This window comes from Coregonus clupeaformis, unplaced genomic scaffold (genome assembly GCF_020615455.1).
Source record: "Coregonus clupeaformis isolate EN_2021a unplaced genomic scaffold, ASM2061545v1 scaf0257, whole genome shotgun sequence".
Classification (NCBI taxonomy): Eukaryota; Metazoa; Chordata; class Actinopteri; order Salmoniformes; family Salmonidae; genus Coregonus; species Coregonus clupeaformis.
The window spans coordinates 376060-448148 of NW_025533712.1; the positions used below are offsets into that span (position 1 = coordinate 376060).

The following is a 72089-nucleotide window of genomic DNA, read 5'->3' on the forward strand; positions in this document are numbered from 1 at the left end:
AGAATGCAGTTTAAGTAAGAAGTAGGCAAGCCAGATTTCGTACACGGCCAGTACCATATTCTAACCATATTCTTGATTTACTGAATTCCTATTGTCATACTCAATTAAAAGAATGTGATGCATGGAACATAATCTATCAATCAATAAATGGTATATCAAGAAGTTATAAGAAGTGTTACCTTGCATCCTTGCCAATTCTAGACAGTGACAATAGTGTACAACATAGCGTTGAGCATTTACAGTACCTAACCTAACCATGTCTTTTCCCCCAATCACTCTCTCAGGTGAAGGACATCTCACTGGAGGCCACAGGAGCTTTGAGAAGCCAGTGGAACCCAATGCGTGGAGAGATGACCAACCCATAGCGATAGATGAGGGTATTGAAACCTCAACCCAGCATGTTATTGTGATAGAGGTTAGTGTCATAGTGTAACATTAGAAATTACAGTACATAATATATGGCCCGTTTATTTTAGAAAGGGTCCACTCAGCTATTAAAATCTAATCAAATAACATTTTATTTGTCACATGCGCCTAATACAACGGGTGTAGACTTTACCATGAAAGTAGTAACACGAGGATACAATATACTAGAATGGAGCTATATACAGGGAGTACCAGATCAGTGTGCAGGTACGAGATATTTGACGTACAGTATGTACACTATCAGTCAAAAGTTTGGACACACCTGCTTATTCAAGGTTTTTTCTTTATTTGTACTATTCTTTAATTTGTAGAATAATAGTGAAGACATCAAACTGTGAAATAACACAAATGGAATCATGTAGTAACCAAAAAAAGTGTTCAACAAATCAAAATATATGTTATATTTGAGATTCTTCAAATAGCCACCCTTTGCCTTGATGACAGCTTTGCACACTCTTGGTATTCTCTCAACCAGCTGCATGAGGTAGTCAAATGGAATGCATTTCATATAACAGGTGTGCCTTGTTAAAAGTTAATTTGTGGAATTTCTTTCCTTCTTAATGCGTTAGAGCCAATCAGTTGTGTTGTGACAAGGTAGGTGGGGTATACAGAAGATAGCCCTATTTGGTAAAAGACCAAGTCCAGATTATGGCAAGAACAGCTCAAATAAGCAAAGCGAAACGACAGTCCATCATTACTTTAAGACATGAAGGTAAGTCAATACGGAACATTTCAAGAACTTTGAATGTTTCTTCAAGTGCAGTCGCAAAAACCATCAAGCGCTATGATGAAACTGGCTCTTATGAGGACCGCCACAGGAATGGAAGACCCAGAGTTACCTCTGCTGCAGAGGATAAGTTCATTAGAGTTACCAGCCTCAGAAATTGCAGCCCAAATAAATGCTTCACAGAGTTCAAGTCACAGACACATCTCAACATCAACTGTTCAGAGGGGACTGTGTGAATCAGGCCTTCATGGTCGAATTGCTGCAAAGAAACCACTACTAAAGGACACCAATAATAAGAAGAGACCTGCTTGGGCCAATAAACACGAGCAATGGACATTAGACCAGTGGAAATGTGTCCTTTGGTCTGGAGTCCAAATTGGAGATTTTTGGTTCCAACCGCCGTGTCTTTGTGAGACGCGGTGTGGGTGAACGGATGATCTCTGCATGTGTAGTTCCCACCGTAAAGCATGGAGGAGGAGGTGTTATGGTGTGGGGGTGCTTTGCTGGTGACACTGTCTGTGATTTATTTAGAATTCAAGGCACACTTAACCAGCATGGCTACCACAGCACTCTGCAGCGATACGCCATCCCATCTGGTTTGGCATTAGTGGGACTATCATTTGTTTTTCAACAGGACAATGACCCAACACACCTCCAGGCTGTGTACAGTGAGGGAAAAAAGTATTTGATCCCCTGCTGATTTTGTACATTTGCCCACTGACAAAGAAATGATCAGTCTATAATTTTAATGGTAGATTTATTTGAACAGTGAGGGACAGAATAAAATAAAAAATCCAGAAAAACGCATGTCAAAAATGTTATAAATTGATTTGCATTTTAATGAGGGAAATAAGTATTTGACCCCCTCTCAATCAGAAAGATTTCTGGCTCCCAGGTGTATTTTCTACAGGTAACGAGCTGAGATTACTCTTAAAGGGAGTGCTCCTAATCTCAGCTTGTTACCTGTATAAAAGACACCTGTCCACAGAAGCAATCAATCAATCAGATTCCAAACTCTCCACCATGGCCAAGACCAAAGAGCTCTCCAATGATCTCAGGGACAAGATTGTAGACCTACACAAGGCTGGAATGGGCTACAAGACCATCGCCAAGCAGCTGGGTGAGAAGGTGACAACAGTTGGTGCGATTATTCGCAAATGGAAGAAACACAAAATAACTGTCAATCTCCCTCGGCCTAGGGCTCCATGCAAGATCTCACCACGGGGAGTTGCAATGATCATGAGAACGGTGAGGAATCAGCCCAGAACTACACAGGAGGATCTTGTCAATGATCTCAAGGCAGCTGGGACCATAGTCACCAAGAAAACAATTGGTGTAACAGTACGCCGTGAAGGACTGAAATCCTGCAGCACCCGCAAGGTCCCCCTGTTCAAGAAAGCACATATACAGGCCCGTCTGAAGTTTGCCAATGAACATCTGAATGATTCAGAGGAGAACTTGGTGAAAGTGTTGTGGTCAGATGAGACAAAAATCGAGCTCTTTTGCATAAACTCAACTCGCTGTGTTTGGAGGAGGAGGAATGCTGCCTATGACCCCAAGAACACCATCCCCACCATCAAACATGGAGGTGGAAACATTATGCTTTGGGGGTGTTTTTCTGCTAAGGGGGCAGGACAACTTCTGCTAAGGGGACAGGGAGAACCTCCTTCCCTCAGCCAGGGCATTGAAAATGGGTCGTGGATGGGTATTCCAGCATGACAATGACCCAAAACACACGGCCAAGGCAACAAAGGAGTGGCTCAAGAAGGAGCACATTAAGGTCCTGGAGTGGCCTAGCCAGTCTCAAGACCTTAATCCCATAGAAAATCTGTGGAGGGAGCTGAAGGTTCGAGTTGCCAAACGTCAGGCTCGAAACCTTAATGACTTGGAGAAGATCTGCAAAGAGGAGTGGGACAAAATCCCTCCTGAGATGTGTGCAAACCTGGTGGCCAACTACAAGAAACGTCTGACCTCTGTGATTGCCAACAAGGGTTTTGCCGCCAAGTACTAAGTCATGTTTTGCCGAGGGGTCAAATACTTATTTCCCTCATTAAAATGCAAAACATTTATAACATTTTTGACATGCGTTTTTCTGGATTTCTTTGTTGTTATTCTGTCTCTCACTGTTCAAATAAACCTACCATTAAAGTTATAGACTGATCATGTCTTTGTCAGTGGGCAAACGTACAAAATCAGCAGGGGATCAAATACTTTTTTCCCTCACTGTAAGGGCTATTTAACCAAGAAGGAGAGTGATGGAGTGCTGCATCAGATGACCTGGCCTCCACAATCCCCCGACCTCAACCCAATTGAGATGGTTAGGGATGAGTCGGACGGCGGAGTGAAGGAAAAGCAGCCAACAAGTGCTCAGTGTCATGACTCTCCCTGGGTGAGGATCAAAGGCCTCACATCAGCTTGGCAAATGGCCGACAACAACCACACCCTCCTACCCACAGGGGGGCTGTGCCGGTCTTGACACCTTAATACTGCCATAAATTAGAGATAGGAGAATCTATCTCTGGCATTCTAGTATGGTGGAAGGAATGCCTTCGTTTCAGAGACTTTTTGCCGCCCAAAAACGTCAACATCCAACAATGAACATTGGGACAATATATTTCAACATCCAAATGTTGGGAATGATGAGAAATGGAATATGGAAAATTAATGTCTATTTTGTGATGGTATAAAGGCGTTATAACAAAAACATTGTGACTTGAAGAGGTTTTACACTGTATATCAGGTTGACGTCCTTTACGTTGTGTAGAAAATATCAAGGAGGAAGACAATGTTTTCGTGAAGATAGGAATATGATTTTAGCTTTCTAACAAGATCATAGTGATGATAATACTTTTGTCTCGTAACTAGCCACACCCGAGGGAGCTCAGCGAACGTGTCAGTATGACGGAAACGCCCCTCTTTACCAGAGTGCATAAAAGATAGAGTTAAGAATGATCAGATCAGACCAGAAGTACTCAAGCTGTAGCTTTTGTCTATATTGGTCCCGACCCTGAAAATCAACACGAGGTGAAGACGACAAAGTTCCCTCCACTAACAATCAATGTTACGACTGAGTAGCTGTTCTAGGTACTGTATCTAAGAAGTTGAATTTTAGTGGGACCATCCTGTTACTCTCTTCAAACCATTGTCTATTACACTGCTCTCATCACCCCACAGGGGATCATCGACACGGCTGATTAGCCGTCCTCGAAAGACCACTTCCAGAACGAGTGAAAGTAAACAGACAACTAAGAAGGACATTGTGACCTCTTGTGGACAATCTGAGTCCAATCGACCCCTTCCCACGAAGGCCTGGGTCCAACAGAGATACACGACGAAGACCTCCAACACGTGAATACATGTATTGCTTTTCTTCCCAAACGGGTGGCAGTTCGGGCCAAAGTATTAGGATTACTGTGAGTTTAGGTCCATGTGTATCCAAGTGTTTTCTCTCTCTCTCTCTTTTTAACTCGCCATCTTTTGTAACAAGTGTCATATTGTGTGAGTCCGCTAGGGACCCGTTTTCATTGTATTAAGTTTCTAATCCCTACCTATACCGTGTACGTGTTTGTATCTTGTGTTATCATTTTAAATTAGTTAGTAAATCAATAATTAAATAAATGTGTGTAGTAGGAATGATCAGTAAGACCCGGGTTCGTGCAGACTTAAAGAGCCTACAACTTTCAGAATGAGACTGATATGAGGTAAATGACTGTTAAATTATGAGATATCTAGATATCTTTGTAGTTAATTTGGGAAACGGTAACTTGTTAAACAACTTTTCCCGTGGTGCCCCAAATTCCTAATGAGTTAATTGTTACATGATTCATTTAATCTAGTAACAATTAAACATAGTAGTTAATTATTCGATAAATAATAGTAATCACAATAATGAAAGTCACGTCACGACATCAGCATATGTGGGAACTCCTTCAAGACTGTTGGAAAAGCATTCCAGGTGAAGCTGGTTGAGAGAATGCCAAGAGTGTGCAAAGCTGTCATCAAGGCAAGGGGTGGCTATTTGAAGAATCTCAAATATAAAATATATTTTGATTTAACTAACACTTTTTTGGTTACTACATGATTCCATATGTGTTATTTCACAGTTTTGATTTCTTCACTATTATTCTATAATGTAGAAAATAGTACAAATAATGAAAAACCTTGGAATGAGTAGGTGTGTCCAAACTTTTGACTGGTACTGTACATGAAGGTAGGGTAAAGTGACCAGGCATCAGGATAGATGATAATAATAGGAGTAAAATAAAGAACAGAGTAGCAGCAGCATATGATAAGTGTAAAATGTTGTGTGTTTGTGTTGTGTCGGTAACTCGGTATTTGCGTGTGTGTGTGTAAAAGTGTGTGTTTTGTGTTGTGTCGCGGTAACTGTGTGTGTGTGCACGTATGTAGTGAATGTGTGTGGTTTTTTTTGTGAGAGTGTCAGTTTAGTTTAGTTTAGTTTGAGTGTGTGTAGTTACTGTGGGGTCTGAAATGATTGACACCCTTGATAAAGATTAGCAATAATGACTGTATAAAAAAATAATAATACTGAGCTATAATGAATGCCACGAAAACTAACTGCAAATGCCTCCAACAAGTGTGTAGAGTCACAAGCTTGATGTAGTCATTGTGTGCTAGGAATATGGGACTAAATACTAAACTTTTGACTACTTCATTGATAAGAATCTGTAGGGGTGTCAATTTTGACTCCTACCTTTTTGAGAAAAAAAAATATTACTTGTTAAACAATGTCTTTTTCTGAGCAATTGTATTAGTATAAAATAATATAACTTCCCAATTTTTTTTAGCATACAATATAGCTCAGTATTTGAAATATTTATTTTAAACTGTCATTATTGCTCAATAATTTCTGACCCCACTGTATACTTTTGAGTGTGCATAGAGTCAGTGCAAGATAGTCTGTGATTAAGTTAATTAACTATTTAGCACTCTTATGGCTATTTAGCAGTCTTGTGGCTTGGGGGTAGAAGCTACAGTATCTCGGAGCCTGTTGGTCCGAGAGCCGATGCTCTGGTACCGTTTACAGACCGTTTTTTGGGCCTTGTTCTGACACCGCCTGATATAGAGGTCCTGGATGGCAGGGAGCACGGCCCCAGTGATGTACTGGGCTGTCCACACCACCCTCTGTAGCTCTTTGCGGTCAAGGGCAGTGCATTTGCCATACCAAGCGGTGATGCAGCCAGTCAAGATGCTCTCGATGGTGCAGCTGTATCTTTTTGAGGATCCGAGGGCCCATGCCAAATCCTTTTTGCCTCCTGAGGGGGAAGATGCTCTGTCGTGCCCTCTTCACATCTGTGTGGGTGTGTATGGGCCATGTTAAACCTTGGTGATGTGGACGCCTTGCTGCTATTCCAGTTTCAACTGTTCTGCCTGCGGCTACGAAACCCCTACCTGTCCCAGACCTGCTGTTTTCAACTCTTAATGATCGGCTATGAAAAGCCAACTGAGAGACCTGAGCCCTAGGACCATACGTCGGGACTACCGGCCGTGGTGACTCCTTGCTGTCCCCAGTCCGCCTGGCCTTGCTGCTATTCCAGTTTCAACTGTTCTGCCTGCGGTTATGGAACCCCTACCTGTCCCAGACCTGCTGTTTTCAACTCTTAATGATCGGCTATGAAAAGCCAACTGAGATTTATTCCTGATTATTATTTAACCATGCTTGTCACTTATGAACATTTTTGAACATCTTGGCATGGTTCTGTTATAATCTTCACCCGGCACAGCCAGAAGAGGACTGGCCACCCCTCATAGCCTGGTTCCTCTCTAGGTTTCTTCCTAGGTTTTCGCCTTTCTAGGGAGTTTTTCCTAGCCACCGTGCTTTTACACCTGCATTACTAGCTGTTTGGGGTTTTAGGCTGGGTTTCTGTACAGCACTTCGAGATATTAGCTGATGTAAGAAGGGCTATATAAAATAAAATTGATTGATTGAAAATTGAATTTGAAGCTCTCAACCCGCTCCACTATAGCCCATTGATGTGAGTGGGGGGCGTGCTCTACCCTCTTTCTCCTGTAGTCCACTATCAGCTCCTTGGTTTTACTGACGCAGAGGGAGAGTTTGTTGTCCTAGCTGGCCCGTCGGGAAGTCCAGGATCCAGATGCAGAGCAAGGTGTTCAGTTCCAGGTAGAGGTCTTCACGGATCCACCTGTACCTGAATACCCAAGCGGGTCCGGATCCAGAATTCTAAATAATGTCACTGGTCTGGGTCGGATCTGAAATGATTGTCACGGGTCTCGGGTATGTGTAATTTTAACGATCCGAACGCGACTGCTGCGGTAGAGAGAGAGAGAAATGTATGCATCTGCTCTTTGCTTTTCACAAAAGTGGCGCGTGTAACTTGTTGTTGGCCAAACACAAGTAATCAAAGCGCCAATAGGCTACAGTCATAGTCTCTCTGTGTGGGGCAAAAGTTAGGAGTTATCTAATCAATAGGATAGGCTACAAGGATAGGCTACAACGATCAAGAGCCAACAGGTAGACTGCTAATTTATATTCTGAATGGAGTTGTTTTTGTTTGTAACTGTAGGATGAGAAAGCACATGCAGCCTAGCTAGCTAGCTTAACTAGCTTCTCCCGTTTTGATGCAGTCAAGACAGGTAGCCACTACGTAATCATATTGGATGATAAATAATGACATTGTTATACTATTCAACTCATGTACTGATAATAACCTCCTCTCTTCTTGTGTCAGTCTACAGATGCAGAGGCTGCAGGTCCTGCAGGATCGTCTCTGGTCAAGCAGGAGAGGACTGAAGGAGAGGAGGACCCACGACACACCAGAGACATCCAGACTGGAGCAGCGGCTGCAGTGGCTCCTCCTGTAGTTACGGAGGACCTCACCACCGCCGCCGTGCCCCATCCCAGGACCCGACACAGCATCACGGAGGTCAGTGGAGCGCCGAATGCCGTCGTCAAGTCAGAGAGCGACACCGAGACTTTAACTGTAACGCACAGGCTATTACCCACAGCATCTGACCACAGATCAGACCCAGAGAGACTGGGATGGGGCTGGGGCGACTGGGCTCTCCTCCTGCTCCCGGCTCAGAGTATTTACTTTACGGTAACCCGAGGACGGTTCATTCCCATCGGGACTCAGGTGGCACGTTAGAGACTGGCAATGATCTGTCTTGTTCTTACACTACAGAGATGGACCCTGGCAACATTCCCTTGGGTTTAGAGACACAGACTGATCTGTCTAGAGCGGATTGGAACAGGTACAGTAGTAGTGTATACTCTGAAGGGTGCCTAGATAAGAAAGGGGAGGTTACAGTGGTAGATGAGGTGAAAGTGGAGGGCGATGCTCCTCTGACATGGAATGTAGACGAGACTCACTTAGGAGAAGGACACTCACAAAGCAGAGATTTCTTAGACTACAGGGGAATCTTAGAGACAAATCATATTGTCGCCACCCATTCCCCTTTACACGCTTTCAGGGATCGCGACCCAGTGCCCACATCAATGGCACCTTCCGATTCACATGGCTGTGTCCTTTTCGATCAGGTATTGAACTCAAAGGACCAAAGGGCCAAGGCATGGGGAGGGGGACCAACATCAGGCAATAGTAAAGAGAAGCGGTTCGTCTGCATGTTCTGCAACAAAGGCTTCAGCTGCCCCCAGAAGGTGGAGATCCACCAGAGGGTCCACACAGGGGTGAAACCCTTCGGCTGCCCCCAGTGTGAGAAGAGGTTCTCCCAGTCTGGTGACCTGAAGAGGCACCAGAGGGTCCACACAGGGGAGAAACCCTTCAGCTGCCCCCAGTGTGAGAAGAGGTTCTCCCTGGCTGGCAACCTGAAGATGCACCTGAAGGTCCACAAGGGAGAGAGACCGTTCGCTTGTACACACTGTGGGAAAAGGTTCTCAGAGAGGAGCTACCTCAGAATACACCAGCAGAAAAAACATTCTACTCTATAACATAGAAAACAACCGTTCCACTCGATAGCTTCTGACGTTTAGATCAAACCCTGCATAAAGAAAAATATAATTTTTTATTGTCAGCAAAAAAGATCCACAGATGCATTTGGAATAACGAGAGTCACAGATTTCAGTGTTGAATATTCCTGTGTAGAATATTGCATCCATTCATTGTGTGATATATAAGGCATATACACTGAGTGTACAAAACAGTAGGAACAACTTCCTAATATTGAGTTGCACCCCCTTTTGCCCTCAGAACAGCCTCAATTCGTCTTGCCCATTGACCCTCTGAATGGCACACATACACAATCCATGTCTCAATTGTCTCAAGGCTTAAAAATCCTTCTTTAACCTGTCTCCTCCCCTTCATCTACACTGATTGAAGTGGATTTAACAAGTGACATCAATAAAGGATCATAGCTTTCACCTGGAGTCACCTGGTCAGTCTGTCAAGGAAAGAGTGGGTATTCCTAATGTTTTTTACTCAGTGTATAAGCCTAAAAAGACTGTTACATATTGTGTTTGTACACTGCTATATGATGTTCACAAATGCCTGTTTCATTACTACCATTCAACTACTTAAGTTTTTACCCCAAGATACTTTTAATGAGAAAATTAATGGAGTTGATCAAGTTCCTATAGAGTTTTAGTTGAGACATTACATTTACATTTTATTCATTTAGCAGATGCTCTTATCCAGAACGACTTACAATTAGTGCATTCATCTTAAGATGGCTGGGTCAGAACCACATATCAAAGTTGTAGCAATTCAGGGCTTGACATTAAGGGGGAATTGCAGCCGTTGATTTGGCCTAGTTTTTTTGGCTCGCTCCTCAAGAAATGCTGTCGGACATGACAGAAGCCAAACGCGAGTTGGCTTGGGGGTGTGGTTTGATGTGGTTGTTTCTTTGGTGTGTCCTTGCCACCACCAAGACACACCCATCTGTCAGAACCTTGCCTGCAGCTATTTCCTCCTCTCAATCACAACAAACAAACCTCCTGCTTGTTGAGTTCAATAACTACAGGCAGATGTATGGTGAGATGCCGGAGGAAGCTTTGAATAGGTCAGTAGCCTACAGTGTAAAAACGACAAGAATGCGATTGCTAAATTTATGTAAGTATTCTAAACTAAATATTTTGTATAACTTTCAAATGTAGTAACAGGTCCATGTAGAATAAACAACCCTTTACATAATACCATAGAAGCAGTGTTCTGTTAATATAACAATGTGAACCTTTCATATTTTATTGTCATTCCCAGCCAATACAGATACTCTGTCTGGTGGTATTGGGGCTACCTTGGCAAACATGTCAGTGGTCATACCTTCCTGTGTGGTGTCCTGCATACAACAGGAGTTCCCTGATCCTGGTGCAGAATACACAGGGTTCCTCCCTCCCCATATTGACTGATACCATTTAATTCAATAAAAAAAGACAATACAAGTAAAAGTTGTCTAGTAACATCTTTATGCCGAGTGCCAGGTCTCTCTCCATTCAGTATCAAGCCTGTCTGTTGGTCAGGACTCCATCACATCATCTTGCAAGTCTCCAAGTGCTGGCTCCATAGCTGCATCTGTGAACACATACACAGTCACTGTTCTATTACCAATGGCAGTTAGGATAGGTGATATCTGACACACAAACATATACTATGTTGAAGTTTGAACAGGTCAGACTAAACCTACCTAATTCTGGTCTACCCATCGACAATCGTTGGTGAGCAAGCAAGAGGTGAGACTGGAGGTAAGGTCTTTGCCAGCGTAGATCAGCTCCTGGCCCCTCATCAAAGATATTGGTCGGTCACATACAAACACACACAGAGCACTGATTACATTATCAATGGTGGTTATGATTAGCATGGTGGAAGCAACCTGATCGCTGATTTCACCTTTCTATTTAACTTCAGATAACATATGTGAAATAGAATGGTAAACGCAGCGATCAGGCTGGTTCCACCAGGCCAGGTTATGATGGTGAATTGGGGAAAAAAATCTCTAAACTGTTTTGACCTTTGACCAGGTCAAATTTGACCAACCTGATTCAAGCGTCCTCCCTGTTCCATGTATAGGAATTATCACAGCGAGGACATGTCTGTGTGATGCTGAGGGTCCCCTTGCTGGTCTTCTCTATGTTGCATGTTCGGCTGCAAACTGGACATTTCTCGAACTGCAGCAGGCAATCCTTATAAACAATGGACTTCCTCATCTTATGAGGTGGTGTTGAATGGGAGGGTCTGTGACAGGGTGATACAATAGACAGAATTGCATTTTGTTATAAAGAAAGGAGAAAGCTTTTGATAATGCACTTCACAACCAAAATTATCTACTACTTGTATCTGCTTGACTGGGTAATTAACCTACTAGTTTATCAAACTTGGTATTTTTTTTGGACAACTTTTCACATAACACTCATTACCATTGTTGATGAAGCCGTCTGTGTCACCAGGGTAGTAACTCGGGTCAAGCTAATCGTCACTAGTTACCACAGCCACAAAGTCAGAAACCCCGCCTATTTCTACAATTTAATGTTTCCGACTCATATCGATACCACATAGGCCGTTTTCAATGGGATTAGTTTCTTTTTAGGGGCAGTTGCTCTTTAACGCTTGTCTTCGTCTGGGACAAGTAAAATAAATAGTCGGACAAGAAGAATATAGATTTAAGTTCTCCAAATGGACAAGTACTGACTGTACGGACTGGAACGAACTGCAAAAATCTCTGAAGCTGGAGACTCTTATCTCCCTCACTAACTTTAAGCATCAGTTGTCAGAGCACCTTACCGATCACTGCACCTGTACACAGCCCATCTGAAATTAGCCCACCCAACTACCTCATCCCTATATTGTTATTTATTTTGCTCATTTGCACCCCAGTATCTCTATTTGCAAATCATCTCTTGCACATCTATCATTCCAGTGTTAATACTAATTGTAATTATTTTGCACTATAGCCTATTTATTGCCTTACCTCCATAACTTGCTACATTTGCACACACTGTATATATATTTTCTGTTGTATTTTTGACTTTATGTTTTGTTTACCCCATATGTAACACTGTGTTGTTGTTTTTATCGCACTGCTTTGCTTTATCTTGGCCAGGTCGCAGTTGTAAATGAGAACTTGTTCTCAACTGGCTTACCTGGTTAAATAAAGGTTAAATAAATAAAAAATAAAAAAGTTTAAAAAATCACACACATCACAATATCAAACAACTACTCCGATCAGAATTGGATCAGAGCTGAATGTCTTGAGCCAATAAGTATTTAACTCCAAGCCTAAATAGGAGTAAAAATGTTGCTAAAGTCACATAAGTTGCATGTGCAATAATAGAGTTCAACATGATTTTGAAATGATACCTCATCTCTGTACCCCACACATACAATCATTAGTAAGGTCCCTCAGTTGAGCAGTGAATTTCAAACACTGATTCAACCACAAAGACCAGGGAGGTTTTCCAATGCCTCGCAAAGAAGGGCTCCTATTGGTAGATGGGTAAAAAAATAAAAAATAAAGCAGACATTGAATATCCCTTTGAGCATGGTGAAGTTATTAATTACACTTTCGATGGTGTATCAATACACCCAGTCACTACAAAGATACAGGCGTCCTTCCTAACTCAGTTGCCGGAGTGGAAGGAAACCGCTCAGGGATTTCACCATGAGGCCACTGGTGACTTTAAAACAGTTACAGAGTTTAATGGCTGTGATAGGAGAAAACTGAGGATGGATTAACAACATTGTAGTTACTCCACAATACTAACCTAATTGACAGAGTGAAAAGAAGGAAGCCTGTACAGAATAAAAATATTCCAAATCATGCATCCTGTTTGCAACAAGGCAAAGCAATTAACTTTTTTGTCCTGAATACAGTGTTATGTTTGAGGCAAATCCAATACAACACATTACTGAGTACCACTCTCCATATTTTCAAGCATAGTGGTGGCTGCATCATGTTATGTGAATGCTTGTAATCATTAAGGATTAGGGAGTTTTTCAGGATAAAAAATTAACGGAATGGAGCTAAGCACAGACAAAATCCTAGAGGAAAACTTGGTTCAGTCTGCTTTCCACCAGCCACTGGGAGATGAATTCACCTTTCAGCAGGACAATAACCTAAAACACAAGGCCAAATCTACACTGGAGTTGCTTACCAAGAAGACAGTGAATGTTCCTCTGTGGCCGAGTTACTGTAGTTTTGACTTAACTCTATTTGAAAATCTATGGCAAGACCTGAAAATGGTTGTCTAGCAAAGATTAACAACCGATTTGACAGAGCTTAAAGAACTTTGAAAAGAATAATGGGCAAGTGTTGCAAAATTCCGGTGTGGAAAGCTCTTAGAGACTTACCCAGAAAGACTCAGCTGTAGTCGCTGCCAAAGGTGATTCTAACATGTATTGACTCGGGTGTGAATACTTCTGTAAATGAGATATTTTTGTATTTCATTTTCAATACATTTTGCAAAAATGTCTAAGAACATGTTTTCACTTTGTCATAATGGCATATGGTGTGTAGATGTGTGAGACAAAATCTATTGAATCCATTTTGAATTCAGGCTGTAACACAACAAAATGTGGAATAAGTCAAGGGGTATGAATACTTTCTGAAGGCATTGTATCTCTTGATCTGTTTGACATGGTTAGTGATACACCCAGCAGTCATACGAGACAGAACTTACCAAGAAGTCACCAAGCTCTCTCTCTCGCAAGCCTGATTGATCTCTCTCGCAAGACTGATTGACGAGGTCGTGTGGAGGGCTCAGTCCTTTTTCTTTCACTTTCTTTTTTATTTCTATTTTAACGGTGGAGGACTAAAACAATGTGGATCTGGGCCGTGGGATTCATTTAAGATATTCTTTGAAGAGGCAGGGTTTTAGACGTTTTTGAAAGATGAGCATGGACTCTGCTGTCCTAGCTTCAGGGGGAAGCTGGTTCCACCAATGGGGTGCCAGGACAGAGAAGAGTTTTGACTGGGCTGAGTGGGAGCTGACCCCCCGTAGGGGTGGGACGGCCAAGAGACCAGAGGTGGCGGAGTACTCGATTTGGGGTGTAGGGTTTGAGCATAGCCTGAAGGTAGGGAGGGGCAGTTCCCCTTGCTGCTCTGTAGGCAAGTACCATGGTCTTGTAGTGGATGCGAGCTTCGACTGGAAGCCAGTGGAGTGTGCAGAGGAGCGGGGTGACATGGGAGAACTTGGGAAGTTTGAACACCAGGCGGGCTGCGGCGTTCTAGATTAGTTGCAGGGTTTTAATGGCACAAGCAGGGAGCCCAGCCAACAGAGAGTTGCAGTCGTGTAAACGTGAGATTACAACAGCCTGGATTAGGACCTGCGCAGTTTCCTGTGTAAGGACGGGTCATACTCTACAGATGTTGTAGAACATGAACCTGCAGGAGCGAGTTATTGCTTTGATATTCTTTGCACTCTGAGAGGGGGACACCGTGGAGTTGTCAACCGTGATGGAGAGGTCTTGGAGCGGTCAGGCCTTCCCCGGGAGGATTAGCAGCTCGTCTTGTCGAGGTTGAGCTTGAGGTGGTGGGCCGACATCCAAGCTGAGATGTCTGCCAGGCACGCAGAGATACATATGTACAGTGAGGGAAAAAAGTATTTGATCCCCTGCTGATTTTGTACGTTTGCCCACTGACAAAGAAATGATCAGTCTATAATTTTAATGGTAGGTTTATTTGAACAGTGAGAGACAGAATAACAACAACAAAATCCAGAAAAACGCATGTTAAAAATGTTATTAATTGATTTGCATTTTAATGAGGGAAATAAGTATTTGACCCCCTCTCAATCAGAAAGATTTCTGGCTCCCAGGTGTCTTTTATACAGGTAACGAGCTGAGATTAGCAGCACACTCTTAAAGGGAGTGCTCCTAATCTCAGTTTGTTACCTGTATAAAAGACACCTGTCCACAGAAGCAATCAATCAATCAGATTCCAAACTCTCCACCATGGCCAAGACCAAAGAGCTCTCCAAGGATGTCAGGGACAAGATTGTAGACCTACACAAGGCTGGAATGGGCTACAAGACCATCGCCAAGCAGCTTGGTGAGAAGGTGACAACAGTTGGTGCGATTATTCGCAAATGGAAGAAACACAAAATAACTGTCAATCTCCCTCGGCCTGGGGCTCCATGCAAGATCTCACCTCGTGGAGTTGCAACGATCATGAGAACGGTGAGGAATCAGCCCAGAACTACACGGGAGGATCTTGTCAATGATCTCAAGGCAGCTGGGACCATAGTCACCAAGAAAACAATTGGTAACACACTACGCCGTGAAGGACTGAAATCCAGCGCCCGCAAGGTCCCCCTGCTCAAGAAAGCACATATACAGGCCAGTCTGAAGTTTGCCAATGAACATCTGAATGATTCAGAGGAGAACTGGGTGAAAGTGTTGTGGTCAGATGAGACCAAAATCGAGCTCTTTGGCATCAACTCAACTCGCCGTATTTGGAGGAGGAGGAATGCTGCCTATGACCCCAAGAACACCATCCCCACTGTCAAACATGGAGGTGGAAACATTATGCTTTGGGGGTGTTTTTCTGCTAAGGGGACAGGACAACTTCACCGCATCAAAGGGACGATGGACGGGGCCATGTACCGTCAAATCATGGGTGAGAACCTCCTTCCCTCAGCCAGGGCATTGAAAATGAGTCGTGGATGGGTATTCCAGCATGACAGTGACCCAAAACACACAGCCAAGGCAACAAAGGAGTGGCTCAAGAAGAAGCACATTAAGGTCCTGGAGTGGCCTAGCCAGTCTCCAGACCTTAATCCCATAGAAAATCTGTGGAGGGAGCTGAAGATTCGAGTTGCCATACGTCATCCTCGAAACCTTAATGACTTGGAGAAGATCTGCAAAGAGGAGTGGAACAAAATCCCTCCTGAGATGTGTGCAAACCTGGTGGCCAACTACAAGAAACATCTGACCTCTGCGATTGCCAACAAGGGTTTTGCCACCAAGTACTAAGTTATGTTTTGCAGAGGGGTCAAATACTTATTTCCCTCTTTAAAATGCAAATCAATTTATAACATTTTTGACATGCGTTTTTCTGGATTTTTTTGTTGTTATTCTGTCTCTCACTGTTCAAATAAACCTACCATTAAAATTATAGACTGATCATGTCTTTGTCAGTGGGAAAACGTACAAAATCAGCAGGGGATCAAATACTTTTTTCCCTCACTGTATGTGTGGTTTTCATATGGTGTATTTAACACTTGTTTATGTTTAATAAACACAAATTTGGACTTTTCATTCTAAGACTTTCATTGACTCTTTAGTATACACCACATCTGATCTCACCCTATTCTGCATACACCAGACAGCACTTTATAACCAATATACACTTACTAAATATACCTACACATACCCAAACACTAACAAACACCTACTGTACACGTCACAATAGTCAGGTTTGTCTGATGATGTCTTTTGACGTATCATAGCTGACTTATTTTTACCCACAACATCATATTTATGTCCACCATGATGGGTTTAACAACAATGAAGTCATTCTGTAACTACAGTATAGGACTCAAATGTAGTGGGGATGGGTAAACACTCCATGTTGAAAGTGTGTTTAGTATCTGTGTGTGTACGTACCTGAGGGAATGTATGTCTGTGTAATCTGTATCACCTCTCTCTTCCAGGAGGAGGAGGGTCCAGAGGTGCTGCTGGTAAAGGAGGAGGGGTGTGAGGAGGGTCTGGGGAACCCTGAGGGGACCATAGTTGTGGAGGACAACCAGACTACACCTCCTCCTGAACCCACAGAGGAACCAGCTGAGCAGCACAGGACCACACACAGTCTCACTGAGGTGAGCCCACTGTAAACTACTGTCTGAATGGTATTAGGTCAGGGCCCGTATCCACAAAGCCTCTCAGAGTAGGAGTGCTGATCTAGGATCAGTTTTGCCTTTTAGATCATAATGAATAAGACTATATAGACAGGTGGGGATCTGATCCTTGACCAGCACTCTTACTATGAGGCGCTTTGTGGATACGGCCCCAGGTCTTGATTCATTTTGTCTTAAGTGTGGGACCATGCCTTTGAATGCTCAAACCATTAAAAAATGTCAAGTAATCAAATTAATTAGCACGTTTGCATAGTATCAAATCACCTAACATATTTGCATAGCACTCATAGCAATCCCTCATTGCCCAATCAGAAGATGCTCCATAGCAGGGTGCTCATATCAGATTTCTTGATCCAACATCCTCTCACTCTGTATCTCTTACAGCCAGTAGACATGGAGGATGGGAAGCCTGATCTGCTGCTGGTCAAAGAGGAGACAATAGAAGATGGACCAGAGAGCATTGACCTGCTGAGTGGACTAAAGATGGGGGAGCAAGGTAAGGGAGAAATACATATAGCCTACATACAGTAATAGATCTTCAATGGGAATAGTGATGCACCTGGCTATTGTTTTTTCTTCATTCATAAAATGAAATCAATACAACATGTGTTTACATACTAAAACACACATTATAATGTATGAACTTGACCAGGTAATTGACAAAAAAAAACTCAATTTATGTAGAGTTATCTGCCATGTTTTTAGTCTATTTTCTAACCTCTTCCTCTAGGTGGTTGGCTGGAGGCTAACAGAGGAGACTGGGCAGCCATCTTGGATCCCCAGACCCAGACTGGTGCAGCCAAGGGCCCAGGGGAAATCATCACTGAGCAGGCCAGGACCAGAGGTGACATAGTGGAGGTCAGTGGATGGGACAGCATCTTCAACTCTGGGCTGGGGAACAACACTGTTAACCACAACCAGAAACAGACAGTCGAACACAAAACACCAACCGAATTTAGTCTCCATGACAACAGACTGGCTGAGACCAAAGCGAGGCATAGATTTGGTCTGCGGGGACAGGGCGGTGTCGGTATGTGGCGGGAGAGAACAGACACAGACTCGGCTAGCGATTCTCCGTCCTTCTCCTATAGTTGTGATTTATGGCGCCTCAGGTTAACCCCCGAACAGGTGCTGCCTTCAGCCTGCCTTCTATAGGATCTATCACCTGGAACATGAACCCTGCGACAACACAGACGCTCCCTGGTTAGGCTGCCAACTGTACCAGGCCAGTTTTTCACACTCGCCCAACCTGAAGAGGCACCTGGGAGTCCACACAGGAGAAACCCTTAGGCTGCCCCAGTGTGAGGAAAGGTTTTCCCATCAGCTGAAGATGTACCTGAAGAGAGGCTGTTCGCTTGTGGGCGGGAAGAGGTTCTCAAAGGAGCTACACAATATATACAAAAGTATGTGGACATCCCATCAAATGAGTGGTTTCTATTTCAGCCACACCCGTTGCTGACAGGTGTATAAAATCGAGCACACAGCCATGCAATCTCCATAGACAAACATTGGCAGTAGAATGGCCTTACTGAAGAGCTCAGTGACTTTCAACGTGGCGCCGTCATAGGATTTCCAACAAGTCAGTTCGTCAAATTTCTGCCCTGCTAGAGCTGCCCCGGTCAACTGTAACTGCTGTTATTGTGATGTGGAAACATCTAGGAGCAACAACTGCTCAGCCGCGAAGTGGTAGGCCACACAAGCTCACAGAACGTGGCCGCTGAGTGCTGAAGCGCGTAGCGCGTAAAAATCGTCTGTCCTCAGTTGCAACACTCACTACCGAGTTCCAAAACTACCTCTGGAAGCAACGTCAGCAAAATAACTGTTCCATCGAGAGCTTCATGAAATGGGTTTCCATGGCCGAGCAGCCGCACACAAGCCTAAGTTAACCATGCGCAATGCCAAGTGTCGGCTGGAGTCGTGTAAAGCTCGCCGCCATTGGACTATGGAGCAGTGGAAACGCGTTCTCTGGAGTGATGAATCACACTTTACCATCTGGCAGTCAAACTGACAAATCTGGGTTTGGCAGATGCCAGGAGAACGCTACTTTCCCCAATGCATAGTGCCAACTGTAAAGTTTGGTGAGGGAAGAAAAATGGTCTGGGGCTGTTTTTCATGGTTCGGGCTAGGCTCCTTAGTTCCAGTGAAGGAAAATCTTAACGCTACAGCATACAATTACATTCTAGACATTGTGGCAACAGTTTGGGGCCCTTTCCTGTTTCAGCATGACATTACCCCCGTGCACAAAGCGAGGTCCATACAGAAATGGTTTGTCGAGATCAGTGTGGAAGAATTTGACTGGCCTGCACAGAGCCCTGACCTCAACCCCATCTAACATCTTTGGGATGAATTGGAACGCCGACTGTGAGCCAGGCCTACTCGCCCAACATTAGTGCCCGACCTCACTAATGCTCTTGTGGCTGAATAGTCCCGTGTAGCTCAGTTGGTAGAGCATGGCGCTTGCAACGCCAGGGTTGTGGGTTCGTTTCCCACGGGGGACCAGTATGAAAAAATGTATGCACTCACTAACTGTAAGTCGCTCTGGATAAGAGCGTCTGCTAAATGACTAAAATGTAAATGTAAATGTATGAATGGAAGCAAGTCCCTGCAGCAATGTTCCAACATCTAGTGGAAAGCCTTCCCAGAAGAGTGGAGGCTGTTTTAGCAACAAAGGGGGGACAAACTCCATATTAATGCCCATGATTTTGGAATGAGATGTTCGATGAGCAGGTGTCCACGTACTTTTTGTAATGTAGTGTACCTCAGGATACACCAGCAGAAAATGCACACGGCCCATGTATAGAGTAGTGTGATATGTATTGTAGTACTAGTTAGTTTGTAGTTAATTCTGTTGGTTTTTGATGTATAGGAAACTAGATGAGGTGAATTGAGGAAAGAATAAATGATGAGGCAGAGTAGATGATATGGTGATGGTTGGTGTGATGGTGTCTGTAAAAATGCTTCACTGATGAAAAGTGACAACTTTGTCCTGTTTGATACTGGTGTTTTATAGTGAGATAAGGATAGTGCCTCAATTAATGTTTACTTGACATAAAGTAGTGAAGATGTGTGTAATGTAATGTTGAACCTTTTCCAAAGTATTCTAAAATTCATTTTATCAAAATGTGGGTACCAAGTTTACAGAAAAGGTAAGGTGTTACCATAGTAAGAAAAGTTATTCTACTTGTCAAATGTATTGTTTTGTGCAATAAAAACTCTACTTCACTTTATGTGCGTTTATGAACATTTTGTTGAAATTAAATACAAAATTGACTCTGTGCTGACTGACTTGGTTATTTTTGTATCATTGCAGGGACGAACCAAAACATTATACTTAATTCTTGAATCAACGCATATAGACTTTATAATGAACTCCAATGGCTCCATATTGTTAGGTACTTGAATCAGTGTTAGAGACGGACTTGACTGTGGTTAACGTTTGATCATTATCATGTCATGTTTCTGTGTGTACAGCAAATAGTTTATTTTATAAACCTTTATATGCTCTTCTGTACAATTTGTGTTTACAGTCTGCAGTCCATGAGGACCTGCTGATATCTGGTGTTGCTGGCAGGATAGACTGGCCCTCTGAGGTGGCTGGTCACAAGCCCTGGCTCCTGATCAGGACCCTGAACCAGGAGCCGACGCTCTTCCTTCCCGAGTCGGAACCGGGACCGAACCGCGAGGGACCGAGACTCCACCAACACACAGAACACAACCAGTGGACAGGTAGACTGAACAACCTCAGTCCTAGTGGTCATCAGAAAGACAGAGGTTCCAGTCAGGGATCCAGTCTGCAGCCCAGACCCTTCTCTTCACAGTCTCAGTGCAGGGATGAAGCAGGACCTGGGGCTGATAGAGATAGACCCTCCTGTTCCTATGATACAAACACCACAGTATCCATAAAGAACGGAGCAGGTCATCCTGGGCTTCAGCTTTCACAGAGAGTGGTGGGAGACCCCCCTGGTGGTAGTCTAGCAGCAAGTATGTCTTCTCCTTCAGGGTCTTGTCTAATGCCTAGTGACTGGGTTCATAGAAGTCCTGGGTCTGGACCTGGGTCTAGCCTTCCTCAGCTACCTCATAGTTACCCCACCAATACAGACAGGGTCAGGATGGGCGTTCACCACCAGAGGTACCTAGCCTATAACACAGCACACAATCCCAACAACACCCAAACAATGGCTAGAGGTCAAGGAGGGAGCTCAAAGACTAACCACCTGAGGGTGGTGGCTCCTGCTTCTACCTCCACTGGTGTCATTGGGTCACAACATGGGAGACCGAGCGTTAGCACGGACGCAGACAAGCCATACGCCTGCCCCACGTGTGGGAAGCGCTTTGCTAAGGCGACCTATATGAAGAAGCACCAGACCATTCACATCAAGGAGAGGCCCTTCAAGTGTAAACTGTGTTACAAGAGCTTCTCATTCCTGAGTTACCTTATCAGACATAGGAGTGTCCACAACAAGGATAAATCGTAGCAGTGTGGCTTGAGATGTACACAGGGGATATCTAGAAACTATTATTTAGCTATAATATTATAGTTATCATGTGAAATAACCTGGAGTTTTGGGGGGGAGGATTACTAAGTCCCTCAGTTGAGCATCTGTGCACGCTCACATTCTCACATGATACAGACTTGTTGTTTGGTGTGCTGGCATAGCCAAAACACTGTCACTATATTTCCCCTCTGAATTAGGTTTTGCCTATGGTCTATTCATAACAAATATTACCCTGGTCTTGTGACTGGGGTGAAATATTAATGATCAAACGAATGTGCACCTGTACTTCATATTCCTGACTGACTGGTCTCTACAAACTGGGGAGTGTATGTCCTTTTAACTTCTGTTTAGGAGGGTAATTAACCACATACCTCTCATTAACCCTTTGTTAACTTGTCATTTGAAATGGGCTTGTGTAAATACCTGTTTTTAGAGACAGTAAACCTAGGCTAGAACAATGACTGTTTTAATATTTACCTTACTGAGGTGATGGAATAAAGCCATTCTATTATTTTCTACTCTATTCTTGCTAACACACTGTTCTTTCTAAACAAATCTGCTCTGCGCTTGAAAGATACTGTAGTTATAATATTTTTTATTAGGATCCCCATTAGCCGACACCAATGGCGAATGCTAGTCTTACTGGGGTCTGACATTACAGACGAGACTATTTACATACATTTAAAAACATTAACATGTAGTGTGTGTTCATCTATCAGTTACACACACAGCAGTACATCCACACAACAAGTAGGTCACATGGGGGAGAGGCGTTGTGCCATGAGGTGTTGCTTTATTTGTTTTTTGAAAACCATGTTTGCTGTTCACTTGTGCTATATGAGATTGAAGGGAGTTCCATGCAATCATGACTCTGTATAATACTGTACGTTTCATTTTACATTAAATTTTAGTCATTTAGCAGACACTCTTATCCAGAGCGACTTACAGGAGCAATTAGGGTTAAGTGCCTTGCTCAAGGGCACATCGGCAGATTTTTCACCTAGTCGGCTCGGGGATTAGAACCAGCGACCTTTCGATTACTGGCACAACGCTCTTAACCACTAAACTACCTGCCGTTTCCTTGAATTTATTCTGGATCTGGGGACTGTGAAAAAAAAAACTGCTGGTATGTCTGGTGGGGTAAGTGTGTGTCAGTGCTGTGTGTAAATTAGCTTTGCAAACTGGGAGCAACATTATATCCTTCGCGTCCGACTCTTTATAGAAAAAATCTTCGTCCAGTTCGAGGAGAGTAATCGCTGTTCTGATATCCAGAAGCTCTTTTCGGTCATACGCACAAAACTGAGTGCCCAGTGACCGAAAAGAGCTTCTGGATATCAGAACAGCGATTACTCTCCTCGAACTGGACGAATATTTTTTCTATAAAGAGTCGGTAGCATCAACATTATGTACAAAATAAGTTACAAACAATGCGAAAAAACCACCAAATAGCACAATTGGAATTGTGTACAGATCCTTGCAACATGGGGCTGTGCATTATCATGCTGAAACATAAGGTGATGGCGGCGGATGAATGGCACCACAATGGGCCTCAGGATCTCATCACGGTATCTCGATAAAATGCAATTGTGTTTGTTGCCCGTAGCATATGCCTGGCCATACCATAACCCCACCGCCACCACTGGGCACTCAGTTCACAACGTTGACATCAGCAAACCGCTCGCCCACATGACGCCATACACGCTGTCTGCCATCTGCATGGTACAGTTGAAACCGGGATTAATCTGTGAAGACCACACTTCTCCAGCGTGCCAGTGGCCATCAAAGGTGAGCATTTGCCCACTGAAGTCGGTTACGACGCCGAACTGCAGTCAGGTCAAGACCCTGGCGAGGACGACGAGCACGCAGATGAGCTTCCCTGAGACGGTTTTTGCAGAAATTCTTTGGTTGTGCAAACCCACAGTTTCATCAGCTGTCTGGGTGGCTGGTCTCAGACGATCCCGCAGGTGAAGAAGCCAGATGGGGAGGTGCTGGGCTGGCGTGGTTACATGTGGTCTGCGTTTGTAAGGCCGGTTAGATGTACTGCCAAATTCTCAAAAACGTTGGAGGTGGCTTATGGTAGTGAAATGAACATTACATTCTCTGGCAACAGCTCTGGTGGACATTCCTGCAGTCAGCATGCCAATTACACGCTCCTTCAAAACTTGAGACATCTGCGTTATTGTGTTGTTTGACAAAACTGCACATTTTAGAGTGGCCTTTTATTGTCCCAAGCACAAGGTGCACCTGTGTAATAATCATGCTGTTTAATCAGCTTCTTGATATGCCACACTTGGTAGGTGGGTGGATTATCTTGGCAAAGGAGAAATTATCACTAACAGGGATGTAAACAAATTTTGGCACAACATTTGAGAGAAATAAGCTTTTTATGCGTATTGAACATTTATGGGATCTTTTATTTCAGCTCATGAAACACTTTATATGTTGCGTTTATATTTTTGTTCAATATATATGATTTTGCTCAACTGAAACTGGATACTTACATTCTGTTTTGGATTTGAATTTGTTTGTTTTTTAAAACATAATTGAATTAAAAAATACAAGTATGTTTAAAAAATACATTTGTTTGATTTCATTTATTTTATATTTTTTTGGTTGTTTGTATGAATACCCCCCCCACATCAGTTCAGTTTTTTTGGAATCCTGTTTCTATCCCACACAGTAGGTGGCCTACTAAATTAAAGTGCTGGTCGTGCGTTCAGATTTCTATCACCTGAAGCATGCACACAAGATGAAAATACATGTTGAGAGGCATGCATACTTGCTGAGGTCGTGCACGTGTTTACATGGTTTTGCGCATGCTTCAGGTGCTAGAAATCTGAACGCACTACCAGCGCTTTGAGCAAAAATGGTGGGGGGAAAAATTTACCGTTTTTACATGCATGCCTGCAAAACCACAACACTAAACAATAAATTAATTGCACTATAACGGTGACAAACGATGCACACAAACTTTTAGGGCCTACATAAAGCTGTCCCAACAGCAGAGTCCCAACACCTTACCACTGCTACACCTGGCTATCAGCGGAGCCTTGTCTGGCAGCGAAACAGTTCATTCAGCCTCATTTACTGACTTTAAAAAACATAGCTGATATGGCTAACATGCTTAAACAAATGTGGTTTCTATTGACAATTGAGATGTACAAACTATGGCATAAGGGGACGACAAGCGGATAAGAGGCAATCCGTAATTTCGATTAAGACATTAATGAGCGAGCTAGGACGGACGTAGTCAATTTAACTATTTGTTCAGCACGTTTGAAATGTACATCGATAGAATTCAGAACATGGGCCGTTCTTACTATATTCTCCCTGTACACCAAGTCAGAACTGTAGGATAAATAAAGGGGGAATATAAGCAGACAATGAAAGCTCTTACAATATTCGATTATTACATTTCTCTAAAATTATGATGGGAAAAGGGACCAAATTATTAGGGTGAGGCACATGGGCTACTAACAGCTTACTACACAACATACACTTAGTATTACTTTCTTACCTACAGTATACATATCTCCCTGGCATATTACATAATTTATGCAGCAGCATACAAGACATTTTTGGACTCACCTTGTTGTGCTCACTTGAAAAGCAAGGTGGCGTAGCGGTGCAAATTTTGTCATCAAACTTTCTCATCAAAGTCTGGCATTCTCTGGATTTATGGTGCTTTCAAGACAACTGGGAACTCTGAAAAAAACAAGGTTGAATCATGATGACGTCACTGATCTTCAGGTCGTAGCTCTAGAAAGATCCCAGAGTTCCCGACTTGCAATTCTGAGTTGGATGACCGTTCAAAATGTATTTTCCCAGTTGGAGCTCGTTTTTTTTTCAGAGTTCCCAGTTATCTTGAACTCACTGAGGTCTGAGATTTCCCAGTTCAGAGTTTCCAGTTGTTTTGAGTGTGGCAGAAGTCATGCTGGATTGACGGCATGGCCAATGTTGAATGTTTATCCTTTTAAGCTTGGAAAAGAGACCCTTAAACCCAGACTTGGACCACACACCCACTCCACTGAATAGCAGGCTAGTGATTGCTTTGCAATGCTTGCAGTTAGCCACTGATTCCTTCCAAACCACTCATTGTTGAATTTACGATTTCCAACTTGTTGTGTAATGTTTATGTCCAGAGGCCGATGAGCACTGATACGTTTTACCTATAATTTATCTTAATTATTTTGCTTCATATGACAAGGATTGAAAAGGATTTGCCAGCAGATTGTCGACTTGATTCATGATGATGACTGCTAGCTTGCTAGTATGATGTTGAAAGTATGATGTTGACATGATGAGTCCAATCACTCTACTGTAGATATAATGTAATTTGACGTCATTTTATCTGTGACCAATGACCTTGAGCCTTCTTGGATGGGCACTTCTAATGTAACTCTATGACGGCACCCAAGGGGCTTGAATTTTCACGCTCTACCCTTAGATTTTGCGGTTACGTAGTGTCCCCATGAGTGACAGAACACTGAGCCAATCATGGCACAACTAGAGAACATTACCAACCCCTACACTTCATATTATCCGCTGGCTGCCCCACCACCACAGAAAGCAAAAAAGAGAGTATGCAGCTTGATTAAATATATATATTTTTTTACATTGTTTGCAAACTGATATGTGACACGTATTAATGCACAAATGTTTTTGCTAAACAGGTGGGGCACAAAACAGGTGGGGCTCTTCCTAATACTGAGTTGCACCCCCCATTCTTGATACACACGGGAAACTGTTGAACGTGAAAAACCCAGCAGCTTTGCAGTTCTTGACACAAACCAGTGCGCCTGGCACCTACTACCATACCCCGTTCAAATGCACTTAAATATTTTGTCTTGCCCGTTCACCCTCTGAATGGCACACATACACAATCCATGTCTCAATTGTCTCAAGGCTTAAAAATCCTTCTTTAACCTGTTTCATTCCCTTCATCTATGCTTGAAGTGGATTTAACAAGTGACATCAATAAGGGATCATAGCTTTTACCTGGATTCACCTGGTCAGTCTGTCATGGAAAGAGCAGGTGTTCTTAATGTTTTGTACACTCAGTGTATGGGGGAGGTGTCGATGTATATGTTCAGAGCCAAATTCCTGTGAAGCTCAGAGCAGATCTCATGTCAAAGGTTGTTGAGGTGTTGTGGTTGCACGTTCACTTGCCACATCTAAAGCCTATTCTTTTGGGGTGCTGCTATCGACCACCAAGTGCTAGCAGTCTGTATCTGGATAATGTGTTTGAAATGCTTGATAGTGTATGTAATGTTAACAGAGAGGTCTATTTTCTGGGTGACCTGGGTCATCGAGTCCGCTCAAGAAGAAACTGCTCACTGTAAACAGTGCCTGTAATCTGGTTCAGGTTATTAATCAACCTACCAGGGTGTTTACAAACAGTACAGGAACTATATCATCCACGTGTATTAATCATATTTTTACTAACACTGCAGAACTGTGTTCTAAAGGTGTATCCACACCCATTGGATGTAGTGACCACATACAGTGGCTGTATCCAGAAAAGCCAAAGTTCCAAAAGCTGGGCCTAAAATAGTGTATAAACATTTTGTAGTGATTCCTATGTTGAAGATCTAAAGATTGGCTGGTCTGTTGTGTAATGTAATGTGTGTAATGAGGAGCATCCAGATGCTGCACTTCATGCATTTATGAAATTGCTTCTTCCAGTTATTGATAAGCATGCACCTATTAAGAAACTGACCTTTAGAACTGCTAAAGTGTCATGGATTGACAAGGAACTGAAAAACTGTATGGTTGTTAGAGATGAAGCAAAAAGAGTAGCTAATAAGTCTGGTTGCACATCTGATTGGCAAACTTACTGTAAATTGAGAAATGATGTGACTAAACTGAACAAAAAGAAGAAGAAACTTATGAAACTAAGATAAATTATATAAAATATGATGGAAAAATACTAATTCAACTCAGTCCTTTATTGAATCAGATGGCTCATTCGTCACAAAACTCTTTGATGTGACCATTTACTTAAATGACTACTTAATTGGCAAAGTGGACAAATGAAATGCCAACAACCATCTGTGAGCCATCACATGCATAAGAAACCTAATTATGAAAGAAAAGCAATGTAAATGTAAATGTTGTAAAGTTAGCGTGTACAAATTATTGCTGGCAATGAATAATGAGGAACCACTGGAATTGACAACTTAGATGGAAAGCTACTGAGGATGGTAGAGGAATATGTTGCCGCTCCTATTTGTCATATCTTCAATCTGAGCTACCCAAGAATGGTAAAGCACTCTTTACTGGTTCTAACAGCTGACCAATCAGTCTACTGCTGGCTCTTAGCAAAATTTTGAATAAAACATTTTTTGACCAGGTACAATGTTATTTCTCTATGAACACATTAACAACAGACTTTCAGCATGACTATCGAGAAGGCCACTCAACATGTACTGCACTGAAAACAACACATACCTCACATAATTGTGCCAAAAACAATGACAATTTCTCTCAACCAGTGGCATATGGCCTTTTTAGGTGAGCAATGATTCCGCCCTTTGATAAGCAGTGCCCGCTTTTGTCAACGGCAGGGTTGCAAAATATTTTGCTTGTCCATTCCCAGCGCGCCTCTCCAAGTTGCTGTTGGAGAAACGCATCTCTGCAGCGCTCCACCAACGTTCAATCAAATAAATTATCTAACATAAATCATGTAGCAGATATAGGACATGGTAGAAAAAGTATGTGGCCTTTTCTGAAGCCTACAGGCTGGAGATAAAATGTATGACAATGTAATGAGACGGACACTTTTTACATCATGCAGGTTTCTCCGATCAACTAGCCTAACCTAAATGGCACTCAATTAAAATAAAAAAATAGCTAACATGTTAACTAAGCAACATATCCTAAAAACAGGACAGGTCAAAGTAAAATTGACATTATGTAATGGACTATCACAACTGTTGTCCAGGAGTTTCACCCCATTGTCATGATCAGTATAAGTAAACATGAATTAAGGCATTATCATTTCCTCATTATAAACGCCAGCATCAAACAACAGGACAAGAACTCTCCTGAGTGGCGCAGTAGTCTAAGGCACTGCAGTGCTTGAGGCGTCACTACAGACCCCGGGTTCGATCCCAGGCTGTGTCACAGCCGGCCGTGACCGGGAGACATGAGGCGGCGCACAATTTCCCAGCGTCGTCCGGGTTAGGGGAGGGTTTGGCCGGCCTGGATTTCCTTGTCCCATCGCGCTCTAGCGACTCCTTGTGGCGGGCCGGGCACCTGCAAGCTGACTCATTCACCAGCTGGATAGTGTTTCCTCAGACACATTGGTGCGGCTGGCTTCCGTGTCAAGAAGCAGTACGGCTTGGCAGGGTCGTGTTTCGGTGGACGCATGGCTCTCGACCTTCACCTCTCCCGAGTCCGTAGGGGAGTTGCAGCGAAGGGACAAGACTAACTACCAATTGGGGAGAAAATGCGGTAAAAGTACTAAAGAAAAACAGGACACGGTTGTCCCTTTCATCAGTGAAGCATATTTGCATACACCAACCATCATCATATAATCTACTACAGGGGTAGGCAACTAGAATCAGCCGTGGGCTGATTTTTGTCAGGGGATGGAAAATAATTATAATTTCTACACTGCAAATTGACCAAAACTAAGCGCAAAGAGACTGTATTTGAAAAGAAAGAGAATGTCATACCTTGATTACATTGAGACACTTTTTATTTATTTGTGGGAATACTTTCAGCTGAATTCCTGGTGATTTTAGTCTTTTTTTGACCAAAAACAAAAATCCCCCAAATCCTGTTGCTGACCCCTGATCTTCTCTGTTCACCTCATCCAGTTCCCTACTACATCCAAAACCAACAGAATTAGTAATAACTAGTACTATATTACATGTCACTACACATTTTCTGTTGGTGTATCCTGAGGTAACTCCTCTCTGAGAACCTCTTCCCGCAGTTTGAACCTCTCTCCCGTGTGGACTTTCAGGTGCATCTTCATATGGTGCTGGCGGGAGAACCTCTTCTCACACTGGAGGCAGCTGTAGGGTTTCTCCCCTGTGTGGACCATCTTGTGCCTCTTCAGGTTGGACAAGTCTGAAAAACTGGCCTGGCACAGGTGGCAGTCGAATGGTTTCTCCCCTGTGTGCATCCTCTGATGGATCACCACCTGTTTGGGCAAACGGAAGGTTTTCCCACAGAATGAACACGGAAATCGTTTATCTTTGGCGCCGCCACCTTTACTGATTCCGTCTCTACTACTGTCATTTGTCAATGGGCTTGTGTAGCCATTTAATGTTGAGGCACTGACATTGTCTGAGGTCTGGTTTAACCTTAGGAGAGTCTGAGGAGGATGAAGGCCAGGGAGTGTCTGTGTTGTCGCAGGGTCCATGTTCCAGTTGACAGATCCTATAGAAGGCAGGCTGAAGGCAGCACCTGTTAGGGGGTTAACCTGAGGCGCCATCAGTCTCTCTGAATCACAACTATAGGAGCAGGATGGAGCATCTCTAGCCGAGTCGGTGTCTGTTTTCTCCAGCCGCATACCGACACCTACCCGTCCTCGCAGACAAAATCTACGCCTCGCCCTGGTCTCAGCCAGTCTGTTGTCACGGAGACTAAGTTCGGTTGTTGTTTTGTGTTCGACAGTCTGTTTCTGGTTGTGGTTAACAGTGTTGTTCTCCAGCCCAGAGTTGAAGATGCTGTCCCATCCACTGACCTCCACTATGTCACCTCTGTCCCTGGCCTGCTCAGTGATGTCATCCCCCGGGTCATTGGCTGCACCCGTCTGGGTTTGGGAATCCAAGATGGCCGCCCAGTCTCCTCTGTCATCCTCCAGCCAACCACCTGCAAGAAGAAAAAATAGATCTTAAAAACATGGCAGAGAAAACTCTACATATGAAGTTTGAGTCAATTACTTAGTCAAGTTCATACATTATAATGTGTGTGTTTTGGTTGTAAACATAAGTTGTACTGATTTAATTTTATGAATGGAGAAAATATAATAGCCAGTCGCATCACTATTCCCATTGAAGACCTATTACTCTATGTAGGCTATACAGTGAGGGAAAAAAGTATTTGATCCCCTGCTGATTTTGTACGTTTTCCCACTGACAAAGAAATGATCAGTCTATAATTTTAATGGTAGGTTTATTTGAACAGTGAGAGACAGAATAACAACAAAGAAATCCAGAAAAACGCATGTCAAAAATGTTATAAATTGATTTGCATTTTAATGAGGGAAATAAGTATTTGACCCCCTCTCAATCAGAAAGATTTCTGGCTCCCAGGTGTATTTTCTACAGGTAACGAGTTGAGATTACTCTTAAAGGGAGTGCTCCTAATCTCAACTTGTTACCTGTATAAAAGACACCTGTCCACAGAAGCAATCAATCAGATTCCAAACACTCCACCATGGCCAAGACCAAAGAGCTCTCCAAGGATGTCAGGGACAAGATTGTAGACCTACACAAGGCTGGAATGGGATACAAGACCATCGCCAAGCAGCTTGGTGAGAAGGTGACAACAGTTGGTGCGATTATTCGCAAATGGAAGAAACACAAAATAACTGTCAATTTTCCTTGGCCTGGGGCTCCATGCAAGATCTCACCTCGTGGAGTTGCAATGATCATGAGAACGGTGAGGAATGAGCCCAGAACTACACGGGAGGATCTTGTCAATGATCTCAAGGCAGCTGGGACCATAGTCACCAAGAAAACAATTAGTAACACACTACGCCGTGAAGGACTGAAATCCTGCAGCGCCCGCAAGGTCCCCCTGCTCAAGAAAGCACATATACAGGCCCGTCTGAAGTTTGCCAATGAACATCTGAATGATTCAGAGGAGAACTGGGTGAAAGTGTTGTGGTCAGATGAGACCAAAATGGAGCTCTTTGGCATCAACTCAACTCGCCGTGTTTGGAGGAGGAGGAATGCTGCCTATGACCCCAAGAACACATTTACATTTAAATGTTTGTCATTTAGCAGACGCTCTTATCCAGAGCGACTTACAGTTAGTGAGTGCATACATTTTTCATACTGGCCCCCCGTGCTTTGGGGATGTTTTTCTGCTAAGGGGACAGGACCACTTCACCGCATCAAAGGGACGATGGACGGGGCCATGTACCGTCAAATCTTGGGTGAGAACCTCCTTCCCTCAGCCAGGGCATTGAAAATGGGTCGTGGATGGTATTCCAGCATGACAATGACCCAAAACACACGGCCAAGGCAACAAAGGAGTGGCTCAAGAAGGAGCACATTAAGGTCCTGGAGTGGCCTAGCCAGTCTCCAGACCTTAATCCCATAGAAAATCTGTGGAGGGAGCTGAAGGTTCGAGTTGCCAAACGTCAGCATCGAAACCTTAATGACTTGGAGAAGATCTGCAAAGAAGAGTGGGACAAAATCCCTCCTGAGATGTGTGCAAACCTGGTGGCCAACTACAAGAAACGTCTGACCTCTGCGATTGCCAACAAGGGTTTTGCCACCAAGTACTAAGTCATGTTTTGCAGAGGGGTCAAATACTTATTTCCCTCATTAAAATGCAAATCAATTTATAACATTTTTGACATGCGTTTTTCTGGATTTTGTTGTTGTTATTCTGTCTCTCACTGTTCAAATAAACCTACCATTTAAAATTATAGACTGATCATTTCTTTGTCAGTGGGCAAACGTACAAAATCAGCAGGGGATCAAATACTTTTTTCCCTCACTGTCTGTATTTCTCCCTTACCTTGCTCCCCCGTCTTTAGTCCACTCAGCAGATCAATGCTCTCTGGTCCGTCTTCTATTGTCTCCTCTTTGACCAGCAGCAGATCAGGCTTCCCATCCTCCATCTCTACTGACTGTAAGGGATACAGAGTGAGAGGATGTTGGATCAAGAAATCTGATATGAGCACCCTGCTATGGGGCATCTTCTTATTGGACAATGATTGATTGCTATGAGTTGATTTGATACGATGCAAACGTGCTAGTTGATTTGATTACTTGACACTCTTTATTGGTTTGATAATTCAAAGGAAATCAGTCAATTGAAATAAATTCATTAGGCCCTAATCTATGGATTTCACATGACTGGGAATACAGATATGCATCTGTTGGTCACAGATACCTTTTAAAAATGGTAGGGGCGTAGATCAGAAAGCCAGTCAGTATCTGGTGTGACCATTTGCCTCATGCAGCGTGACACATCTCCTTTGCATAGAGTTGATCAGGCTGTTGAGTGTGGCCTGTGGAATGTTGTCTTTAAAGGCCCACTCCTCTTTAAAGGCTGTGCGAAGTTGCTGGATATTGGCGGGAACTGGAACACGCTGTTTTATACGTCGATCGAGAGCATCCCAAACATGCTCTATGGGTGACATGTCTGGTGAGTATGCAGTCCATGGAAGAACTGGGACATTTTCAGCTTCCAGGAATTGTGTACAGATCCTTGTGACATGTGGCTGTGCATTATCATGTTGAAACATAAGGTGATGGCGGCGGATGAATGGCACCACAATGGGCCTCAGGATCTCATCACGGGATCTCTGTGCATTCAAATTGCCATCGATAAAATGCAATTGTCTTCGTTGTCCGTAGCTTAGGCCTGCCCATACTATAACCCCACCGCCACCATGGGGCACGCTGTTCACAATGATGACATCAGCAAACAGCTCGCCCACATGACGCCATACACATGGTCTGCAGTTGTGACGCCGGTTGGACATACTGCCAAATTCTCTAAAATGACGTTGGAGGCGGCTTATGGTGGAGAAATTAACATTAAATTCTCTGGCAACAGCTCTGGTGGACATTCCTGCAGTCAGCATGCCAACTGCACACTCCCTCAAAACTTTAGACATCTGTGGCATTGTGTTGTTTGACAATGCTGCACATTTTAGAGTGGCCTTTTATTGTCCCCAGCACAAGGTGCACCTGTGTAATGATCATGCTGTTTAATCAGCTTCTTGATATGCCACACCTGTCAGGTGGATGGATTATCTTGGCAAAGGAGAAATGCTCACTAACAGGGATGTAAAGTAATTTGTGCACAACATTTGAGAGAAATAAGCTTTTTGTGCGTATAGAACATTTCTGGGATCTTTTAAGTCAGCTCATGAAACATGGGACAAACAATTTACATGTTGCTTTTATATTGTTCATTATAGATCTACATGCAACAGTAGGCTATATTTTGCGCTTTTGACAATGACTTTACATGAGGCCTAAGTCACATGATCTGCCTAAATACTTATACCCTCTAGGCTAATAAATAATCACATTTTTCTTTCGATTATTCCATTAAACTACATCATGTTATGAGTTGGGAAATTGATCTATAAGCAATTGACAGCATCTAGGGCCTACGAGTTTGGTGATTAATGATAGACCTTTCAAACGTTTTATGCAACATAATCAGCAAGTGAGTTAATGCCTAGCCTACTGTGCCAAAAGTGATTTAGTTAGTTGTTGAACGGGTGTCAAGTGTGTTGATATGACGGTAATCAAAATTCGACTTAACAACCATACTGTATGATTCAGTACAACATCTCCCGAGTGGCGCAGTGGTCTAAGGCACTGCATCACAGTGCTAGCTGTGCCACTAGAGATCCTGGTTCGAATCCAGGCTCTGTCGTAGCCGGCCGCGACCGCAAGTTGTAGAAACATCTCAAGGATGATCAATGGAAACAGGATGCACCTGAGCTCAATTTCGAGTCTCATAGCAAAGTGTCTGAATACTTATGTAAATAAGGTATTTCTGGTTTTTAGTTTTAATAAATTAGCTAAAATTTATAAAAACCTGTTTTCGCTTTGTCATTATGGAGTATTGTGTGTAGATTGATGAGGATTTTATTTATTTAATCCATTTTACAATAAGGCTGTAACGTAACAAAATGTGGAAAATACTTTCCAAATGCACTGTAGCAGCAAAGGGGGGACCAACTCCATATTAATGCCCATGATTTTGGAATGAGATGTCCACATACTTTTGGTCATGTAGTGTATCTGTTGACTAGGTGGGACTCTTATGACTAAAGAGGCTTCATGCATAGCTTTTATTTTTACCCAATAGAGTAGGAGTAAAATGTCTGTAGTCTCAGCACTTACGACCAATTTTCTACTCACAAGACATCTCAGAGTAAGAGTACTGATCTAGGAACCCCACGTGTCTGTATAGTCTTATACATTATGATCTAAAAGGCAAAACTGATCCTATATCAGCAGTCCTACTCTGAGAGGCTTTGTGGATACGGACCCTGACCTAATACCATTCAGACAGTAGTTCACAGTGGGCTCACCTCAGTGAGACTGTGTGTGGTCCTGTGCTGCTCAGCTGGTTCCTCTGTGGGTTCAGGAGGAGGTGTAGTCTGGTTGTCCTCCATGACCATGGTCCCCTCAGGGTTCTCCAGACCCTCCTCACACCCCTCCACCTTCACCAGCAGCACATCTGGACCCTCCTTTTCCTGGAAGAGACAGGTGATACAGATTACACAGACATACACTCCCTCAGGTACGTACACACGCACACACAAATAATAATCACACTTTCAACATGGAGTGTTTACCCATCCCCACTACATTTGAGTCCTATACTGTAGTTACAGAATTATGTAATTGTTGTTAAACTCATCATGGTGGACATAAATATGATGTTGTGGGTAAATATGAGTCACCTATGATAAGTCAAAAGTAATCATCAGACAAACCTGACTAAACTATTTTGACGTGTACAATAGGTGTTTGTTAGTGTGTGGGTATGTGTAGGTATATTTAGTAAGCGGTGTTGGGTGTATGCAGAATAGGGTGAGATCAGATGTGATGTATACTAAAGAGAATCTCAATGAAAGTCTTGGAATGAAAAGTACCATTTTGTGTTTATTAAAACATAAACAAGTTTAAATACTCTATATGAAAACACGTCTCAACTAGAAATCTGTATGAACTTGATAAACTGCATTCATTTTGTCATTAAAAAAGTGTCTTGGGGATAAAATTAAGTAGTTGAATGGAAGTAATGAAATATGCATTTGAGAACATCATATAGCCTACACAGTACAAACACAATATGTAACAGACTTTTTAGGCTTATATATGCCTTATATATCACACAATGTCTGGATGCAATATTCTACCCAGGAATATTCAACACTGAAATCTGTTACTCTCGTTATTCCAAATGCATCTGTGGATTTTTTCTGCTGACAACAATGAAAATGTTTATTTGTCTTTAATGGTTTGATCTAAACATCAGAAACTACTGAGTGGAATGGTTTTTTCTGCTGGTGTATCCTGAGGTAGCTCCATTCTGGGAACCTCTTGACGCAGTGTGTACAGGCGAACGGCCTCTCTCCCTTGTGGACCTTCAGGTGCATCTTCAGATGGTGCTGGTTGGAGAACCTCTTCTCACACTGGGGGCAGCTGTAGGATTTCTCCCTTGTGTGGACCCTCTGGTGCCTCTTCAGGTTGCCAGACTGGGCAAAGTGCATGTGACACTGTGTACAGCTGAATAGTTTCACCGCTGTGTGGAACCACTGGTGGAAGCACCTTCTGGAGGCAGCTGAAGCCTTTGTTACAAAATATGCAGAGGAACCTTTTTTTTTTTTTACTATCGCCCGATGTGGCTCCCCCTCCCTGAACCTGGGCTCTAGCCCTGTCATTTGAGTTCAATACCTGATCGAAAAGGACGCGGCCGTGTGAATCAAAATGCCCCATCGGCATGGACACTGGGTCGCGATCCCTGAACGCATGTAAAGGGGAGTGGGTCTCGACATTGGGATTTGTCTCTAAGCTTTCCATGAAATATCTGTCCTGTGAGAGTCCGTCTCCTAGGTAACTATCTGTATTCCATGTGGAAGGAATGTCGCCCTCCACTTTCACAGTTACTACATCTACGACCAGACCCTCCCCTTTCTTATCTACGCACCCTTCAGAGTATACACTACTACTGTACCGGTTCCAGTCCCCTCTAGACAGATCAGTCTGTGTCTCTAAACCCAAGGGCATGTTGCCAGGGTCCATCTCTGTAGCTTAAGAACAAGACAGATCATCAACGCCAGTGTATAACGCATCACCATCTACACGGGATTGAACAGTCCTTTGGCTCTGGTGAAATACGGGTAAATACTCTGAGCCAGGAGCAGGAAGACAGCCTAGTGTACCCAGCCCCAGTCTCTCTGGGTCTGATCTGTGGTCAGATCCTGTGTGTAAAAGCCTGTGTGTTACAGTTAAAGTCTCTGACATTAGGATGGCGTTCGGCGTGACACTGACCTCCGAGATGCTGTGTCGTGGGTCCTCTTCTACAGTCCTCTCCTGCTTGACCAGGGACGATACTCCAGGACTTTCAGCCTCTGCATCCTGACACAAGAAGAGGGGAGGTTATTACCGGTACATGAGTAGAATTGGATAACAATGTCATAAGGAAGTCTCACAAGCTCCCCTATGGCAGATAAATGAGGATGTACATGTAAGTAAGTGAATAGCTGAGGGGAGCCTTTCTGAAATAAACTAGCCACATATGATGTACTGTAATTTTGATGTAATACTATTACACTAACCTCTATCATGATAACATACTGGGTTGAGGTTCCAGTCCCCTCATTAACAGTGATTGGTTGGTCATCTCTCCATGTATTGTGTCCTGCTGGCTTTACAAAGCTCCTGTGGCCTCCAGTGAGATGTCCTTCACCCGAGAGAATGATTGGGGATAAAGAGGTGGTTAGGTTAGGTACTGTCAAAGCTGAACGCTATATTGTACACTATTGACAGTTTTGACACTGTCTAGAATTGGCCAGGATGTAAGGTAACACTTTGCATAACTTCTTGATATACTATTTATAGATCGATTGATTGATTCTATTCCATGCATCATATTGTTTTCAATGAATAAATAATAGTAAATGCAGTAAATCAAGAATCTGTTTAGAATATGATATTGTGTCTTTGTGCAATATAGTTACGTAATCAGGGGAATTATTGCATACTATCCAAAAACTGACCAAGACCCAATTCTGGTTAACACACCTAGTCACACATGTGCAGAGGGGAACGGGGCGATAGTCCCCGCTGAAAAATGTACCTCTTTCCATTCCTCTGTACCGGTCGAGGATCTTGACACTACTGGGACGACTGGCGAGTGCGCGCTCCCGTGACACCTTCAGTTCCAGTAGCTGTAGTTTCCTCCGCAATGCCCTGTTTTCTTTCTGGCTTTGAGTTATTTCCAAACGAAACACTGCATAGTCGTCGTCTACGAGTTTACAGACCTCTGCCACGGCTGTATTCGCTAGCACCTCCATAATGGAGGCTATTTGAGTGTGAAAAACCATGGCCATTGTTAGCTAACGTTAGCAGCTAGCAAGCTAGCGTTACCTAGATAACATATATCAACCAAGTCCTGTCTCCAACGCGAAGTAAAGACTACCTGGCGTAAGTATGTGATGCTGAGCAGTTAAATTAGTAATATTTTGAGTTCCATTGTGTTAATAAATGTCTAAATAAAAACGCTAATGACAAAATTGTTCTTAGTCATGTTTACGTCCGTACCTCTTTTGTTTTTAAATGGCGGTTGGCAACCAAAAAGGTGCATTACCGCCACCAACTGGACTGGAGTGAGAGTCCATTACACGTGATACAAAAAATGGGAAAAGGAAAGAAAATGGCCCAACCAACTAACCCTACATTTATAAAGCCCCACAGTGGAGGCAACGTTTTGTATAACTATCCCAAGATAGACGAGAACCTGCCGTTTCCAATTGGAGCAAATTAATAATAGTGGGCAGGACAAGCACAAGCTAGTGAGATCCTATTGGCGTGTTCTAGCATTTATTTGCATATATCCGTTAGGGACTGCCTACTCTGAAGTGCGCTAGTGCAATAACTCAACTCGCCCTTGCACTCCTAAACAACGCCATTTTTAGAAACGTTGGCAAAGGGTAAAGTATACAAAATGCAGTCCACTCTTTTTGTTACAGATTCTAGTTTTGGAAACAGAAAACTGGATGGAGATCAAATGTTTAATAGATGAGAAAATTAGCAGAAAAATCAATCTTGCTCCATCTTCTCCCACTGCTGGCCACTGGGCTTCCTCTCATCACCATATTTGGTAGTGAGTGGAAATGCCAAGCGGATGCTTCACATTTATACATCCGGTGAAATATCTGTCGTGGCGGTGTCATAATACCCCTAAAACCTAGCGGTCAAACAGGGACATGGTTCCAATCATTTTTCCACCATTCATTTTTCCCATAAGGGATTTTAGAAACACTTAAAATAAGGGCTGTGTTTCATGTAGCCTTACTCCGGTGTGATGTTTTGATAACCGTGTAAATCTCTCTCGGACAAGGTGACTTTTATCAATATATTCTGCTTTATTTACTCTCAGATTCAAAAGCTTATTAGCATCAATGTAGACATCATGCAAGACTACAAATCCCTGCAAGCTCCTGCACATCATATCTAGCTGGTACCTTTGCTAACGGATAAATTAAGAAATGTATCCAATTTATTCATTACTACATTTAGCTAACATTGGATAGTTAATCCAGAGATTCTTACCTTTGCCTCGATTCGGCAGTCTCGTCCAGATCATCATGGAATTTGTAGTTCTTTATGATAGCCACATTAGCAGCCGATTAGCATTTCGTTTGTTGGGTGTAAATACAGGCAAATATATTGATAGAAGTCACCTTGTCCGAGAGAGATTTGCACAGTTATCAAAACATCGCGCCAGGGTAAGCCTACAGGAAACACAGCCCTTATTTTAAGTGTTTCTAAAATCCCCTATGGGAAAAATAAATGGTGGAAAAACAATTAGAACCATTTCCCTGTTTGACCGTTTGGTTTTATGGGTATTATGACTCATACTGTGGTACTCTATTATAATAATAATAATAATATAATATGCCATTTAGCAGACGCTTTTATCCAAAGCGACTTACAGTCATGCGTGCATACATTTTTGCGTATGGGTGGTCCCGGGGATCGAACCCACTACCTTGGCATTACAAGCTGAGCTACACAGTGGTACTCTATTGGCTGTATTCCAAAATTCTCACTTGTGTTCTCCCATTCTTTCAAGGGTGATCTTCCAAGAACACCTGAGAGAGCATACTGTCTAGTATGGGAGAATGCAGAGCGCAAAAAATCAGCTACATTTTAAATGTACTTAGACGTGATGTCTAACCTTAACAGGAAACCGCATCATCAGGCAGCCGGCGTCAACAAAGCTAGCTTTTATGCTAGCTAGCTACGTATTTTTACATTGTTGCCAATGTAAGAGCGTGAGCAACTAGTGCCGGCAATTCAGTGAACAACTATCCCAGAATGGAAATATTTAATACGAATAACAACAGAATCGATTTTCTCAGTACCTGTTAGTGTTAGTGAATTAAGCTGACACCAACCAGAATAATTGTATGTGGGGTCCTCCTCTCGCAAATTGCTTGGTCTGCTGCTACATCGTTGTGGACGTATGACAGGTAAGCTTACTTTCATTGTAGAGGCTGAAGCTAAAAAAATTGAAATAGTGAAATAAGATATTTTGCTCACTGTTTAAAAATGATGAATAGCCAGAATAGTGGTGTTTCACTGTGAAGCTATAATATTGCATTGCATTAGGACTAGCTGGTATTTTATTTCCAGTTAGCAGGTTTTCATTGTGATAAATTCATACAACTATAACACCCATGGATATTATTAAATTACACTGATGTTTAAGATAGCTTGGTTTTATATTCACCTTATGCATTGATAACTAATATTGATAGCTAGAGGATGTCATACAACTAGATTAGAAGGCCTAGGCTACTTCATCCTAATGTAAATTAAATGCATTGGATACAAAACAAACACTGGCATTTTATAAAGGAGAACATGTCCAATTTAATTGTATGCATGCAAATCAAACAGGAATATATATTAAATTAAATGAATACCCCATTGTAATATTATTAATGCATTTCTCTCTCCTTGCAGGGGATTAGACAAATGAACTGCAGCCCCCAGATGCCCAAGCCTCAAAACTAGAACAGTGGGACATCAACACTTGTCATTTTAAAGAAATATTAACCCATATTGGTTTTCCTCTGTCTGTTCATGAATGCTTAGAACACAGTCCATTGTACAAAATACGTTTCAAGTTTTATTAGTACAAATGGTCCAACAAAATGGTTACTTGCAGGTTCCTTCTCGACAATTCAACAACAATAAGAAATAATAAAATATAATACAAACATAAAGTAAATGGCTCAGTAGAATAGAAGTAACGTTTTAGCATCCCCAAGTGAGGCACATCAAGGAGATGAACATTCAAAAGCTTGTTCAGTACATGAGGGCACATTTTGTAATAACAGCCACAGGTTTTTTGTACACATGACAGGAGTTTACAGGTTTTTGTTCCAACCTTTCACTAACACCTCGTTCAACTAATTGTGGTCTAAATAGTAGACCATCAATAGTTGAACATGGTGTTTGTGCTGGTCAGGAATAAAAACTTGCACACCGTGCAGTACCCTGGGGAAGAAATCACCCACGTCTGTATTTTAGAATGAGCTTCATATGTTACGAATTGCATCAGTATTGAAAATAAAAACAGGAAATACCAACCATATACAGTGCATTCGGAAAGTATTCAGACCCCTTCACTTTTTCTACGTTGTTACGTTACAGCCTTATTCTAAAATTGATTAAATAGTTTTTTCCCTCATCAATCTACACATAAATACCCCATAATGACAAAGCAAAAACAGTAAAAAAAAAAAAAAATCAATGGCAAGACCTGAAAATGATCAACAACTATTTTGACAGAGCTTAAAGAAATATGAAAAGAATAATGTGCAAATGTTGCACAATATAAGTGTGGAAAGCTCTTAGAGACTTACCCAGAAAGACTCACAGATGTAATCGCTGCCAACAGTGCTTATACAAAGTATTGACTCAGGGGTGTGAATACTTATGTAAATTAGATATCTGTATTTAATTTTCAATAAATGCGCACACATTTCTTAAAAACATGTTTTCACTTTGTCATTATGGGGTATTGTGTGTAGATGGGTGGGACATTTTTTTGAATTCAGGCTGTAACACAAAATGTGGAATCAAATCAAATCAAATCAAATTTTATTGGTCACATGCGCCGAATACAACAGGTGCAGACATTGCAGTGAAATGCTTACTTACAGCCCTTAACCAACAGTGCATTTATTTTAAACAAAAAAAGTAAGAATAAAACAACAACAACAAAAAAGTGTTGAGAAAAAAAGAGCAGAAGTAAAATAAAGTGACAGTAGGGAGGCTATATATACAGTAAAATAAAGTGACAGTAGGGAGGCTATATATACAGGGGGGTACCGTTGCAGAGTCAATGTGGGGGGGCACCGGCTAGTTGAGGTAGTTGAGGTAATATGTACATGTGGGTAGAGTTAAAGTGACTATGCATAAATACTTAACAGAGTAGCAGCAGCGTAAAAAGGATGGGGTGGGGGGGCAGTGCAAATAGTCCGGGTAGCCATGATTAGCTGTTCAGGAGTCTTATGGCTTGGGGGTAGAAGCTGTTGAGAAGTCTTTTGGACCTAGACTTGGCACTCCGGTACCGCTTGCCGTGCGGTAGCAGAGAGAACAGTCTATGACTAGGGTGTCTGGAGTCTTTGACAATTTTGAGGGCCTTCCTCTGACACCGCCTGGTATAGAGGTCCTGGATGGCAGGGAGCTTTGCCCCAGTGATGTACTGGGCCGTACGCACTACCCTCTGTAGTGCCTTGCGGTCAGAGGCCAAGCAGTTGCCATACCAGGCGGTGATGCAACCAGTCAGGATGCTCTCGATGGTGCAGCTGTAGAATTTTTTGAGGATCTGAGGACCCATGCCAAATCTTTTTAGTCTCCTGAGGGGGAATAGGCTTTGTCGTGCCCTCTTCACGACTGTCTTGGTGTGTTTGGACCATGATAGTTCGTTGGTGATGTGGACACCAAGGAACTTGAAGCTCTCAACCTGTTCCACTACAGCCCCGTCGATGAGAATGGGGGCGTGCTCAGTCCTCTTTTTTTTCCTGTAGTCCACAATCATCTCCTTTGTCTTGGTCACGTTGAGGGAGAGGTTGTTGTCCTGGCACCACACGGCCAGATCTCTGACCTCCTCCCTATAGGCTGTCTCATCGTTGTCGGTGATCAGGCCTACCACTGTTGTGTCGTCGGCAAACTTAATGATGGTGTTGGAGTCGTGCCTGGCCATGCAGTCATGGGTGAACAGAGAGTACAGGAGGGGACTGAGCACGCACCCCTGAGGGGCCCCCGTGTTGAGGATCAGTGTGGCAGATGTGTTGTTACCTACCCTTACCACCTGGGGGCGGCCCGTCAGGAAGTCCAGGATCCAGTTGCAGAGGGAGGTGTTTAGTCCCAGGATCCTTAGCTTAGTGATGAGCTTAGAGGGCACTATGGTGTTGAATGCTGAACTGTAGTCAATGAATAGCATTCTCACGTAGGTGTTCCTCTTGTCCAGGTGGGAAAGGGCAGTGTGGAGTGCGATAGAGATTGCATCATCTGTGGATCTGTTGGGGCGGTATGCAAATTGGAGTGGGTCTAGGGTTTCTGGGATTATGCTGTTGATGTGAGCCATGACCAGTCTTTCAAAGCACTTCATGGCTACAGACGTCAGTGCTACGGGTCGGTAGTCATTTAGGCAGGTTCTTAGAGTTCTTGGGCACGGGGACTATGGTGGTCTGCTTGAAACATGTTGGTATTACAGACTCAGTCAGGGACATGTTGAAAATGTCAGTGAAGACACTTGCCAGTTGGTCAGCACATGCTCGGAGTACACGTCCTGGTAATCCGTCTGGCCCTGCGGCCTTGTGAATGTTGACCTGCTTAAAAGTCTTACTCACATCGGCTACGGAGAGCGTGATCACATAGTCGTCCGGAACAGCTGGTGCTCTCATGCATGCTTCAGTGTTGCTTGCCTCGAAGCGAGCATAGAAGTGGTTTAGCCTCGTCTGGTAGGCTTGTGTCACTGGGCAGCTCGCGGCTGTGCTTCCCTTTGTAGTCTGTAATAGTTTTCAAGCCCTGCCACATCCGACGAGCGTCAGAGCCAGTGTAGTATGATTCAATCTTAGACCTGTATTGACTCTTTGCCTGTTTGATGGTTCGTCGGAGGTCATAGGGGGATTTCTTATAAGCGTCCGGGTTAGAGTCCCGTTCCTTGAAAGCGGCAGCTCTACCCTTTAGCTCAGTGCGGATGTTTCCTGTAATCCATGGCTTCTGGTTGGGGTATGTACGTACGGTCACTGTGGGGACGACATCATCGATGCACTTATTGATGAAGCCAGTGACTGATGTGGTGTACTCCTCAATGCTGTCTGAAGAATCCCGGAACATGTTCCAGTCTGTGCTAGCAGAATAAGTCAAGGGGTATGAAGAATACTTTCTGAAGGCACTGTACCTCTCGTGGTGAACGCCAATCCTGACCCTGTCTGTATTCCTGGGGTAACATTGAGGTAACTTTTTTTGTTGACAAGATAAAGTTAGGCATGACATGCAAACAACAAATGCTGAGCCTTCATATTCATGCTTAACGGACCAAATAATGAAAGACAAGCACTGTAGTTTTGAGTTCAGCAAAGTGGGTGTGGAAGAGGTGAATTTTTTTGCTATCTATAAATAAGGACAAGCCACCTGGTACCGTCAACCTGGATGGTAAATTGCTGAGGTTAGTAGTAGAATACATTGCGACTCCTGTTTGCCACGTCTTCAATTTAAGCCTAGAAGACAGTGTCTCATTCCGCTGCCCAAGAATAGCAGAGCACCCTTTAATGGTTCAAACAGCCGACCACTGTTACCAGTGCTTAGCAAGCTTTTAGATAAAAAAAACCCCCAAATACTAAGTTATTTTACAGAAAACAAATTAACAACAGACTTTCAGCATGTTTATGAGGAAGGGCACTCAAAATGCTCGGCACTGACACAAATGACTGATGAAATTGATAGTAAGAAGATTGTGGGAGCTGTTTTGTTAGACTTCAGTGCAGCTTTTGCTATTATTGATCATAACCTATTTCTGAAAAAACGTAGGTGTTATGGATTTGCATCCTCTACCTTATCATGGATTGAGAGTTACCTATCTAATGGAACACAGACAGGTTTCTTTAATGGCAACCACTCTAATGCAAATTTGGTTGAGTGTGGTGTACCGCAGGGCAGTCGGCTTGGGCCATTATTGTTTTCACTAATAACCTTCCACTGACCTTGAATAAAGCCTGTGTGTCTATGTACGCTGACGACTCAAGAGTATAAACGTCGGCTACGAAGGTAAAATAAATAACTGACACCCTTAACATAGAGCTCCAGACAGTTTTAGAATGGGTGACTAGCAATTGGCTAGTGCTAAATATCACAAAAAGTAAAAGCATTGCTTTTTGGGACAAGTCACTCACTCAATGCTAAACCTAATTTAGATATATTATTGAATAATTTGGCGATTGAACAAGTTGAGGAGAATAAACTACAGGGTGTAACCCTAGATCGCAAATTGTCATGGTTAAAACATATAGACTCAATGGTTGTCCATAAAATGGGAAGAGGTCTGTCCATGATAAGGCATTGCTCTGCTTTCTTGACATCTCAGTCAACCAGACAGGTCCTAGTTTTGTCGCACCTGGACTACTGCCCAGTTGTGTGGTCATGTGCGGCAGAGAGGGACATAGATAAATTCCAGTTGGTCGAGAACAGAACAGCACGTATTGCACATAGATGTACACTGTCGTGAATGAGCCTAGTCAGTATGACCTGGTTACTCCTCCAGTCTCCAGTCAGAGCTATGGTAACACTGAGGCAAGGAAGATGAAGAAAAAGCACAGGAAGAGGCCTCAACCACAGGCAGCTGGGGAGCAGCGAAACCCAGACAGAGAGGAAATGACAGGTGTGGGTAGACTGTATGCAGATGTTCCTCTGCCGGAGGTTCATCTTATATGGCGACACCCCTGTCAGATCTTGGCCCTGGGATGGAGTTGGTAGAGTTGCCTGATGGCACCTGGGCCATGAAGCAGATGACACCACGGATTGTCGTCACCTACGAAGGAACCAATGTGTTACCTGACTCTGTGTAGACATCACATGTAAAGGAGACAATGTTTTATGTAATTTTGCTTAAATGTCACGTGTAAGGGGGAGGATGTTTTGTGTGGCTGTAGTCAAAGTAGGCATGGATTTGGCAATTAAAGGGTATAAATCCCAATGTAAAAGAAAGGGAGCGGAGCGGAGATTCTGGGGAAGACTGATCAGGAGCTGATTGATGTATTAGAAGTCAGAAGACCTTTGGGGTAAGGTAAGTGTGGTGTTATTTGCATATTGCATCCTGATTGGCCATATGCTAATGAGGGCCTGTGGGAATGTAGGGGTTCATGAGGAAAGCATCTCTCTCTCATGTGGCTTGTAATGTGAAGCAACGTGAAGTTAGCAATAAATGTGCCTTCATAAAGATACACTGTTAGTAGTTATTTTACTCACGTACAGACAAGTTTGATTACACGACAGTAAGAACAGAACTTGATTTAGGGTTAAGTGCCTTCGATTATCTTGGCAAAGGAGAAATTATCACTAACAGGGATGTAAACACATTTTGGCACAACATTTGAGAGAAATAAGCTTTTTGTGCATATTGAACATTAATGGGATCTTTTATTTCAGCTCATGAAACACTTTATATGTTGCGTTTATATTTTTGTTCAGTATATATGATTTTGTTCAACTGAAACTGGATACTTACATTCTGTTTTGGATTTGAATTTGTTTGTTTTTTAAAACATAATTGAATTAAAAAATACAAGTATGTTTAAAAAATACATTTGTTTGATTTCATTTATTTTATATTTTTTTGGTTGTTTGTATGAATATCCCCCCCACATCAGTTCAGTTTTTTTGGAATCCTGTTTCTATCCCACACAGTAGGTGGCCTACTAAATTAAGTGCTGGTCGTGCGTTCAGATTTCCATCACCTGAAGCATGCACACAAGATGAAAATACATGTTGAGAGGCATGCATACTTGCTGAGGTCGTGCACGTGTTTACATGGTTTTGCGCATGCTTCAGGTGCTAGAAGTCTGAACGCACTACCAGCGCTTTGAGCAAAAATGGTGGGGGAAAAAATGTACCGTTTTTACATGCATGCCTGCAAAACCACAACACTAAACAATAAATTAATTGCACTATAACGGTGACAAACGATGCCCACAAACTTTTAGGGCCTACATAAAGCTGTCCCAACAGCAGAGTCCCAACACCTTACCACTGCTACACCTGGCTATCAGCGGAGCCTTGTCTGGCAGCGAAACAGTTCATTCAGCCTCATTTACTGACTTTAAAAAAACATAGCTGATATGGCTAACATGCTTAAACAAATGTGGTTTCTATTGACAATTGAGATGTATAAACTATGGCATAAGGGGACGACAAGCGGATAAGAGGCTATCCGTAATTTCGATTAAGACAGTAATGAGCGAGCTAGGACGGACGTAGTCAATTTAACTATTTGTTCAGCACGTTTGAAATGTACAGCGATAGAATTCAGAACATGGGCCGTTCTTACTATATTCTCCCTGTACACCAAGTCAGAACTGTAGGATAAATAAAGGGGGAATATAAGCAGACAATGAAAGCTCTTACAATATTCGATTATTACATTTCTCTAAAATTATGATGGGAAAGGGGACCAAATTATTAGGGTGAGGCACATGGGCTACTAACAGCTTACTACACAACATACACTTAGTATTACTTTCTTAGCTACAGTATACATATCTCCCTGGCATATTACATAATTTATGCAGCAGCATACAATACATTTTTGGACTCACCTTGTTGTGCTCACTTGAAAAGGAAGGTGGCGTAGCGGTGCAAATTTTGTCATCAAACTTTCTCATCAAAGTCTGGCATTCTCTGGATTTATTGTGCTTTCAAGACAACTGGGAACTCTGAAAAAAACAAGGTTGAATCATGATGACGTCACTGATCTTCAGGTCGTAGCTCTAGAAAGATCCCCGAGTTCCCGACTTGCAATTCCGAGTTGGATGACCGTTCAAAATGTATTTTCCCAGTTGGAGCTCGTTTTTTTTCAGAGTTCCCAGTTATCTTGAACTCACTGAGGTCTGAGATTTCCCAGTTCAGAGTTTCATGTTGTTTTGAGTGTGGCAGAAGTCATGCTCGATTGACGGCATGGCCAATGTTGAATGTTTATCCTTTTAAGCTTAGAAAAGAGACCCTTAAACCCAGACTTGGACCACACACCCACTCCACTGAATAGCAGGCTAGTGATTGCTTTGCAATGCTTGCAGTTAGCCACTGATTCCTTCCTAACCACTCATTGTTGAATTTACGATTTCCAACTTGTTGTGTAATGTTTATGTCCAGTGGCCGATGAGCACTGATACGTTTTACCTATAATTTATCTTGATTATTTTGCTTCATATGACAAGGATTGAAAAGGATTTGCCAGCAGATTGTCGACATGATTCATGATGATGACTGCTAGCTTGCTAGTATGATGTTGAAAGTATGATGTTGACATGATGAGTCCAATCACTCTACTGTAGATATAATGTAATTTGACGTCATTTTATCTGTGACCAAGAGCCTTCTTGGATGGGCACTTCTAATGTAACTCTATGACGGCACCCAAGGGGCTTGAATTTTCACGCTCTACCCTTAGATTTTGCGGTGACGTAGTGTCCCCATGAGTGACAGAACACTGAGCCAATCATGGCACAACTAGAGAACATTACCAACCCCTACACTTCATATTATCCGCTGGCTGCCCCACCACCACAGAAAGCAAAAAAAGAGAGTATGCAGCTTTATTAAATATATGTATTTTTTTACATTGTTTGCAAACTGATATGTGACACGTATTAATGCCCAAATGTTTTTGCTAAACAGGTGGGGCACAAAACAGGTGGGGCTCTTCCTAATACTGAGTTGCACCCCCCCATTCTTGATACACACGGGAAACTGTTGAACGTGAAAAACCCAGCAGCTTTGCAGTTTTTGCACAAACCAGTGCGCCTGGCACCTACCACCATACCCCGTTCAAATGCACTTAAATATTTTGTCTTGCCTGTTCACCCTCTGAATGGCACACATACACAATCCATGTCTCAATTGTCTCAAGGCTTAAAAATCCTTCTTTAACCTGTTTCATTCCCTTCATCTATGCTTGAAGTGGATTTAACAAGTGACATCAATAAGGGATCATAGCTTTTACCTGGATTCACCTGGTCAGTCTGTCATGGAAAGAGCAGGTGTTCTAAATGTTTTGTACACTCAGTGTATGGGGGAGGTGTCGATGTATATGTTCAGAGCCAAATTCCTGTGAAGCTCAGAGCAGATCTCATGTCAAAGGTTGTTGAGGTGTTGTGGTTGCACGTTCACTTGCCACATCTAAAGCCTATTCTTTTGGGGTGCTGCTATCGACCACCAAGTGCTAGCAGTCTGTATCTGGATAATGTGTTTGAAAAGCTTGATAGTGTATGTAATGTTAACAGAGAGGTCTATTTTCTGGGTGACCTGGGTCATCGAGTCCGCTCAAGAAGAAACTGCTCACTGTAAACAGTGCCTGTAATCTGGTTCAGGTTATTAATCAACCTACCAGGGTGTTTACAAACAGTACAGGAACTATATCATCCACGTGTATTAATCATATTTTTACTAACACTGCAGAACTGTGTTCTAAAGGCGTATCCACACCCATTGGATGTAGTGACCACATACAGTGGCTGTATCCAGAAAAGCCAAAGTTCCAAAAGCTGGGCCTAAAATAGTGTATAAACATTTTGTAGTGATTCCTATGTTGAAGATCTAAAGATTGGCTGGTCTGTTGTGTAATGTAATGTGTGTAATGAGGAGCATCCAGATGCTGCACTTCATGCATTTATGAAATTGCTTCTTCCAGTTATTGATAAGCATGCACCTATTAAGAAACTGACCTTTAGAACTGCTAAAGTGTCATGGATTGACAAGGAACTGAAAAACTGTATGGTTGTTAGAGATGAAGCAAAAAGAGTAGCTAATAAGTCTGGTTGCACATCTGATTGGCAAACTTACTGTAAATTGAGAAATGATGTGACTAAACTGAACAAAAAGAAGAAGAAACTTATGAAACTAAGATAAATTATATAAAATATGATGGAAAAAATACTAATTCAAGTCCTTTATTGAATCAGATGGCTCATTCGTCACAAAACTCTGATGTGACCATTTACTTAAATGACTACTTAATTGGCAAAGTGGACAAATGAAATGCCAACAACCATCTGTGAGCCATCACATGCATAATAAACCTAATTATGAAAGAAAAGCAATGTAAATGTAAATGTTGTAAAGTTAGCGTGTACAAATTATTGCTGGCAATGAATAATGAGGAACCACTGGAATTGACAACTTAGATGGAAAGCTACTGAGGATGGTAGAGGAATATGTTGCCGCTCCTATTTGTCATATCTTCAATCTGAGCTACCCAAGAATGGTAAAGCACTCTTTACTGGTTCTAACAGCTGACCAATCAGTCTACTGCTGGCTCTTAGCAAAATTTTGAATAATTTTTTTTTGACCAGGTACAATGTTATTTCTCTATGAACACATTAACAACAGACTTTCAGCATGACTATCGAGAAGGCTACTCAACATGTACTGCACTGAAAACAACACATACCTCACATAATTGTGCCAAAAACAATGACAATTTCTCTCAACCAGTGGCATATGGCCTTTTTAGGTGAGCAATGATTCCGCCCTTTGATAAGCAGTGCCCGCTTTTGTCAACGGCAGGGGTGCAAAATATTTTGCTTGTCCATTCCCAGCGCGCCTCTCCAAGTTGCTGTTGGAGAAACGCATCTCTGCAGCGCTCCACCAACGTTCAGTCAAAGAAATTATCTAACATAAATCATGTAGCAGATATAGGACATGGTAGAAAAAGTATGTGGCCTTTTCTGAAGCCTACAGGCTGGAGATAAAATGTATGACAATGTAATGAGACGGACACTTTTTACATCATGCAGGTTTCTCCGATCAACTAGCCTAACCTAAATGGCACTCAATTAAAATAAAAAAATAGCTAACATGTTAACTAAGCAACATATCCTAAAAACAGGACAGGTCAAAGTAAAATTGACATTACGTAATGGACTATCACAACTGTTGTCCAGGAGTTTCACCCCATTGTCATGATCAGTATAAGTAAACATGAATTAAGGCATTATCATTTCCTCATTATAAACGCCAGCATCAAACAACAGGACAAGAACTCTCCTGAGTGGCGCAGTAGTCTAAGGCACTGCAGTGCTTGAGGCGTCACTACAGACCCGGGTTCGATCCCAGGCTGTGTCACAGCCGGCCGTGACCGGGAGACATGAGGCGGCGCACAATTGCCCAGCGTCGTCCGGGTTAGGGGAGGGTTTGGCCGGCCTGGATTTCCTTGTCCCATCGCGCTCTAGCGACTCCTTGTGGCGGGCCGGGCACCTGCAAGCTGACTCATTCACCAGCTGAATGGTGTTTCCTCAGACACATTGGTGCGGCTGGCTTCCGTGTTAAGTGAGCAGTGTGTCAAGAAGCAGTACGGCTTGGCAGGGTCGTGTTTCGGTGGACGCATGGCTCTCGACCTTCACCTCTCCCGAGTCCGTAGGGGAGTTGCAGCGAAGGGACAAGACTGTAACTACCAATTGGGGAGAAAATGAGGTAAAAGTACTAAAGAAAAACAGGACACGGTTGTCCCTTTCATCAGTGAAGCATATTTGCATACACCAACCATCATCATATTATCTACTACAGGGGTAGGCAACTAGATTCAGCCGTGGGCTGATTTTTGTCAGGGGATGGAAAATAATTATAATTTCTACACTGCAAATTGACCAAAACTAAGCGCAAAGAAACTGTATTTGAAAAGAAAGAGAATGTCATACCTTGATTACATTGAGACACTTTTTATTTATTTGTGGGAATATTTTCATCTGAATTCCTGGTGATTTTAGTCTTTTTTTGACCAAAAACAAAAATCCCCCAAATCCTGATGCTGACCCCTGATCTTCTCTGTCTCATCATATTCATTATTTCTTCAGTTCACCTCATCCAGTTCCCTACTACATCCAAAACCAACAGAATTAGTACTAACTAGTACTATATTACATGTCACTACACATTTTCTGTTGGTGTATCCTGAGGTAACTCCTCTCTGAGAACCTCTTCCCGCAGTGTGTACAGGCGAATGGCCTCTCTCCCGTGTGGACTTTCAGGTGCATCTTCATATGGTGCTGGCGGGAGAACCTCTTCTCACACTGGGGGCAGCTGTAGGGTTTCTCCCCTGTGTGGACCCTCTGGTGCCTCTTCAGGTTGGACGAGTCTGAAAAACTGGCCCGGCACAGGTGGCAGCCGAATGGTTTCTCCCCTGTGTGCATCCTCTGATGGATCTCCACCTGTTTGGGCAAACGGAAGGCTTTCCCACAGAATGAACACGGAAAGCGTTTCTCTTTGGCACTGCCACCTTTACTGATTCCGTCTCTACTACTGTCATTCGTCAATGGGCTTGTGTAGCCATTTAATGTTGAGGCACTGACATTGTCTGAGGTCTGGTTTAACATTAGGAGAGTGTGAGGAGGATGAAGGCCAGGGAGTGTCTGTGTTGTCGCAGGGTCCATGTTCCAGTTGACAGATCCTATAGAAGGCAGGATGAAGGCAGCACCTGTTAGGGGGTTAACCTGAGGCGCCATCAGTCTCTCTGAATCACAACTATAGGAGCAGGACGGAGCATCTCTAGCCGAGTCGGTGTCTGTTTTCTCCAGCCGCATACCGACACCTACCCGTCCTCGCAGACTAAATCTACGCCTCGCCCTGGTCTCAGCCAGTCTGTTGTCACGGAGACTAAGTTCGGTTGTTGTTTTGTGTTCGACAGTCTGTTTCTGGTTGTGGTTAACAGTGTTGTTCTCCAGCCCAGAGTTGAAGATGCTGTCCCATCCACTGACCTCCACTATGTCACCTCTGTCCCTGGCCTGCTCAGTGATGTCATCCCCTGGGTCATTGGCTGCACCCATCTGGGTCTGGGAATCCAAGATGGCCGCCCAGTCTCCTCTGTCATCCTCCAGCCAACCACCTGCAAGAAGAGGTTAGAAAATAGATCTTAAAAACATGGCAGAGAAATCTCTACATATGAAGTTTGAGTCAATTACTTAGTCAAGTTCATACATTATAATGTGTGTGTTTTGGTTGTAAACATAAGTTGTACTGATTTAATTTTATGAATGGAGAAAATATAATAGCCAGGCGCATCACTATTCCCATTGAAGACCTATTACTCTATGTAGGCTATACAGTGAGGGAAAAAAGTATTTGATCCCCTGCTGATTTTGTACGTTTTCCCACTGACAAAGAAATGATCAGTCTATAATTTTAATGGTAGGTTTATTTGAACAGTGAGAGACAGAATAACAACAAAGAAATCCAGAAAAACGCATGTCAAAAATGTTATAAATTGATTTGCATTTTAATGAGGGAAATAAGTATTTGACCCCCTCTCAATCAGAAAGATTTCTGGCTCCCAGGTGTATTTTCTACAGGTAACGAGTTGAGATTACTCTTAAAGGGAGTGCTCCTAATCTCAATTTGTTACCTGTATAAAAGACACCTGTCCACAGAAGCAATCAATCAGATTCCAAACTCTCCACCATGGCCAAGACCAAAGAGCTCTCCAAGGATGTCAGGGACAAGATTGTAGACCTACACAAGGCTGGAATGGGATACAAGACCATCGCCAAGCAGCTTGGTGAGAAGGTGACAACAGTTGGTGCGATTATTCGCAAATGGAAGAACTGTCAATTTCCCTTGGCCTGGGGCTCCATGCAAGATCTCACCTCGTGGAGTTGCAATGATCATGAGAACGGTGAGGAATCAGCCCAGAACTACACGGGAGGATCTTGTCAATGATCTCAAGGCAGCTGGGACCATAGTCACCAAGAAAACAATTGGTAACACACTACGCCGTGAAGGACTGAAATCCTGCAGCGCCCGCAAGGTCCCCCTGCTCAAGAAAGCACATATACAGGCCCGTCTGAGGTTTGCCAATGAACATCTGAATGATTCAGAGGAGAACTGGGTGAAAGTGTTATGGTCAGATGAGACCAAAATTGAGCTCTTTGGCATCAACTCAACTCTCCATGTTTGGAGGAGGAGGAATGCTGCCTATGACCCCAAGAACACATTTACATTTACATTTTTGTCATTTAGCAGACGCTCTTATCCAGAGCGACTTACAGTTAGTGAGTGCATACATTTTTCATACTGGCCCCCCGTGCTTTGGGGATGTTTTTCTGCTAAGGGGACAGGACAACTTCACTGCATCAAAGGGACGATGGACGGGGCCATGTACCGTCAAATCTTGGGTGAGAACCTCCTTCCCTCAGCCAGGGCATTGAAAATGGGTCGTGGATGGGTATTCCAGCATGACAATGACCCAAAACACACGGCCAAGGCAACAAAGGAGTGGCTCAAGAAGGAGCACATTAAGGTCCTGGAGTGGCCTAGCCAGTCTCCAGACCTTAATCCCATAGAAAATCTGTGGAGGGAGCTGAAGGTTCGAGTTGCCAAACGTCAGCATCGAAACCTTAATGACTTGGAGAAGATCTGCAAAGAGGAGTGGGACAAAATCCCTCCTGAGATGTGTGCAAACCTGGTGGCCAACTACAAGAAACATCTGACCTCTGTGATTGCCAACAAGGGTTTTGCCACCAAGTACTAAGTCATGTTTTGCAGAGGGGTCAAATACTTATTTCCCTCATTAAAATGCAAATCAATTTATAACATTTTTGACATGCGTTTTTCTGGATTTTGTTGTTGTTATTCTGTCTCTCACTGTTCAAATAAACCTACCATTTAAAATTATAGACTGATCATTTCTTTGTCAGTGGGCAAACGTACAAAATCAGCAGGGGATCAAATACTTTTTTCCCTCACTGTATGCATTTCTCCCTTACCTTGCTCCCCCATCTTTAGTCCACTCAGCAGATCAATGCTCTCTGGTCCGTCTTCTATTGTCTCCACTTTGACCAGCAGCATATCAGGCTTCCCATCCTCCATGTCTACTGGCTGTAAGAGATACAGAGTGAGAGGATGTTGGATCAAGAAATCTGATATGAGCACCCTGCTATGGGGCATCTTCTTATTGGACAATGATTGATTGCTATGAGTTGATTTGATACTATGCAAACGTGCTAGTTGATTTGATTACTTGACACTCTTTATTGGTTTGATAATTCAATGGAAATCAGTCAATTGAAATAAATTAATTAGGCCCTAATCTATGGATTTCACATGACTGGGAATACAGATATGCATCTGTTGGTCACAGATACCTTTAAAAAAAGGTAGGGGCGTAGATCAGAAAGCCAGTCAGTATCTGGTGTGACCATTTGCCTCATGCAGCGTGACACATCTCCTTTGCATAGAGTTGATCAGGTTGTTGAGTGTGGCCTGTGGAATGTTGTCCCACTCCTCTTTAAAGGCTGTGCGAAGTTGCTGGATATTGGCGGGAACTGGAACACGCTGTTTTATACGTCGATCGAGAGCATCCCAAACATGCTCTATGGGTGACATGTCTGGTGAGTATGCAGTCCATGGAAGAACTGGGACATTTTCAGCTTCCAGGAATTGTGTACAGATCCTTGTGACATGTGGCTGTGCATTATCATGTTGAAACATAAGGTGATAAGGCGGATGAATGGCACCACAATGGGCCTCAGGATCTCATCACGGGATCTCTGTGCATTCAAATTGCCATCGATAAAATGCAATTGTCTTCGTTGTCCGTAGCTTAGGCCTGCCCATACTATAACCCCACCGCCACCATGGGGAACGCTGTTCACAATGATGACATCAGCAAACAGCTCGCCCACATGACGCCATACACATGGTCTGCGGTTGTGACGCGGGTTGGACATACTGCCAAATTCTCTAAAATGACGTTGGAGGAGGCTTATGGTGGAGAAATTAACATTCAATTCTCTGGCAACAGCTCTGGTGGACATTCCTGCAGTCAGCATGCCAACTGCACACTCCCTCAAAACTTTAGACATCTGTGGCATTGTGTTGTTTGACAATGCTGCACATTTTAGAGTGGCCTTTTATTGTCCCCAGCACAAGGTGCACCTGTGTAATGATCATGCTGTTTAATCAGCTTCTTGATATGCCACACCTGTCAGGTGGATGGATTATCTTGGCAAAGGAGAAATGCTCACTAACTGGGATGTAAACTAATTTGTGCACAACATTTGAGAGAAATAAGCTTTTTGTGCGTATAGAACATTTCTGGGATCTTTTAAGTCAGCTCATGAAACATGGGACAAACAATTTACATGTTGCTTTTATCTTGTTCATTATAGATCTACATGCAACAGTAGGCTATATTTTGCGCTTTTGACAATGACTTTACATGAGGCCTAAGTCACATGATATGCCTAAATACTTATAACCTCTAGGCTAATAAATAATCACATTTTTCTTTCGATTATTCCATTAAACTACATCATGTTATGAGTTGGGCAATTGATCTATAAGCAATTGACAGCATCTAGGGCCTACGCGTTTGGTGATTAATGATAGACCTTTCAAACGTTTTATGCAACATAATCAGCAAGTGAGTTAATGCCTAGCCTTCTGTGCCAAAAGTGATTTAGTTAGTTGTTGAACGGGTGTCAAGTGTGTTGATATGACGGTAATCAAAATTCGACTTAACAACCATACTGTATGATTCAGTACAACATCTCCCGAGTGGCGCAGTGGTCTAAGGCACTGCATTGCAGTGCTAGCTGTGCCACTAGAGATCCTGGTTCGAATCCAGGCTCTGTCGTAGCCGGCCGCGACCGCAAGTTGTAGAAACATCTCAAGGATGATCAATGGAAACAGGATGCACCTGAGCTCAATTTCGAGTCTCATAGCAAAGTGTCTGAATACTTATGTAAATAAGGTATTTCTGGTTTTTATTTTTAATAAATTAGCTAAAATTTCTAAAAACCTGTTTTCGCTTTGTCATTATGGAGTATTGTGTGTAGATTGATGAGGAATTTATTTATTTAAACCATTTTACAATAAGGCTGTAACGTAACAAAATGTGGAAAATACTTTCCAAATGCACTGTAGCAGCAAAGGAGGGACCAACTCCATATTAATGCCCATGATTTTGGAATGAGATGGCCACATACTTTTGGTCATGTAGTGTATCTGTTGACTAGGTGGGACTTATGACTAAAGAGGCTTCATGCATAGCTTTTATTTTTACCCAATAGAGTAGGAGTAAAATGTCTGTAGTCTCAGCACTTACGACCAATTTTCTACTCACAAGACATCTCAGAGTAAGAGTACTGATCTAGGAACCCCACGTGTCTGTATAGTCTTATACATTATGATCTAAAAGGCAAAACTGATCCTATATCAGCACTCCTACTCTGAGAGGCTTTGAGGATCCGGGCCCTGACCTAATACCATTCAGACAGTAGTTCACAGTGGGCTCACCTCAGTGAGACTGTGTGTGGTCCTGTGCTGCTCAGCTGGTTCCTCTGTGTGTTCAGGAGGAGGTGTAGTCTGGTTGTCCTCCATGACCATGGTCCCCTCAGGGTTCCCCAGACCCTCCTCACACCCCTCCTCCTTCACCAGCAGCACATCTGGACCCTCCTCCTCCTGGAAGAGAGAGGTGATACATATTACACAGACACACACTCCCTCAGGTACGTACACACACAGATAATAAACACACTTTCAACATGGAGTGTTTACCCATCCCCACTACATTTGAGACCTATACTGTAGTTACAGAATTATGTAATTGTTGTTAAACTCATCATGGTGGACATAAATATGATGTTGTGGGTAAATATGAGTCACCTATGATAAGTCAAAAGTAATCATCAGACAAACCTGACTAAACTATTTTGACGTGTACAATAGGTGTTTGTTAGTGTGTGGGTATGTGTAGGTATATTTAGTAAGCGGTGTTGGGTGTATGCAGAATAGGGTGAGATCAGATGTGATGTATACTAAAGAGAATCTCAATGAAAGTCTTGGAATGAAAAGTACCATTTTGTGTTTATTAAAACATAAACAAGTTTAAATACTCTATATGAAAACATGTCTCAACTAGAAATCTGTATGAACTTGATAAACTGCATTCATTTTGTCATTAAAAAAGTGTCTTGGGGATAAAATTAAGTAGTTGAATGGAAGTAATGAAATATGCATTTGAGAACATCATATAGCCTAAATAGTACAAATACAATATGTAACAGACTTTTTAGGCTTATAGATGCCTTATATATCACACAATGTCTGGATGCAATATTCTACCCAGGAATATTCAACACTGAAATCTGTTACTCTCGTTATTCCAAATGCATCTGTGGATTTTTTCTGCTGACAACAAGGAAAATGTTTATTTGTCTTTAATGGTTTGATCTAAACATCAGAAACTACTGAGTGGAATGGTTTTTTCTGCTGGTGTATCCTGAGGTAGCTCCATTCTGGGAACCTCTTGACGCAGTGTGTACAGGCGAACGGCCTCTCTCCCTTGTGGACCTTCAGGTGCATCTTCAGATGGTGCTGGTTGGAGAACCTCTTCTCACACTGGGGGCCACTGTAGGATTTCTCCCTTGTGTGGACCCTCTGGTGCCTCTTCAGGTTGCCAGACTGGGCAAAGTGCATGTGACACTGTGTACAGCTGAATAGTTTCACCGCTGTGTGGAACCACTGGTGGAAGCACCTTCTGGAGGCAGCTGAAGCCTTTGTTACAAAATATGCAGAGGAACCTTTTTTTTTTTTACTATCGCCCGATGTGGCTCCCCCTCCCTGAACCTGGGCTCTAGCCCTGTCATTTGAGTTCAATACCTGATCGAAAAGGACGCGGCCGTGTGAATCGAAATGCCCCATCGGCATGGACACTGGGTCGCGATCCCTGAACGCATGTAAAGGGGAGTGGGTCTCGACATTGGGATTTGTCTCTAAGCTTTCCATGAAATCAATGTCCTGTGAGAGTCCGTCTTCTAGGTGACTATCTGTATTCCATGTGGAAGGAATGTCGCCCTCCACTTTCACAGTCACTACATCTACGACCAGACCCTCCTCTTTCTTATCTACGCACCCTTCAGAGTATACACTACTACTGTACCGGTTCCAGTCACCTCTAGACAGATCAGTCTGTGTCTCTAAACCCAAGGGCATGTTGCCAGGGTCCATCTCTGTAGCTTAAGACCAAGACAGATCATCAACGCCAGTGTATAACGCATCACCATCTACACGGGATTGAACAGTCCTTTGGCTCTGGTGAAATACGGGTAAATACTCTGAGCCAGGAGCAGGAAGACAGCCTAGTGTACCCAGCCCCAGTCTCTCTGGGTCTGATCTGTGGTCAGATCCTGTGTGTAAAAGCCTGTGTGTTACAGTTAAAGTCTCTGACATTAGGATGGCGTTCGGCGTGCCACTGACCTCCGAGATGCTGTGTCGTGGGTCCTCTTCTACAGTCCTCTCCTGCTTGACCAGGGACGATCCTCCAGGACTTTCAGCCTCTGCATCCTGACACAAGAAGAGGGGAGGTTATTACCGGTACATGAGTAGAATTGGATAACAATGTCATAAGGAAGTCTCACAAGCTCCCCTATGGCAGATACATGAGGATGTACATGTAAGTAAGTGAATAGCTGAGGGGAGCCTTTCTGAAATAAACTGGCCACATTTGATGTGCTGTAATTTTGATGTAATACTATTACACTAACCTCTATCACGATAACGTGCTGGGTTGAGGTTCCAGTCCCCTCATTAACAGTGATTGGTTGGTCATCTCTCCATGTATTGTGTCCTGCTGGCTTTACAAAGCTCCTGTGGCCTCCAGTGAGATGTCCTTCACCTGAGAGAGTGATTGGGGATAAAGAGGAGGTTAGGTTAGGTACTGTCAAAGCTGAACGCTATATTGTACACTATTGACCGTTTTGACACTGTCTAGAATTGGCCAGGATGTAAGGTAACACTTTGCATAACTTCTTGATATACTATTTATAGATCGATTGATTCTATTCCATGCATCATATTGTTTTCAAATAATAAATAATAGTAAATGGAGTAAATCAAGAATCTGTTTAGAATATGATATTGTGTCTTTGTGCAATATAGTTACGTAATCAGGGGAATTATTGCATACTATCCAAAAACGGACCAAGACCCAATTCTGGTTAACACACCTAGTCACACATGTGCAGAGGGGAACGGGGCTATAGGCCCCGCTGAAAAATGTACCTCTTTCCATTCCTCTGTATTGGTCGAGAATCTTGACACTACTGGGACGACTGGCGAGTGCGCGCTCTCGCGTTGTCCTCTCTGCGCGCTCCCGTGACACCTTCAGTTCCAGTAGCTGTAGTTTCCTCCGCAATGCCCTGTTTTCTTTCTGGCTTTGAGTTATTTCCAAACGAAACACTGCATAGTCGTCGTCTACGAGTTTACAGACCTCTGCCACGGCTGTATTCGCTAGCACCTCCATAATGGAGGCTATTTGAGTGTGAAAAACCATGGCCATTGTTAGCTAACGTTAGCAGCTAGCAATCTAGCGTTACCTAGATAACATCTATCAACCAAGTCCTGTCTCCAACGCGAAGTAAAGACTACCTGGCGTAAGTATGTGATGCTGAGCAGTTAAATTAGTAATATTTTGAGTTCCATTGTGTTAATAAATGTCTAAATAAAAACGCTAATGAGAAAATTGTTCTTAGTCATGTTTACGTCCGTACCTCTTTTGTTTTTAAATGGCGGTTGGCAACCAAAAAGGTGCATTACCGCCACCAACTGGACTGGAGTGAGAGTCCATTACACGTGATACAAAAAATGGGAAAAGGAAAGAAAATGGCCCAACCAACTAACCCTACATTTATAGAGCCCCACAGTGGAGGCAACGTTTTGTATAACTATCCCAAGATAGACGAGAACCTGCCGTTTCCAATTGGAGCAAATGAATAATAGTGGGCAGGACAAGCACAAGCTAGTGAGATCCTATTGGAGTGTTCTAGCATTTATTTGCATATATCCGTTAGGGACTGCCTACTCTGAAGTGCGCTAGTGCAATAACTCAACTCGCCCTTGCACTCCTAAACAACGCAATTTTTAGAACTTTGGCAAAGGGTAAAGTATACAAAATGCAGTCCACTCTTTTTGTTACAGATTCTAGTTTTGGAAACAGAAAACTGGATGGAGATCAAATGTTTAATAGATGAGAAAATTAGCAGAAAAATCAATCTTGCTCCACCTTCTCCCACTGCTGGCCACTGGGCTTCCTCTCATCACCATATTTGGTAGTGAGTGGAAATGCCAAGCGGATGCTTCACATTTATACATCCGGTGAAATATCTGTCTCATTGTTCTATCTGTCGTGGCGGTGTCATAATACCCCTAAAACCTAGCGGTCAAACAGGGACATGGTTCCAATCATTTTTCCACCATTCATTTTTCCCATAAGGGATTTTAGAAACACTTAAAATAAGGGCTGTGTTTCATGTAGCCTTACTCTGGTGTGATGTTTTGATAACCGTGTAAATCTCTCTCGGACAAGGTGACTTTTATCAATATATTCTGCTCTATTTACTCTCAGATTCAAAAGCTTATTAGCATCAAAGTAGACATCATGCAAGACTACAAATCCCTGCAAGCTCCTGCACATCATATCTAGCTGGTACCTTTGCTAACGGATAAATTAAGAAATGTAGCCAATTTATTCATTACTACATTTAGCTAACATTGGATAGTTAATCCAGAGATTCTTACCTTTGCCTCGATTCGGCAGTCTCGTCCAGATCATCATGGAATTTGTAGTTCTTTATGATAGCCACATTAGCAGCCGATTAGCATTTTGTTTGTTGGGTGTAAATACAGGCAAATATATTGATAGAAGTCACCTTGTCCGAGAGAGATTTGCACAGTTATCAAAACATTACGCCAGGGTAAGCCTACACGAAACACAGCCCTTATTTTAAGTGTTTCTAAAATCCCTTATGGGAAAAATGAATGGTGGAAAAATGATTAGAACCATTTCCCTGTTTGACCGTTTGGTTTTATGGGTATTATGACTCATACTGTGGTACTCTATTATAATAATAATATAATATGCCATTTAGCAGACGCTTTTATCCAAAGCGACTTACAGTCATGCGTGCATACATTTTTGCGTATGGGTGGTCCCGGGGATCGAACCCACTACCTTGGCGTTACAAGCGCTGTGCTCTACCAGCTGAGCTACAGAGGACCACACAGTGGTACTCTATTGGCTGTATTCCAAAATTCTCACTTGTGTTCTCCCATTCTTTCAAGGGTGATCTTCCAAGAACACCTGAGAGAGCATACTGTCTAGTATGGGAGAATGCAGAGCGCAAAAAATCAGCTACATTTTAAATGTACTTAGACGTGATGTCTAACCTTAACAGGAAACTGCATCATCAGGCAGCCGGCGTCAACAAAGCTAGCTTTTATGCTAGCTAGCTACGTATTTTTACATTGTAGCCAATGTAAGAGCGTGAACAACTAGTGCCGGCAATTCAGTGAACAACTATCCCAGAATGGAAATATTTAATACGAATAACAACAGAATCGATTTTCTCAGTACCTGTTAGTGTTAGTGAATTAAGCTGACACCAACCAGAATAATTTTATGTGGGGTCCTCCTCTCACAAATTGCTTGGTCTGCTGCTACATCGTTGTGGACGTATGACAGGTAAGCTTACTTTCATTGTAGAGGCTGAAGCTAAAAAAATTGAAATAGTGAAATAAGATATTTTGCTCACTGTTTAAAAATGATGAATAGCCAGAATAGTGGTGTTTCACTGTGAAGCTAATATTGCATTGCATTAGGACTAGCTGGCATTTTATTTCCAGTTAGCAGGTTTGCATTGTGATAAATTCATACAACTATAACACCCATGGATATTATTAAATTACACTGATGTTTAAGATAGCTTGGTTTTATATTCACCCTATGCATTGATAACTAATATTGATAGCTAGAGGATGTAATACAACTAGATTAGAAGGCCTAGGCTACTTCATCCTAATGTAAGTTAAATGCATTGGATACAAAACAAACACTGGCATTTTATAAAGGAGAACATGTCCAATTTAATTATATGCATGCAAATCAAACAGGAATATATATTAAATTAAATGAATACCCCATTGTAATATTATTAATGCATTTCTCTCTCCTTGCAGGGGATTAGACAAATGAACTGCAGCCCCCAGATGCCCAAGCCTCAAAACTAGAACAGTGGGACATCAACACTTGTCATTTAAAATAAATATTAACCCATATTGGTCTGTTCATGAATGCTTAGAACACAGTCCATTGTACAAAATAAGTTTCAAGTTTTATTAGTACAAATAGTCCAACGAAATGGTTACTTGCAGGTTCCTTCTCGACAATTCAACAACAATAAGAAATAATAAAAGATAATACAAACATAAAGTAAATGGCTCAGTAGAATAGAAGTAACGTTTTAGCATCTCCAAGTGAGGCACATCAAGGAGATGAACATTCAAAAGCTTGTTCAGTACATGAGGGCACATTTTGTCATAACAGCCACAGGTTTTTTGTACACATGACAGGAGTTTACAGGTTTTTGTTCCAGCCTTTCACTAACACCTCGTTCAACTAATTGTGGTCTAAATAGTAGACCATCAATAGTTGAACATGGTGTTTGTGCTGGTCAGGAATAAAAACTTGCACACCGTGCAGTACCCTGGGGAAGAAATCACCCACGTCTGTATTTTAGAAAGAGCTTCATATGTTACGAATTGCATCAGTATTGAAAATAAAAACCGGAAATACCAACCATATACAGTGCATTCGGAAAGTATTCAGACCCCTTCACTTTTTCCACGTTGTTACGTTACAGCCTTATTCTAAAATTGATTAAATAGTTTTTTTCCCTCATCAATCTACACATAAATACCCCATAATGACAAAGCAAAAACAGTAAAAAAAAAAAAATCTATGGCAAGACCTGAAAATGATCAACAACTATTTTGACAGAGCTTAAAGAAATATGAAAAGAATAATGTGCAAATGTTGCACAATATAAGTGTGGAAAGCTCTTAGAGACTTGCCCAGAAAGACTCAGATGTAATCACTGCCAACAGTGCTTATACAAAGTATTGACTCAGGGGTGTGAATACTTATGTAAATGAGATATCTGTATTTAATTTTCAATAAATGCACACACATTTCTTAAAAACATGTTTTCACTTTGTCATTATGGGGTATTGTGTGTAGATGGGTGGGACATTTTTTAAAATTCAGGCTGTAACACAAAATGTGGAATAAGTCAAGGGGTATGAAGAATACTTTCTGAAGGCACTGTACCTCTCGTGGTGAACGCCAATCCTGACCCTGTCTGTATTCGTGGGGTAACATTGAGGTAACTTTTTTGTTGACAAGATAAAGTTAGGCATGACATGCAAACAACAAATGCTGAGCCTTCATATTCATGCTTAAAGGACCAAATAATGAAAGACAAGCACTGTAGTTTTGAGTTCAGCAAAGTGGGTGTGGAAGAGGTGAAAAAATGTTGCTATCTATAAATAAGGACAAGCCACCTGGTACCGTCAACCTGGATGGTAAATTGCTGAGGTTAGTAGTAGAATACATTGCGACTCCTGTTTGCCACGTCTTCAATTTAAGCCTAGAAGACAGTGTGTGCCCTCAGGCCTGGAGGGAGGTAAAGGTCATTCCGCTGCCCAAGAATAGCAGAGCACCCTTTAATGGTTCAAACAGCCGACCACTGTTACCAGTGCTTAGCAAGCTTTTAGATAAACCCCCCAAATACTAAGTTATTTTACAGAAAACAAATTAACAACAGACTTTCAGCATGTTTATAAGGAAGGGCACTCATTATGCTCGGCACTGACACAAATGACTGATGAAATTGATAGTAAGAAGATTGTGGGAGCTGTTTTGTTAGACTTCAGTGCAGCTTTTGCTATTATTGATCATAACCTATTTCTGAAAAAACGTAGGTGTTATGGATTTGCATCCTCTACCTTATCATGGATTGAGAGTTACCTATCTAATGGAACACAGACAGGTTTCTTTAATGGCAACCACTCTAATGCAAATTTGGTTGAGTGTGGTGTACCGCAGGGCAGTCGGCTTGGGCCATTATTGTTTTCACTAATAATCTTCCACTGACCTTGAATAAAGCCTGTGTGTCTATGTACGCTGACGACTCAAGAGTATAAACGTCGGCTACAAAGGTAAAATAAATAACTGACACCCTTAACATAGAGCTCCAGACAGTTTTAGAATGGGTGACTAGCAATTGGCTAGTGCTAAATATCACAAAAAGTAAAAGCATTGCTTTTTGGGACAAGTCACTCACTCAATGCTAAACCTAATTTAGATATATTATTGAATAATGTGGCGATTGAACAAGTTGAGGAGAATAAACTGCAGGGTGTAACCCTAGATCGCAAATTGTCATGGTTAAAACATATAGACTCAATGGTTGTCCATAAAATGGGAAGAGGTTTGTCCATGATAAGGCATTGCTCTGCTTTCTTGACATCTCAGTCAACCAGACAGGTCCTAGTTTTGTCGCACCTGGACTACTGCCCAGTTGTGTGGTCATGTGCGGCAGAGAGGGACATAGATAAATTCCAGTTGGTCGAGAACAGAACAGCACGTATTGCACATACAGTGGGGAAAAAAAGTATTTAGTCAGCCACCAATTGTGCAAGTTCTCCCACTTAAAAAGATGAGAGAGGCCTGTAATTTTCATCATAGGTACACGTCAGCTATGACAGACAAATTGAGAAAAAAATTCCAGAAAATCACATTGTAGGATTTTTAATGAATTTATTTGCAAATTATGGTGGAAAATAAGTATTTGGTCACCTACAAACAAGCAAGATTTCTGGCTCTCACAGACCTGTAACTTCTTCTTTAAGAGGCTCCTCTGTCCTCCACTCGTTACCTGTATTAATGGCACCTGTTTGAACTTGTTATCAGTATAAAAGACACCTGTCCACAACCTCAAACAGTCACACTCCAAACTCCACTATGGCCAAGACCAAAGAGCTGTCAAAGGACACAAGAAACAAAATTGTAGACCTGCACCAGGCTGGGAAGACTGAATCTGCAATAGGTAAGCAGCTTGGTTTGAAGAAATCAACTGTGGGAGCAATTATTAGGAAATGGAAGACATACAAGAACACTGATAATCTCCATCGATCTGGGGCTCCACGCAAGATCTCACCCCGTGGGGTCAAAATGATCACAAGAACGGTGAGCAAAAATCCCAGAACCACACGGGGGGACCTAGTGAATGACCTGCAGAGAGCTGGGACCAAAGTAACAAAGCCTACCATCAGTAACACACTACGCCGCCAGGGACTCAAATCCTGCAGTGCCAGACGTGTCCCCCCTGCTTAAGCCAGTACATGTCCAGGCCTGTCTGAAGTTTGCTAGAGTGCATTTGGATGATCCAGAAGAGGATTGGGAGAATGTCATATGGTCAGATGAAACCAAAATAGAACTTTTTGGTAAAAACTCAACTCGTCGTGTTTGGAGGACAAAGAATGCTGAGTTGCATCCAAAGAACATCATACCTACTGTAAAGCATGGGGGTGGAAACATCATGCTTTGGGGCTGTTTTTCTGCAAAGGGACCAGGACGACTGATCCGTGTAAAGGAAAGAATGAATGGGGCCATGTATCGTGAGATTTTGAATGAAAACCTCCTTCCATCAGCAAGGGCATTGAAGATGAAACGTGGCTGGATCTTTCAGCATGACAATGATCCCAAACACACCACCCGGGCAACGAAGGAGTGGCTTCGTAAGAAGCATTTCAAGGTCCTGGAGTGGCCTAGCCAGTCTCCAGATCTCAACTCCATAGAAAATCTTTGGAGGGAGTTGAAAGTCCGTGTTGCCCAGCGACAGCCCCAAAACATCACTGCTCTAGAGGAGATCTGCATGGAGGAATGGGCCAAAATACCAGCAACAGTGTGTGAAAACCTTGTGAAGACTTACAGAAAACGTTTGACCTGTGTCATTGCCAACAAAGGGTATATAACAAAGTATTGAGAAACTTTTGTTATTGACCAAATACTTATTTTCCACCATAATTTGCAAATAAATTCATTAAAAATCCTACAATGTGATTTTCTGGAAAAAAAATTCTCTTTTTGTCTGTCATAGTTGACGTTTACCTATGATGAAAATTACAGGCCTCTCTCATCTTTTTAAGTGGGAGAACTTGCACAATTGGTGGCTGACTAAATACTTTTTTCCCCCACTGTAGATGTACACTGTCGTGAATGAGCCTAGTCAGTATGACCTGGTTACTCCTCCAGTCTCCAGTCAGAGCTATGGTAACACTGAGGCAAGGAAGATGAAGAAAAAGCACAGGAAGAGGCCTCAACCACAGGCAGCTGGGGAGCAGCGAAACCCAGACAGAGAGGAAATGACAGGTGTGGGTAGACTGTATGCAGATGTTCCTCTGCCGGAGGTTCATCTTATATGGCGACACCCATGTCAGATCTCGGCCCTGGGATGGAGTTGGTAGAGTTGCCTGATGGCACCTGGGCCATGAAGCAGATGACACCACGGATTGTCGTCACCTACGAAGGAACCAATGTGTTACCTGACTCTGTGTAGACATCACATGTAAAGGAGACAATGTTTTATGTAATTTTGCTTAAATGTCACGTGTAAGGGGGAGGATGTTTTGTGTGGCTGTAGTCAAAGTAGGCATGGATTTGGCAATTAAAGGGTATAAATCCCAATGTAAAAGAAAGGGAGCGGAGCGGAGATTCTGGGGAAGACTGATCAGGAGCTGATTGATGTATTAGAAGTCAGAAGACCTTTGGGGTAAGGTAAGTGTGGTGTTATTTGCATATTGCATCCTGATTGGCCATATGCTAATGAGGGCCTGTGGGAATGTAGGGGTTCATGAGGAAAGCATCTCTCTCTCATGTGGCTTGTAATGTGAAGCAACGTGAAGTTAGCAATAAATGTGCCTTCATAAAGATACACCGTTAGTAGTTATTTTACTCGCGTACAGACAAGTTTGATTACACGACAGTAAGAACAGAACTTGATTGTTATTGTCAGAAGCTTTTGCATTATAACTGCTATATAAAAAACACAAAAGGAGCACTGGGTATCTATAGTTTGTCCTTACTCAGACGAAGTGTCAAACCCCTGCTTTCAGCTAAAAATTAATTTCAAGAAGTTAGTCTTCGCTGAAACCCTATACCCGGGACTTAGCAAGTGAGACTCACCCGTGAGGGTGTTGTCCGGTCAACTAGAAAGGGAGGACCAGCTGCTAGCAGGAGTGTCTGAGAATATGCAGCACTTATAAAAAAAAGTATAACCCCGTGGTTGAACGTATTCTGCGTGAAAGGCGAGATAACACGTAGTAAGAGCCGGGCCACGTTAAAATAGCGCAGAGCGGATTATAAATAAATATTGGATTGCTCGTTGGTGTTGTACACAAAAATAAACCCAGCTGACGCGTAGTATACCGTGTCACAAACTACCCGTGAAGTGTTAACAGTAGGAAGGAGTGAGTTAACCTTTGTGGCAAGCAGAGATAGACCAAGAGGGGTGATCCGGGTTGATAAAGTGGAGCCCAGGGCTTCACTGCTAACTCAGCCTAGGGTAGGAAGATAGGGAGGCCCCCTCACCTGGGAAAGAGGCTCATACCGCCGGATAATCCAGATCTACAGCGTGCGGTGGGAGTTGACCCACCCTGTGTGGTCAAGAGAAGATCCACAGGCAAAGAGTACCCGCACGTTAGTGAACCTAGTAGGACCGTATGGGAGGCGGCCCGTACTAGTCACCTCGACAACACAGAGGGCGAATGTCCGTAACATGCATGTCAATCTCTGGCTCAAAGTTGAGGAGAGATTGACTGCATCACTATTGGTCGTTGTGCAAGGTGTTGATGTGTTGAAGGTACCTAAGTGTCTGTTCAAGCAGTTGGCATACAGTTTGGACACTCATCGGTATCACACAAGACATGCAATCAGAGGTCTCTTCACAGTCCCCAGGTCCAGAACAGAGGCTGGGAAACGCACAGTATTAAATAGAGCCATGACTACATGGAACTCTCTGCCACCCCAGGTAACTCAAGCTAGCAATAAAACCAGATTTTAAAAAAAGATAAGGGACTGTGAAGAGAGCCATTTTGATATATTTTGTATTGTAATTTACACTGTATTGTGTATTATGTAGGTGGGTGGCCTTGCACAAGCCTTGGCTTGTATGAGCCGGAATGGGCAAGACAAAAGATTGAAGTGCCTTTGAACGGGGTATGGCAGTACCGGTTTGTGTCAAGAACTGCAACGCTGCTGGGTTTTTCACGCTCAACAGTTTCCCGTGTGTATCAAGAATGGTCCACCACCCAAAGGACATCCAGCCAACTTGGCATAACTGTGGGAAGCATTGAAGTCAACATGGGCCAGTATCCCTGTGGAACGCTTTCGACACTTTGTAGAGTCCATGCTCCGACGAATTAAGGCTGTTCGGAGGGCTAAAAAAGGGGCAATAAATACAAGCAAAGAAAACTAAGGAAGGCTAGAACCAGGTCCAGGCCTTCTATGAAGCCATTCACCAGGCATTAGACGAGATCCTGAAGGGGAAGACAGACCTCCTGTTAGACTCCCACCAGGGGTGTCTCCCACCACTCTCTGAAGCCCAAGGTGACCTCTGTTCATCATGGATACTGTGGTGTTTGAATCATAGGAACAGGAGGGTCTATCTATCAGCCCCAGGCCCTAAATGGCGCCACTGTCTCTCTGATGGCCACCAGGACTGAGGTTGTTCAGTCCCCCTGTCCACAGGTACCCCGTGTATATAGCCAAGTTATTGTTACTCATTGTGTATTTATTCCTTGTGTTATAATTTTTCTATAATTTCTCTTTCTGTATTGTTGGGGAGGGGCTGTATGTAAGCATTTCACTGTTAGTCTACACCTGTTGTTTACGAAGCATGTGATAAATAACATGTGATTTGGTTATGTTCTGTGTGGTGGTTGTGGCGAAGTCTCTGTACACCGTGGTTGGATCATGGTTCCAACTTGGGAAGGAAGAGCGAAGGCTCCTTATCTGGGGCCAGGGTTTGTGACCAGCCGCTTCAGAGGTCCTACCGCCATCAACACCAACACCGCAGGTCCTACTGGATTGCAGACTGTAAACACAAATTGTACAGAAGAGCATATAAAGGTTTACAGTATATAAGAAACTCTTTGCTGTACACAGACACATATTATAAAATGTAAACACAGTCAAGCCCATCTCTAACTCTGATTCAAGTAGAATATGGAGCCATTGAAGTTTATTATAAAAAATGTCCATACAGTCGTGCTTTGCTGCCACAGGGTGCCTTGAACATGTGCATGGCATCATGAAATCAGAATACCAAGGTGCCAGGTCATGGGTTGAAGGTCATGGGTCTTCCAGCAGGACACTTCAAAAAGCACCCAGGAATGGTTCAAGAGAAAACGCTGGACTGTTCTGAAGTGGCCAGCAATGAGTCCATTGAAAACTTATGGAGATCTGAAAACAGCAGTTGGGAGATGACACACTTCAAATCTGAGAGAACTGGAGCAGTTTGCACAAGAGGAGTGGGCAAAACTGCCAGTACAGAGGTGCAGGAAGCTCATCGATGGCTATAGGAAGCGCTTGATTGCAGTTATTTTGACTAATGGCTGTGCTACCAAATATTAAGTCTAGGGTGTCAATAATTTTGTCAATGCCATTTGTTTAGTTTCTGATTTAAGTGGATATATTAAGTTATGAATAAAAAACAAAGGTTCTTTAATATTAACAGTGAAATAAGGAATTGTGGAGACCAAATACTTTGGTCAATTTCAACTTGATTTTTGGGAAAATTGTGAGTAACTTGACAAAAGCGCAAGGGTGCCAATATTTTTGGCCACGACTATGTGTTGATTAAATAATGAAGTATAATGACTGATAAGGGAAACTCAGTCCCTGCAATGACACAAAAATAACCAAGTCAGTCAGCACAGTACAATATGTATTTATTTTCAACAAAATTGTCATTTACTCGCATAACTTTGAAGCACAGTACTTCAATTGCACAAAACGATACAAGTAGATTAACTTTTCTCACTATGGTAACATTTGACCTTTTCTGTAAATCTGGTACCCTCGCTTTGATAAAATGAATTTTAGAATACTTTGGAAAATGTTCAACATCACATTACACACAGCTTCACTACTTCATGTCACGTAAACATGAATTAAGGCACTATCCTTATCTCACTATAAAACACCAGTCTCAAACAGGACAAAATTGTCACTCTTCATCAGTGAAGCATTTTTACAGACACCATCACACCAACCATCACCATATCATCTACTCTGCCTCATCATACTCATTCTTTCCTCAGTTCATCTCATCCAGTTCCCTACTACATCAAAAACCAACAGAATTAACTACAAACAAACAAACTAACTAGTACTACATTACATGTCACTATACATGGCCCTTGTGCATTTTCTGCTGGTGTATCCTGAGGTAGCTCCTCTCTGAGAACCTCTTCCTGCAGTGTGTACAGGCGAACGGCCTCTCTCCCTTGTGGACCTTCAGGTGCATCTTCAGCTGGTGCTGGTGGGAGAACCTCTTCTCACACTGGGGCAGCTGTAGGATTTCTCCCCTGTGTGGACACTCTGGTGCCTCTTCAGGTTGAACAAGTGTGAAAAACTGGCCCGGCACAGGTGGCAATTAAACGGTTTCTCCCCTGTATGGACCCTCTGGTGCCTCTTCAGGCTGAAAGAGTGTGAAAAACTGGCCCAGCACAGGTGGCAGCCGAAGGGTTTCTCCCCGGTGTGCATCCTCTGGTGGATCTCCACCTGTTTGGGGAAACTGAAGGCTTTCCCACAGAACGAACACGGGAAGCGCTTCTCTTTGGCGCTGCCACCTTTACTGATTCTGTCTCTACTACTGTCATTTGTCAATGGGCTTGTGTTGCCATTTAGTGTTGAGGCACTGGCATTGTCTGAGGTCTGGTTTAACATTAGGACAGTGTGAGGAGGATGAAGGCCAGGGAGTGTCTGTGTTGTCGCAGGGTCCATGTTCCAGTTGATAGATCCTATAGAAGGCAGGCTGAAGGCAGCAGCTGTTAGGGGGTTAACCTGAGGTGACATCAGTCTCTCTGAATCACAACTATAGGAGCAGGACGGATCATTGCTAGCCGATTCTGTGTCTGTTCTCACACGGACACCTCCCTGTCCCCGCAGACCAAATCTACGCCTCGCCCTGGTCTCAGCCAGTCTGTTGTCATGGAGACTAAGTTCAACTGTTGTTTTGTAATCGACCGTCTGTTTCTGGTTGTGGTTAACTGTGTTGTTCCCCAGTCCAGAGTTTAAGACGCTGTTCCATCCACTGACCACTATGTCACCTCTGGTCCTGGCCAGCTCAGTGAAGTTGTCCCCTGGGCCCTTGGCTGCACTGGTCTGGGTCTGGAAATCCAAGATGTCCGCCCAGTCTCCTCTGTTAGCCTCCAGCCAACCACCTGCAGGAAGAGGTTACAAACTAGACTACAAACATGGCAGAGAAAACTCTACATATGGAGTTTTTTTGAGTCAATTACATGGTCAAGTTCATACATTGTGTTTCTTTTGTATGTAAACGTTAGTTGTATTGATTTCA

The 72089-nt window shown here is 42.8% G+C and overlaps 4 protein-coding genes and 1 pseudogene across 4 annotated transcripts; 1 reads left to right on the top strand and 4 right to left on the bottom strand.

Moving 5' to 3' along the window:
- The first annotated feature begins 17394 nt into the window (after positions 1 to 17394).
- On the top strand, positions 17395 to 21953 carry LOC121535910 (zinc finger protein 850-like). Its single transcript, XM_041843129.2, has 3 exons — positions 17395 to 17430; positions 17665 to 17792; positions 20462 to 21953. The coding sequence occupies exons 1-3, from the start codon at positions 17418 to 17420 to the stop codon at positions 21407 to 21409; spliced, it is 1089 nt and encodes a 362-aa protein (XP_041699063.2). The 5' UTR covers positions 17395 to 17417; the 3' UTR covers positions 21410 to 21953.
- A 6853-nt stretch (positions 21954 to 28806) lies between these two features.
- LOC121536079 (zinc finger protein 775-like) lies at positions 28807 to 32169 on the bottom strand. Its single transcript, XM_041843384.2, has 2 exons — positions 32138 to 32169; positions 28807 to 30256 (listed from the first exon to the last, which is right to left on the bottom strand). The coding sequence occupies exon 2, from the start codon at positions 29952 to 29954 to the stop codon at positions 29313 to 29315; it is 642 nt and encodes a 213-aa protein (XP_041699318.2). The 5' UTR covers positions 29955 to 30256; positions 32138 to 32169; the 3' UTR covers positions 28807 to 29312.
- An 18842-nt stretch (positions 32170 to 51011) lies between these two features.
- Positions 51012 to 56940, bottom strand: LOC121560249 (zinc finger protein 768-like). Its single transcript, XM_041873268.2, has 3 exons — positions 56905 to 56940; positions 54372 to 54483; positions 51012 to 52495 (listed from the first exon to the last, which is right to left on the bottom strand). Exons 2-3 carry the CDS (start codon positions 54472 to 54474, stop codon positions 51531 to 51533), a joined length of 1068 nt encoding a protein of 355 aa, XP_041729202.1. The 5' UTR covers positions 54475 to 54483; positions 56905 to 56940; the 3' UTR covers positions 51012 to 51530.
- Positions 56941 to 57538: 598 nt separating this feature from the next.
- On the bottom strand, positions 57539 to 58850 carry LOC121560254 (zinc finger protein 184-like). Its single transcript, XM_041873272.2, has one exon. The coding sequence runs from the start codon at positions 58615 to 58617 to the stop codon at positions 57841 to 57843; it is 777 nt and encodes a 258-aa protein (XP_041729206.1). The 5' UTR covers positions 58618 to 58850; the 3' UTR covers positions 57539 to 57840.
- An 11600-nt stretch (positions 58851 to 70450) lies between these two features.
- LOC121560244 overlaps positions 70451 to 72089 on the bottom strand; it is an 11462-nt pseudogene continuing 9823 nt past the window's right edge.

Coding starts and splice junctions, on each gene's coding strand:
- LOC121560249 (XM_041873268.2), bottom strand. CDS start 54,474: ATGGAGGATGGGAAGCCTGATATGCTGCTGGTCAAAGTGGAGACAATA. Junction 52,496..54,371: donor ACTAAAGATGGGGGAGCAAG/GTAAGGGAGAAA, acceptor CTCTTCTTGCAG/GTGGTTGGCTGGAGGATGAC.
- LOC121535910 (XM_041843129.2), top strand. Junction 17,793..20,461: donor CCAGAGGTGACATAGTGGAG/GTCAGTGGATGG, acceptor TTGTGTTTACAG/TCTGCAGTCCATGAGGACCT.
- LOC121560254 (XM_041873272.2), bottom strand. CDS start 58,617: ATGGACCCTGGCAACATGCCCTTGGGTTTAGAGACACAGACTGATCTG.
- LOC121536079 (XM_041843384.2), bottom strand. CDS start 29,954: ATGCGGCTGGAGAAAACAGACACCGACTCGGCTAGAGATGCTCCATCC.